Source organism: Magnolia sinica, chromosome 12, assembly GCF_029962835.1.
Source record: "Magnolia sinica isolate HGM2019 chromosome 12, MsV1, whole genome shotgun sequence".
In the NCBI taxonomy this organism is placed as follows: domain Eukaryota; kingdom Viridiplantae; phylum Streptophyta; class Magnoliopsida; order Magnoliales; family Magnoliaceae; genus Magnolia; species Magnolia sinica.
This window is the reverse complement of record NC_080584.1, coordinates 9555209-9627297: the sequence shown is the minus strand read 5'-3', so window position 1 is coordinate 9627297 and position 72089 is coordinate 9555209. Positions and strand designations below refer to the sequence as shown.

At 39.9% G+C, this 72089-nt stretch overlaps 1 protein-coding gene across 5 annotated transcripts; it reads right to left on the bottom strand.

The window, feature by feature from the left end:
• Positions 1 to 16348: 16348 nt before the first annotated feature.
• Positions 16349 to 61844, bottom strand: LOC131220889 (probable LRR receptor-like serine/threonine-protein kinase At1g56140). 5 transcript variants are annotated; one of them, XM_058215783.1, is made up of 24 exons: positions 61605 to 61844; positions 58653 to 58842; positions 48976 to 49047; positions 47927 to 47998; positions 46759 to 46830; positions 45891 to 45962; positions 44346 to 44417; positions 44171 to 44242; positions 43594 to 43665; positions 43432 to 43503; positions 43252 to 43323; positions 42824 to 42895; positions 34640 to 34705; positions 34056 to 34121; positions 33103 to 33147; positions 32868 to 32932; positions 31774 to 32144; positions 23210 to 23408; positions 22940 to 23104; positions 21871 to 21989; positions 20658 to 20868; positions 20077 to 20308; positions 18242 to 18392; positions 16349 to 17221 (listed from the first exon to the last, which is right to left on the bottom strand). In XM_058215783.1, exons 2-24 carry the CDS (start codon positions 58715 to 58717, stop codon positions 16826 to 16828), a joined length of 2871 nt encoding a protein of 956 aa, XP_058071766.1. In that variant the 5' UTR covers positions 58718 to 58842; positions 61605 to 61844; the 3' UTR covers positions 16349 to 16825. The 5 variants fall into 5 exon arrangements, with proteins under 5 accessions (XP_058071766.1, XP_058071763.1, XP_058071764.1 ...); XM_058215780.1 differs by lacking the exon at positions 34640 to 34705 and having other exon boundaries at positions 34056 to 34118; positions 61605 to 61737; XM_058215781.1 differs by lacking the exon at positions 46759 to 46830 and having other exon boundaries at positions 61605 to 61737.
• Positions 61845 to 72089: the final 10245 nt, after the last annotated feature.

Here is a 72089-nt window from a genome sequence, read left to right as displayed (position 1 = left end):
TTTCTACGGCTTACATTCAACCGTAAAAATCAGAAGATACGATCACTAAAGAAGATTAATTATGATAAAAATGTCCTATCTATGGGGTTAGCATGAAAACGGACGGTTCAAATCGTCAGACCATATCAGAACGTTGGCCTCAGTGGGTAGTGACTTAAACTAGACCCCGAGTGGCGACGCTGTGAATTATCCAACAGGAAGCGCTGGTGGGGGTGCACACGGGTCGGTTCGGTCCCGGTCCTGGGGAGCCAAACCGTTCCTGACGGCTCTAAGATGTTAGGAACCGCAATGGGACCGTTAGCACCTTAGAATCGAACTGGAACCGGACAGTTAAAAATGGTTGGGTTCTGGATCGGTTTCGTGGTTCTGGACTTTTTATAATCAAGCTCAATTGCATCCTTTATTTTATAATTTAGCACATGTCCATTTGTGTTGTTATTCATTTAATGAATGGTTTAGATATTATATAAGGTGTGCAAAAATACATTTATGGAAACAATTAAATAATGCATTGTAATTCATAAATCATGAGTCAAATATGGAAACAATTAAAAGATTCCAGGTTCGGTTCCATGGTTCGGTTCCGCGGTTCGATCCACATTTCAGTTCTAAAAATTGGTTCACGGTTCAGTTTGGATCTACATGCCACCAAACTAAGAACTGAACCAATGTAATTGGTTCTTTGATTTTTGGAACCGGAACCGAAACCGGTGCACTCCAAAACAGGATCGAACTGTACTGTTTGGTCGGTTCTGGTCCGGTTCGAGGGTTCTACTAGTTCGATGTGCACCCCTAAGCACTGGGGTGGCTTGGACGCAGATTGCGTGGCGCACTGAGTAAACTTTGTAGGGCCCACTGTGGTGTAGGTGTCTTATCCACGCCATCCATCTCGTTTACCAGATGATTTTAGGACATAATTCTAGAATTGAAGCATACCCAAAGCTCAAGCGTACCACATAACAGGAAGTAGTAGGGACTAAACGCTTACCGTTGAAAACTTCGAAGTACAAAAGTTTTAGATCAAGCTGATATAACTGTTTTCCCTTCATCCATGCCTTAATGACCTTATGAAAAGTTGGATGACAAATAAACATCACCGTGGGCCCTATGTTTCAACAGTGGAAGTCATTGTTCCACTCTTTCATGTGGTGTGGCCCACTTAAGTTTTGGTATGCTTCAATTTTCGACTTATGCCCTAAAATGAGCCAGTAAAATGGATGGAGGGTCCGGATAAGTTAACATGGATCACACCATCCTGCCACGTTTACTGTAGAGAGGTGGATCTAGGGTATTACAGTTCAATGGGGATAGTATATTATCTCCACTGAATATCTGAGTTGATTGATTATTGTAAGTGTATTCCTCAAGGGCGGCTCAAAGGGGCATGCAAGTGAGGCAATCGCCTAAGGCCCCTAATTATGAAGGCTAAAATTAAAATATTTTAATTATGAATGTCTTAAATTATAATAAAATTAGAATTAAGAGGACGAGAAAAAGCCTAAATTTACTGAACACTTCGGTAGCCAGGAGGCTACTGAAGTGACGTGGTGAAAAAAGATTGGTTGAATTGAATGTCGAGAGTTTGCTGCCTTACAATTAATGCTCTTTCCATTAGAGCTCGGTCACACGTCACTTCAACAAGGCAGACGCTTTTCAAGTCATTTCTTTTCTAGGCCCCTGTTGAAGTGACGTCACCACTTTATGTGGGCCCCACCATGATATATGTATTGTATCCACACCACCCATCCATTTCGCGAGATCATTTTAGGACGTAATCAAAAGAGTGAGAAAGATCCAAAATTTCAAGTGCACCCCACGGTAGAAAATAATGGGGATTGAACACTTACCATTAAAACCTCTTTGAGCCACAGAAGGTTTCGATCAAGCTAATATTTATGTTTTACCTAATTTCATGTCTTTTTTAACTTATAAAAAAGTTGGATCTCAAATAAACATCATAGTTGGCCCCAGGAAGGTTTCAATGGTGGTTGTCACTGTCCCACTCTTTTCCCTGATGGGGTCCACTTGAACTTTGGATCAGTCTAATTCTTTGGCTCACTCTCCATTTTTCCAAATTATTTTCTTGCATATAGAATATTACTTACCATACTTGTTACAATCGCATCTGTAGAAAGAAGTTTTTCAAAACTAAAGATTATAAAAAATTATTTACAAACAATTATGTCCCAAGATAGATTAAACGGTTTAGCAATTTTATCTATCGAAAGTGATTTATCGAGTAAACTTGAATACAAAAGTTTAATTAGTAATTTTGCATCTTGAAAGGCAAGAAGCAAATTTATGGTTTAATTTTGAATTTATTATTATTTAAAAAAAAAAAACTAAAAAGCTTCATTTTTATGACTTGCCTAAGGCCTCCAAAAATGTTGGGCCGCCCCTGGTATTCCTTTGTAAAAAATAGGAAAGAGGTGGCCCACCCTGATCATGATGTGTGGCAGGTGGGAAAGCGGGTCTGTTAATTTCAACTCGTGGGTCCAGTCGAGTAAGGCCTTTGTTGAAAAGTCGTGTGATTGGACGATCGTAGCCATTAAAACAATCATCTAGGTGGCTCATTTGACAACTTGCATGGACGGCTGTCTTCTTTTGTGTGAATTTTTCTCGGTGCCCACCCTGATCTTGACACCTGGCAAGTAAGTAATCTGGCCCTTCCAACTAATGAGCCCATTGTAATTAAAAGCAAAGTAGAACACAATGAGAAGAGAAAAAAGATTACGAAACAATCAAACAGGATACAATGAACTCTCAATCTAAATTTCAACACAAAAAATTGCACATTTAAGTGTTGAACAGATCTCTAATTTTGATAATGATATGTCTTTAAAAAGTTCTAAATAAACGCAGCAAGAGATCATATTCGAGCGCACTTCATAATGAATGGTTTATCTGAAAAATGGAGAGAATATAATGATGTTTCTGAATTATAGTATCCATGATTCATAGCAATTGAATGAATATAAAGTTCTTTTAAAGAAATACCAATATGCTTCTTCAAGACATCCACACCCATTCACAGCGGTTTAAAACTATTTCTACATGAGCAACACATGGCATAGGTGCTACATGTACAACCATGTCACATTTACTCTCAATCAACACAAAGTTTGAACGATGTGCCAAAAAGACTATAGCTCTTTTTTCTCCATGCAAAGATCCACACGTGTGAAGTGTCAAATGTGTCTAATAGAGCACTTAAGTAGTCCATGACGCGCACATGGGTGCGGACGATGCAACCGTCCTTGAGGAGATTTGAACCCTGGTTGTAAGAGCAAAAATCTCTTTTCTTACAGACTGGCTATACGCACTTTTTGTGGAAAGTTTAAATAATTAATATATTTATTTACTTACTAAAAATGACTAGCATTGGGAGGGTACCAGATGTTCTGTGTGGACTCTGGTAGTTGTGGTTGGACTAAACTGGAGGTTGGAAGAAGTGAGAGAGCTAGCAAATTATTATGGTTGTTCTGGTCCATCTTTAATATTGGTTGTTGGGACTAGTGTGCTTTTATTTTACACAAGTGGAAGAAGCATTTCTTACATGATCTTCATATTCCGAGCCTGCTCCTAGATGTAGGAGACTGCTAGATGTCTCTATGGGGAGAGGACTTCCTGCATTTCAAGACTAGGAAGGGGAAGCTCCTTCTTCATGGTTGGTCATAACTATTCAGGATCGGGCATGAAGAGGTTTGATTATGTATGCTGGGGTTGAATGGGTGCAATGTTGTTGGATTTGGGGCTGCTTTGTAGCGTCCTAGATTTTTGCACTTTTGGATTTTACAAATCATTTTAAAAAAAAATCACTACAATTAGCTTCTTTTGTCACTTATTGACCTTTAACACTCAATGTTAGCCTATACATGTGGGTTACTAGTAAAGAACTGTATAAGTTCGATTAATTAACCATAGGAAGCTAACGAATTCACCCGATCACTTAAACCTCGAATGTAGCCTCGTGATTTATTCATCTATGGTCTAAATCTAGCCAACTTATCACTGACTAATAAAGACAATCATAACTAAGTAAAGACCTACCTAAACCAAGATAACTAGTGGTCGGATCTTGATTAACGAACCAAAATAACCTAGTTACTATTTTAAGCCCAAGAACCAACAATTTATGGTGATTAAGATCGAATCGTCATTTCTGTTAATTGTGAATATCTCATATAATAAACTTAGCTAATCAAAACCCTAATCATCACGCATAAAAAGTGTCACTACCCAATTCATTATATAAATGTCCTAATTATCTAAATAAGCTTTAGACTGCTAAACACGAAACTATAGAAAGACGTTCATCTTAGTATGCTTGACATCCATTGTGGGACATCGAGCCAAGATCACAACTCTAATAGTTTAACTTAGGCTCGCAAGGAGAGTACATGAGATGTGCAAATACCCTTAGGATTCGTTGGCAACTTAAGTTAATTATTTTCGTCCGATCTTTAACAAAGTTGTGGCTTTCAGACCGCTAGATTGTAACCAAATTTAGGATACCAACCTAAGTTAATATTCTACATATGCGTATAGCCGCGACCCTGTTCAGCGATCAGTAACCTTCAAACTCACTTCTAATCATACTTGTCGATCGGCGCATCCAAATGGCAGGCCGATCGTATCCATGCATAGATCATCACTAGGGTCAACTATCCTACAACGTATATCGACCCATTCACCCTCTATCGAACTCCGGTAATTAGAGACACCCTCCCATAGGGTCAATACACCAAAACCCTGGCCCTTAGGGCCAATTACACCACTTTTGGCACTATATAAATCCATATTTGGGGAGTGTTGCGCAGCACGCCAACAATGCAGTGAACCAAGATCCAATCTCCGGTCTCACCCACAAACGATAAACAAGAAGAAATATAGACTAGAAACAAAATCAAAGCATGGAAAAATCCCAATAAGGGTAAAAAACTATAGATGCAAACTTCCACTATAAAAAAAATGAAGATTACAAGGCAATATACTAACCTCTCCCTTGGAAGTACAAAAAAAATCCTTTACCAACACCTTAGAATTATTTCTCATCCCCTAAAAAAGCTTTCTCATAACCTAGAAGAGCCCTAAGGACACTTATTTATAGTTTAGGCAACTCCCGTTTCGTACCTCTGCGAAAACTGAATCAAATTTCCGCAGTCTGTATCAAAATCGGACTCAAATCTACGTAAGCTCGATTGGTCGTGCAGAGTCTTCGACTGGTCGAGCGGCACCCTCGACCGGTTGAGCACATCCCACGACTGGTCGAATACCTTGAAAATTCAAAATCTCAACTCGCTGGAAAATGAGTCGAGCAAGTCCACGACTGGTCGAGCGAGCTACTCGATTGGTCGAGCAAGTCACTCGACTAGTCGAGCTGCCGTCCATATGTGGCTCCACATCTCAACAATCTCCCACTTGGAGACACATCACCATAAACCTTTATCTTCTTCATCCAGAATGCACCATCTCCTTATCTTCAAGCCTGAAGACCAATCAAAGCTGAACAGAGCTTTAGCTTCTCCCGTGTGACTGCCTTGGTCAGCATATCCGCAGGATTCTCACTTGTATGAATCTTCTCCAGAGCAATCGATTCATCTTCCAGTAACGAACGTATGAAGTGATATCTGATGTTAATATGCTTGTTCCTTAAATGAAAGACTGAATTCTTAGCCAAGTGTATTGCACTCTGACTGTCACTTTACAACTTGCAATCTGCTTGCTTCTTACCCAACTCTTCCATGAAACCTTGCATCCATACCATTTTCTTGCACGCTTCTGTAGCCGCAACATATTTTGCTTCCATCTTACTGATAGATACTATCTTCTATAACTGAGAGACTCAACTGACTGCAGCACTACCCAGAGAAAAAACATAAGCTGTAATGCTTCTTCTATTGTCGATATCTCCAGCCAAATTCGAATCCACATAGCCTTGTAGCTTGATTTTCGATCCTCCATAACACAACCCTACATCCTTAGTAGCTACCAGGTATCTAAGGATCCACTTCACAGCTTTCCAATGTTCCTTCCCGGGGTTGTTCATGAACTTACTAAAAACTCCCACTGCTTAAGCAATGTCTGGCTTCATACTCACCATAACATAGTGAGACTCCCAATAGCTGACGCGTATGGGACTTTAGGCATGTAGTCTCCTTTCTCCTGCGTCATTGCCCCTTGCTCCTTAGATAGCTTGAAGTGGTTGGCTAATGGAGTGCTAATCGGTTTAGCACCTTCCATATTGAATCGATTAAGTACCTTGGCATGTACTCTGCCTATGACAAAACTAGTTTCTTGTTTTTCCTATCACGTTTTATCCTTATGCGTAGGATTTGTTTTGCATTTCTTAAATCCTTCATGGCAAATTCTCTAGACAGTTATCTTTTGAGATCTGAGATGTCCTTCATGCTTGAACCGACCATAAGCATATCATCAACGTACAGAAGAAGGATGATGTACGACATATCAAACTTCTTCAAACAACAACAGTGGTCTACATGACATCTCCTACAACCGTTTCCAAACATGAAACTATCGAACTTCTTGTACTAGTGCCTCGGGGCCAGCTTCAGGCCATATAAACTCTTCTTCAGTCTGCACACTTTGTTCTCCTTTTCTGGTGCCACGTATCCTGTCGGCTGATGCATATATATCTCTTCTTCAAGGTCCCCATGAAAAAAGATTGTCTTAACATCTAGCTGCTCTAGATGTAAGTCCTCTGTAGCCACTATACTCAAGACCATGCGAATCATAGACATTTTCACTATCGGTAAAAATATTTCAGTGAAATCGATACCTGCCTTTTATTGAAACTCTTTCACAACCAGTCTAGCCTTGTACCGTTTCGAACCATCGTGCTCCTCCTTCAGTCCATAAACCCACTTGTTATGAAGAGCTTTCTTACCCTTAGGTAGAGTGACTAGCTCCCATGTACGATTAGACTCAAGAGAGTCCATCTCATCATCCATGGCCTACTCGCACTTAACCCGTGTATCCGACTGTAATGCCTCTTCAAAATACTCTGGTTCACTATTATCTGTCAGCAGTAGATAATGTAAGGAGGGTGAGTATAGGACCGTGGGTCTCCTCGTCCAAGTGGACCTCCTCATAACCGGTGTCTGTGGCTTTGTCTCATAATGCTCCTGTGCATGATCATCCTGTGGCGCTGTAACACCTGTGTTCGGTAACTCTTCCAACTTTACGATTTTTTTTCCTCGGCCTTATTTTCCTATACATTGCCTTTATGCATCACTTTTTCATTGAAGACTACGTCCTTACTTCTGATGATTTTTCTATTTTCTGCATCCCAAAACCTGTAGCCAAAATCATGTTGCCCATAGCCTATAAATGTGCACCTCCTGGACTTTGCATCCAGCTTGTTTTTGTGCTCTGCATCAATGTGAATGTATGAAGTGCAACCGAATACTCTGAGATGTGAAAAGTTCACTTCTTTCTCAGTCCACGTTTCTTCTAGTAGCCCACTATCCAATGGTGCTGAGGGACTTCTATTGATGAGATATGCGATAGTATTCACAGCATCTGCCCAAAAGGTCTTAGGTAACCCTGCATGTAGCCTCATGCTCCTGGCGCGCTCAAGGATAGTCCTGTTAATACACTCAGCCACACCATTTGATGCGGTGTCCCTGAAATCGTTTTCTGATGTTTGATTCCATTTACTACACAATACTCCTCAAATCTCTTATCACAGTATTCTCCCTCATTATCAGATCCGAGACATTTTACTATTTTACCTGTCTTGTTTTCTACCACTATTTTTCACTTCTTAAATACATCAAACACATCAGATTTGTGCTTTAAGAAATAAATCCACAGTTTTCTACTAGCTTCATCAATAAAAGAAACAAAATAACGTGAACCACCAAGAGATGATACCTGTGCCTATCCCTACACATCAGTGTGTACAAGCTCCAACAGATGCGTCTTTGGAGCGCGTCCTGTCTTCTTGAAACTTACCCTCTTCTTCTTATCACAACGCAGTCCTTACAGAATTCCAAGTCAATAAACTTTAACCCTGGTAGCTTCCCTTTTGACAATAACACTTTCATCCCTTTCTCACTCATATGTCCCAACCTCTGATGTCATAACTGCGCATTCACTCCAGTTGATGTGACTGCGAGTGAACTATACGATCCTAAAATCACATACAAAGTACCTTCCTTCTTACCTCGAGATATCACCAAGGCACCTTTTACGATCTTCCAGGAATCACTGGTGAATGTCTCATATAACCGGTATCGGTCAACTGCCCTACTGAGATCAAGTTTCGTTTCAAACTCGGTACATGTCTGACATCCTTCAATTTCAAAGTCGTTCCGTCTTTCTGATTGACATGAACGTCTCCCTTTTCCAACAATGCCGTATGTCTCATCATCACCCAGGTAGAATCTCTCGAAGTCACCTGATACATAATTATGCAGAACTTCCTTATATGAAGTTGCATGAAACGAAGCACCCGAGTCTATAACCCAAGACTCATTCCTCACATTAAGAGACAAGAACAACGCCTCTGTATCACTCTTCTCAGATATATTCACTGAACCTTCCCACCTTGAGAGCTTCCTTCTTGTTTCTTGAATGCCCTGCAATCACATTTCATGTGCTCCTTCTTCCCATAATGCCAACACTCGTCTTTGTCTTTCAGTCCCTTAAACTTCTTCATCAACTTAAAACGGCCGTGTTTATTGCCTCCTTTGTTCAGCGATCTTCCTCTTCCTTCAACGTTTAGAGCATTCACTGAATCCCCTAAAACTCTTTATGCCTTTCTTCTAGATTCTTCGCTGAAAATTAGACCGGCCACATCATCAAATTTCAGCTTTGTCGACCCTGAAGAATTGCTCACAACAATCACCAAATCATCCCAACTGTATGGCATACTGGATAAGATCAATAACGCCCTCACCTCATCCTCAAAAATAATACCAACGGATTCCAACTGGCTCGTGACTGTATTGAACTCATTTAGATGTTCAGTCACGCTCCTACCATCTGACATCTTCATGTTGAATAGCTGTTTCATAAGATGAACCTTATTGGATGCTGAGGGCTTTTCATACATGGTGGCTAGGGCTTCCATTAATTCTTTTATAGTTTTTATCTTAGATATATTGAAGGCGACGCTCTTAGACAAAGAGAGTTGGATCGTTCCTAAAGCCTTCCGATCCAATAAAAACCATTCATCATCTGTCATATTTTCTGGTTTCTTCACTTTTCCTCCTAAAGGAATATAGAGGTCCTTCTAATATAAATAATTCTCCATTTGCATCTTCCAGAAGGTAAAGTTTGAACCATCAAACTTCTCAATTCTAGTCTTCCCTTCTTCTGTCATCGCTCCCAATAGAACTAAACCAATAGCTCTAATACCAGTTGTTGCGCAGCAAACCAACAACACAGTGAAGCGAGATCCAATCTCCTGTCTCACCCACAAACGATAAACAAGAAGAAATATATACTAGAAACAGAATCAAAGCATGGAAAAATCCCAACAAGGGTAAAAAAACCATAGATGCAAACTTCCACTATGAATAAAAACGAAGATTACACGGTAATATACTAACCTCTCCCTTAGAAGTATAGAGAAAACCCTTTGCCAACACCTTAGAATTATTTTTCATCCCCTAAAAAAGATTTCTTATAACCTAAAAGAGTCCTACGGATACCTATTTATAGTTTAGGCAACTCCCCTTTCGCACCTCTACAAAAACCAACTCAAATTTCCGCAATCCGTATCAAAACCGGACTCAAATCTACGTAAGTTCGACTGGTCGTGCGGAGTCTTTGACAGGTCCAGCGGCACCCTCGACCAGTCGAGCACATCCCACGACTGGTCGAGCACCTCAGAAATTCAAAATCCCAACTCGCTGGGAAACGAGTCGAGCCAGTTCACGACTGGTCAAGCGGGCTACTCGACCGGTCAAGCAGGTCACTCGACTGGTTGAGCTGCCGTCCAAATGTGGCTCCACATCTCAACAAGGAGCTCCCTCTCCACATATGAATTTATCCTAGAATTTGGGAAAAAGAGATAAATAAAGAGAGAAATGGAGAGAGAAAGAGAAAAAGATGAAGAGAGATAGATAGTGTGGTCCTTAGTGTTTGCTTACACCGGAATTCCTTCGATGAAACTTAAGTTATTACCGTTTTCCCCTATCAAATCCACCCCTACAAGTGATTAGAGGTAAGAAATGCTTTGTACCTCTCAGTTAAGCTACCTCCTATTAAATTCTATGAATCTTACCCAAGTTTCCTTTGATTTGATTAGGAATTGGTGTTTTTCCCTAAAAACCCTAACCTTAACCACAATTAGATCGCATGAAACCTTTCAAGGTGGGAACCATTCTTTTAGGTTTCTTTTTATCAACTATTGATAGTATTAGATAATAATTTTATATTATTGTTAGGATTTCATGTGTTATAAGTGCTTAAGTTGATTTATTATACCAACTGTAATGTCACTTATTATTAGTAATCAACATGTTTGATGAAATGCTTGAATAAGATGAAATTATTACTGTTATAATTCTTGTATGTAAATTAACAGGTGATGTTGATATATGTTAAATTGTATTGATATACATTGAATTATATTGCTTTGTACACATGTTTGATTGATGCACTATATTGTGGTATTAAGTTGTTTTGTGATTATGTTTATATATTTGATAATCTAATTTGTATTCGTGTGAATCAAGCCCTGCAAAATGTTAAATAAGTGGATGACCCACTTTGGGTCGGCTATCCCGGACTTATACGGTTGACCGAGGTTGAATACGGACGACCGACAGAAGTTTGAGCTACACGAGATGCTTCGCACTTAATGCCGGTTTTGTCCGGAGTCCCTCATTATTGATTGGATTAGTCCAATGCATGACCCAATTATTCTTATGGTTGGTGGTTGTATAACATTCAAAGGAATATAGGATACCACTATTACCATTGAATTAAGTCCATTCATAACCATTAACCTGTTACGATCCTACGTGCCACAATGAGTCGCGTGATTCGGTTAATGACTCGTAATATAATGGCGGTATACTGGCTTCGCCAACCTGCTGTATGAACTGGGGGATTAATAATCACTTGGCTACTCATGCATATCATAGGATATATAGTTGTGAAAGATGTTGGAGTCGCTTATTGAGGGAGTGCTAACATTCTGTGAAATAGGCGTTGAAGTCACTTGTTGAAGTGTTGGATTGTGAGGATCATGCATCATATAATTCCTACAGACAAAAGGGTTGTTGTGGGGCCCATCAATATCCTAGTGATTTATATATGTTAAGGTACCAACACAGTAGGCCCCACCGATCAAATCAGCAACAGAGATCCCTTGAGAAATGATAGCCTCCTTATTAATGGGAGGTGGGCCACCTATCATATACCATGGTCCTAAATGGCATGGCCCACTAGGGCCAGAATCCAACTTGTAATTTCAACTCTCTTAAATGGTGGTGACTCATCAACGGTACATTCATACATTTTAAGCCAATCCAAGCCATCCAAATTTCTACAGCAAAAGCTGATGGATCGCATGCTGGTAATCACAAATGATGATCTTATGGGTTGTTGAATATGGACCACTGACCATTTTATACTGACCGTCAATTTTATGGCCGCCAATCGGATGGTTAGGACCATTAGATAAGTGTTATGTTTGGAAAATGCACCATCCAACCCGGACGCGGATTGCGTGAGACCCCAACACCACATAGCTAGGTGGCGTCCAGATTCTGCGGGGCCCACTGTGGTGTATGTATTTTATCCACACCATTCATCCATTTTTTTTGGCTCATTTAAAGTCACGAGCTCAAAATTGAAGCATATCCAGAGATCAGGTGGACCACACCACAGGAAGCAGTCGGATAATGACGAGTTCACCATTGAAACCTTCCTGGGGCCACAGTGATGTTTATTTAGTTCATAAGTTCATGTAGACCTGAATGAATGGAAACCAAAAACATCATCATGATCCAAAACCCAAACCTTCTGTAGCCCTGAGAAGTTTTATTAAGTTTTCAATCCCTATTGTTTCCTGTGGTGTGATCCACTTCAGCTTCAAAGAACAGCTAAAAACTAGCCATTCAATGATCCAAATGACCAGATCTTTAATCCAACAGCCAGAATAAAGATCCAACGGCGTGAAATGCCTGAATTAAATAGCTAACGTTCATAAACATTTTAGCAACATTCTGATATTTGAAGGCCCAGGTGCAACGGTCCATTCCCTTCATCTTTATAAATTGAACCCTTCGGGTCCAGATATTTCAGAATCAAATTGAATGGAATGATTTTTTCTACAATAACAAATGCTACTCTTTTATCTTTTTACTAAGTTAATTGTGTTTAACAAAATTGAGTTACCGAATTCATTGGGTTATTGAGTCTGAAAGCTTACTAAGTCTACTAGAGACAATGATCATGTTAGCTGAATTTCCAAGGTGGTCCCTTCGTGATTGTTACACATAGGATCAGACATGCTTGTCGTGTTTTGGAAACAATTCATTAACAACCTACCAATGATCACTAATCACCAAGGAGATGGTGAATCACAATTTAAGGACAATGTATCTAATATGTGTTTCAGCTTGATTATGATCAATTTTATATTTTATTTTTTAGGTATCCAAAATTATTATTTTCAAAAATTTCCCAACATTAAGCAATTTGCTTTCAAATTTAGCTCATTTACGGGCCCATGGACTTTTAAATGAGCTGGCAAAAATAGAGGGGTGAGGTGAATTTCTCAAAAATGTTAAGGAGGACCCGTCCGATCGAGGTTAAGTTAACACGACTATCAACGTCAATAAATGAGTTTGAAAGGGGGTTGGACATTTTAAGCTGAGGGTTGTGACAAATCTACCATGCCCATTGGATTTATCATCTCATTTTAGGGCATGAGCTGAAAAATGAAGCCAGTGCAAAGCTCAAGTGGGCCAAATGAACAGGAAAAGGGGGATTGGCCACCCACTGTTAAAACATTCATGGGGGGCATAGATTGTTTGTAACAATTCACACAACCCATCCATTTTTACATCTTATTTAAGGGGATGAGCCCAAAACTAAGGCATATCGGCAGCTTTTTAAAAAAAAAAAACAAAACCAAAAAAAAAAAAAAAACACGCACACTGACCCCCACACACTCATGCCGGTGGGATTTCAACACCTATGGGTGCTCGAACCCTTGACCAGGTGTTGAAACTCCTTAGAGTCTACCACCGGAGCAAGAGTAAGTAGAGCTGTACACAAGTTGAGTTAGCTCATTAACTTGCTCGGATCGACTCAGAAAAGCTCGACTCAACTCAGATCGAAATTATGTTCAAACCAAGTTGAGCCATTTTTTATGAGCTCAGAACAGTTCGAGTCGAGTTTGAGCTAGACCTAACTCGACTCGGTATTGAGCTCGACTCGACTTGACTCGGCTCGAACTCGACTTGGATTGAGTTTTCCTAATATATGTAAGTTAAAAAAAAAAAAAAACTAACTTCCCTCTACTTACTTCATTTCAATTCGCCCGAGTCCCCAACGACCCGGACCTTAACCCTAACTTGTTCATTTGCCCAACTCTAACCCAACGTCCCAGCCAGCCCCCATATTGCCCATCTCCCCCTTTCGCCCAAATCAGCCAGCAACCTTAAATACCTAACTCGTTCGCCGCCTCTTGGTCGTCCGTTCGCCCAAATAGCATCGTCCGTCAGTTCGCCCAAATAGCCGGCGAATACTCTCCTTCCAGCATCTGTCCAGACGAGTGGCATATAAAAGTGAGTTATCTCCTCCCCTCTCCATTTTTTTCCGGCGAGTGGCGTCCGTCCGACCAGCGACCACTGGCTGGGTAGCTCTGGTACAATCAGATGAATCCATCCGACCAGCGACCACTGGCCGAGTGGCTCTGGTATGGTCGGACGGTGGCTCGAACTTGGCTCGAACTAGACCGAGCTGCTGGCCGAGCCGAGCACAAGCTACCGTTCCAAGCTCGAAGGCTGAGCCGAGCCGAGCATGAGCTGAGACTCAAGCTATCCGAGTCGAGCACGAGCTGGGGAAAGCTCGGCTCATGTACACCTCTAGCTTGGACTCGACTTGAACTGTTCCGAGCCCATAAAAAATGTCTCGACTCGGTTCGAACATAGTTTCGATCCGAGTCAAGTTGAGCTTTTCCGAGTCGATCCGACCAAGCTAACGAGCTGACTCGACTCGTGTACAACTCTAGTAGGCACCACTTTGAGCTTTATATTTGCCTGAATTTTTTGCCCAATGCCTAAAATGAGCTTGAAAAACAGATGAACAGGGTGGATTTCTAACACACATCAAGGTGGGCCCCACTTAAGGTCGGGGTTAGGTTGTCATGCTAATTCGGAGTTTTTGGTAAGGGCAGCAAAGAAGGATAGTTCCCCGTTTCAAAATTACAAAAATTCATTCGCATAGGTAACAAACAGCATGCGGTTTAAAGTATAGCTGTGAAACAGTTTAAAAATTGAAGTTTTTTTCGGTTCATGGCCTGTATTAAAAGCCTTTAAAAGCAGCGGGCAAATATGAAAAAATCCAATTTTTTTAATTCATTTATGGGGCAGTGGAAGAGGAGGTGAAAGTGACGCCCAAACGGCGAAAATAGCCAGGACCCGCATGTTAGGTTTTACAGGAAACCCAATCGCCGGCAACACACAAGCAATCGGGCGTGGTCTAACCACTGATCGGTGCTCCGTGGGCTTCACCATGATGTATGTGTTTTATCAATGCGGTCCATTCATTTTTCTAGATCGCTTTAGGGCTTGATCCAAAAATTAAAAAAAAATAAAAATGAGGTAAATCTAAATCTCAAGTGGACCACACCATGGGAAAACAATAGTGATTGAATGTCCACCATTAAAATCCTCCTGGGGCCCACTGTGATGCTTATTTGACATCCGATCTGTTGGTTAAGTCATAAAGACATGGATGAGGAGAGTGTAAGGATCCTATAAGGTGGGACTTATTGATCAATGGTCTGGATTATCCTAAGAGTTGGATAATATGATCAGGTGTACCAGTGGGCCCCACTGAGTTGTGATACATCTAGAAATTCATGTAAGGGATGAAGTGCTACAACCGTGACACGCACACAGTTTGAATTCGGGTGGAGACTTGGGGAGAAGAGTTTTTAATGGGTTTCAAACTCCTCACCCCAGAAGTAGCAATCCCATCAGAACTTCTCTTAAGGGTGTAAGGAGAGGAAGACCTTAGCATCCTACAGCAGCAATTGCATCCCAACAACATACGCCCTATAATTCATCATATCCGATGATGCATAGCACGGTCCTTCCAATTTCATGTAAAGTAGGAAAAATCAAATATCATCTTTATCTAAAACTTTTGTAGTCTTCAATAAGTTATTAATGGTGAGCGTACAATCAACACTTTTTCATATGATGTGGTCCACTTGATATTTAAATATACTTTATTTTTATACTCATATCATAAAATGATTTGAAAAAATGGATAGATAGCATGTATGAAACACATACATCATGTTGGAGCTCACATAGCACTGATCACTTGCCACTGGCTATGCAAGGTTACTAGCAAATCCACGCTTCAAACAACCCAAACCTAGAATTAACCCGCATGTTAAGTGAAAACAACTGGATCAAACTGAAATTTGTATTTTCACTTAAATCCAAGTCTGTGTGATCTTATGAACAGCTTTGATGGGAGTTGGCTCTAAGAAGGTTTGAACGGTGGAAATCATTATCTTATTTGTTCTTGTGAAGTTGGTCCAGTTGAGCTTATGGATATGTTTTAATTTTATGCTCGTGTACTACAATAAAATGTATGGACGGCATGGATAAAATATATAAATCACGGTGGCCCCACAGAATCCTGTAACCTGTAAATCCGTTGTGTTGGGGTTGCCAGTAAACTCAGTTGGGCCCACCTTGAATGCATGTGGTCTTTCTACTCCATCCATCCATTTTTCCATCAAATTTACGAGGTTGACACCAAAATTAAAGCATATCCAAAGATCAAGTAGATCATACCACAGGAAACAGTGGCGATAATGATTTCCACCGTTGAAACCCTTTTAGGCCCCAAAGTGATGTTTATTTATCATCCAACCTGTTCATAAGATCATACAGACATGGATGAAGGGAAAACACAAATATAAGCTTGATCCAAAACTTCTGTGGTTCCACACACAAGATATCTACAAACCTAACCTCAAGTCATCCAAATCCAATGAAGTGGTAATGATATCTGGGGTATACAAGAACCATACATACACAAGTATCTCTAAGCAATGATGGCCATTGTGTCTACTTTATTTTTTTCCCATTGAGAGTTCCACATGCAATTACTCATGAAGAGCCAAAGAATATTCCATTTAACAAAATGATCATAAGTAAAACAATACATGAATGATTGACTTTTTGAGGGTACACATCTAACACATGACCTAAAAATTGCACTTAATTGAGAGGTTTGGATTGTTCATGGTCCTATTTCAACAAACAAGTGTCCACAAATGAGAGGTTTCGATTGTATATCAAATCTAATATTGGGATTTCGACTCAACGACGTAGACTTCCACAATCTAGTCAGTTTAATTTGACTTCATTTGCACCACTTATACAATTTCTGAGCGCCTGTGTATCAAGTGTCACATACAGCAGGAGTTTCAAATAACTCTCCAATAACATCCCAAATACAAACGATTGAGATTTCTACATGAAATCCATTTATATGGTATACATACATGCATCCATCACAGTATGTATTTATCTACATATGTACCCATGTTCATATGTATTTGTGCATTCATGGACAGCTTAGAAGTCGATCACAACTCTCCTTCTCCAACGATCTCTTGCAACATCAGCTGTGTGGGAAGAGGCGAGACTTCCACATGAATGGACGTGTTCGAATTAGATGATGTGCCACATTGACTGTTCATGGTTCTTCCAATGGACTCTCTCAACATATCATCAGTCCTAAAGCTGTTTAAGTCATTGAATTGCCACTCTGTTAAGTAGCCAGGCCGCGATATGACACTGCTTACTTCGATGTGGCCTGATAGCATGGCTACCACATGGGACATGGATGGCCTTAGCATTGGTGATGTTTGAGTGCACATAAGAGCTACACCAATCATTCGTAGTGCTTCTCCTTCGTTGAATTCGGGCAGTGTTGGATCGATCAATTCAAATGGACAGTTAGCTTCATGTAGATTCCAAGCCTGAGAAATTATAGAATTGTAACTTATTAGTAACACATTGATGAAAGTATAAACATATCGATTTAACATCCATAAATCTGTATCGAAAGCTAGCCAGTGATCATTTAGTAGAACAAATTATCAACAAAATTCATTATTTTGTGATTGAAGGAATCCTACTTTGTCGATGTTCGTCTGCAAACATGTAATAGAAACATCCCAGATGTGCCAATGTACATATGTGTGTGAGACCTAGGATGTTCATTAGCCAGGTCCTGCTTGACCCTAGCCTGAAAATCGGGGTGGTCCACCGATTAGGCAGGTCATTTGTACATTTGATTTAAACCATTGGCTCTCCATTCATAAATTTTATAGAATATAGTTGACCTCGAGTGTGCCATCCTGATTTTTGGCCTAGGAAACATTTTCCCCGGAACCCACTTGATCGATGACTCATATCTTGCATATGTGTCCCATGTTGGCACGTGTAGGATGCTTGTGTTTCACAGATTGGTAAGTTGCCATTCCTTTAAGGTTGCGTTTGGATGCACAAGCAAATGGAATTGCAGACCTTCAATTTAACCAAGACGACAAAATGACAGAAGTGAATGAGGTTTCCTAGCCGAGTCCACAGCCAGGAAATACTCAAATTGCAATTACAATTCTTAGTTGTCCAACTCAAAAGTAACACAACTGTAATTTGGCTCCCAGACTTCCAATACAAATGCCAAGGAAATACAATTTAGTTATTTCCGCTTTATTAGTCTCATAATTGCTAGTTGAATTTATTCTTCGGATTTAAAAAAAAATAAGCTATTCAAATCAGAAGTGCTTCCAAACGCACCCTCGATGATCATTAATTTGATTCATAAACAATGAAGCATAATCACTGGAACATGGAAACTGCAAGCAAGATGAAGAATCTTGATAAACCACAAGTGCATGTTCGAATTATGTTCCCACAACACCTAAATCCTAATTGAAGAATTAAATAACCTTCCTATGGATTCTGATTAATATAAGGTAATTAAAATGTCATACCCATTCAAGAAGATATATCTTATCTTGATCCAAGCTTGTATCTGCATTGGGCCTTCCGCTAAGAATCTCAAGTGCGAGAACCCCAAATCCGAACACATCAGCCTTTTCTGTCAGATGCCCACGCATGGCATACTCTGGTGCAAGATACCCACTTCAAGAATTCAAGAAGCTCAAGGTTATTTCCATATAAAAACCTCATAATTAGAAAATTAGGATGTGTTTGGATGCTCAATTGAATTAGATTGCAATGATTTGATCAGTAAGATGGTTTTTGAATGCATTATTGAAATCAATTGTGCAAATTCAATTTAGTCAAGAGGAATGAAATGAACTAATGATGTTTGACAAGTATTCACAGTAAGGAGATTAAATTTTTTTAAATACGTGTTTGGACTAATAATAGCAATCAGGTTTGATAGTGCATCGAAACACACCCTGAAGTGCAAATGATCAAAGTGGGGCTCCCCCTACCCCATTCATAATGAGACACTAGCCCCGTAACCAGAACTACAATTGTTTCAGTTCTAACCATGGAATTACAATTTGGTGTTTTATCATCATATTGATAAAAATAGTCACCCCACTTCGATCATTTCTTAACAACTGATTCTTGCAATTTAGTCCAATTGAGCATCCAAATGGGCCCACAGGTGAATGTAAACAATAGATTTAATAAGACCGTTGGGTGCATTGTGAATTGAATTGCAAACCTTCGGTTTAATCAAGATGAATAATAGAAAGAAATAATGATTTTTCCTGGTACTCATAAGAAGGCTATCAAAATTTTATTTCTCCACCTTTTTGGACCATAGTTCTAAAACTCAGTGACTCAGCTTTACTTGGCTGAGTCAACTTGACTCAACAAGATTTCAGCTGACTCACATGAAAAATCACTCATGAATGTGAGTTGGTTCCGACTTAGCAAGACTCCTTGAGTCTGCTCACCTACTCAATCAATTTGATGGGGCATGACTCAAACCAAGTCGCAGGTGGCGAGTGTATTGTTTTCAATAAAGGGGAATGTGAGGAGATTCATGACCGAAAGGAAGTGAATTGAACCCATCCACCAATGCACAAGCGCTGTGTTGAGACTATTTTTCCCAGGTTTAGTTATATCTGCTATTACTCTGAATATCACTTAAGCCATTTCTTAAATATCGAGTCAAGTTGAACAAAGACTCGGGCAATACTTTGAGTCGAACCGACCCATTCGGATAACAAGTAGTGTATTTTTTGAGTTTTTGAACTATATTCTGGACTAATAATTGCAAGTTGATTGTGTATCCATGCACCCTAAAGTGACAATGACCAAAGTGGGGTTGGACTCACTCCTTTCAAAATGGGGTAATAGCCCTTGAAATGCATATAGTTGCAAATTGTTTTTAGTCCATAGTTTTAAAACTGTTGACTTGAATCGAAATGTAGCTGAGTAGACTCAACTGGACGAGACTTCCAGCCGACTCTCTAAGAATCAAACTTGCATCAGTGTGTTTAAACATGTTACACAAGCAACAACTGAGCCTTTTTTGTGGATAAATTTATATATATAATAAGTTCAAATCTTTGTTCACACCACTTGTTTCCTTCAATTATATATTATACCAATTGAGTCAATTTAAGAATCGTTTGAGCCTTTTGAGTCGACCCGACCCAACCGGAAATAGTCGAATCGAGTTCTTGGGTTTTTGAACTATGGTTTGCTCATCACATTGATCAAAATGGCCACCCACTTCGGTGATTTCTCATCAACTAGATTGTAGCAATTTAGTTTAATCAAATGTCCAATCAACCCTCTAAGTAAGATAGGTGAATGAAGATGATCAAGTGGCTCTTACATTGTCCCTGCGACCCGTGTGCTAATGTGGGTCTTCTTATCATCGTATAGCTTGGCCAAACCAAAATCTGAAATCTTGGGGACAAGGTCAGAGTCAAGTAGAATATTACTGGCCTTGACATCTCTATGTACAATCCGGAGCCTCGATTCTTCGTGCAGATAAGCAAGACCTCTGGCTGTACCCAAGCATATCTCATAGCGGGTGGCCCAGTTTAGATTCAAGTTGCTCTTTCCTGCGAGGAAATGAAATTGCTAATGATCATGTGTGTGCGTGAACAATGTTGTTTATCAGGTGAGGCCCACCTTTCATACGCCATGGCCCAAATATCATGCTGGTATGATCATCATCAGGGAGATAACTAGTGCATGACAAATGTGGTTCTTAACTGTCCATTTATTTCATACAAATGTGGAACACCTTATGAATGGATGGCCTAGATTTGGGCAATGGCCCATCCATGGTGAGACCCACTAAATAGATGGCCTGGATCTGTTACATACACGCCACATTGGCATGTGTGTGTGTGGTAGGATTCCACACCCTACTCTATGATAGGTCATTACAAGAATATGGTCCCATACCGAAGAGTGCCTGATCAAGGCTCTTGTTTTCAAGATACTCGTAAACCAGAAGCCGCTTATCTCCCTCGATGCAGCATCCATACAAACTCACGAGATTCCGGTGCTGCACTGCAGATATGGTAGCAATCTCTGTTATGAACTGATTCTTTCCTTGATGAGATGCTACCGAGAGTTGTTTCACTGCTATTACCTGTCCATCTGAGAGTGTTCCCTATAAAAACACAATGAATCAATATTAAATAAATGAATACTCAAGTTACCTATGCATCTATATGCATGGATGGACGGATGATGTAGAATGGGTCATGAATGACTCAATGGAGCACCAGGCTCGCATGAATTTGGGCTAGAAGAGCCCTGATTGGGTAAAAATGACCTAAATGAGAACTATAGCTTCTGACAGTCATATCTTTGTGACAAGTTATCAGATTTGCTCATATATATGCATTGGAAAGCTATTGATGAGCCCTACGACATGGAAATTGATGGAGTTATGTTGGCCTCAAGGATTTCTAAACAAATGACAGTTTTCTGAGTCAAAATTATGTTTAGTTCAAAACTTACTATTTTAAGTTCGTTCCTTTTTTCGCTTTTTGTAGGGTTTTAAGAGTCTGATTGAGGTCCAAAGTCTTTGCTTAATCACCTAAGGGTTGTTTATGAGTTTGGGTAGGATTATATGTCTTTACTGCTTTTTAGTAATTTTTACTAATTTCAGAAAAGTTTCCTAGTTTGAGTTGTAGTAGGAGTCTAGGGCTTCTTTTGCTTAAATGAGGCCATCAAGTATGTTAACGACAGCACTTTTCATTCAATAATGTCAAATTTATTTCTCATTTTAGAGATTCACTCTGCTTATGAATTCAAGGATTAGGAGAAAACAGTAATCTTCTTCCTTCATCCATGCACCCACTATGCCGGCTAATCTTTGTACGTTTCTAGGTGTGTCATATGCATGCATGCGTTGTTGTCCATTATCAAATTATCAAGAGTGCATAATTAAAGGCCTGTTTGGATGTCCCCACAAATTGGAATCTGTTTCCATTTTCTCAACCCAAACCAAGTGAGATAATAATGTTCTAGAATTACAAACCCGTTCTTTTCTCATTTGAGATTTGAGCCGAACCCGTTTTACTGACAAAAGTGGAAACTTCCAAACATATCCTTAGTTCTTAAATTTCCATTTCTTTTTTATTTCAGATCAAACACAAAGAGGTACCTTATAAACGGGCCCAAATCCTCCCTCTCCCAACTTATTTGCTGGACTGAAGTCCTCTGTTGCAGCCCTTAGTTCAGAATAACTGAAACTATTTGCTTTGGCAGCCATGATTAGACACTCTGCAAATTCAAATACGAAGGAAGGTTTGGATCATATTATCTACTTAATCAATGCATGCACAATCTCTATTTTTGAACATGGGCTTCACTAAAAACAAAATTGTATGGCAGTGTTTGCATGCACAACCAATTGAATTGTGAGCATTCAGTTGAGTCCTGATGAAATAACCAGACCGTAACGACAATCAGTTGCTCTCCTTTCAAGTCCAACCTCAAAATTAATGTATTGCAATTTCAATAATATTCCATTAATATGAATATTTTATAATTTTTCCATTTCCAGTCCACTGAACTAATTATTGCAATATGATTCAATTGCGCATCCAAGCACATCCTAAGGGTGTGTTTGGATGTACCCTAAATCACAATCACAATGGATATTTTGGCAAACCAGATGTTCATCAATTCTGTTGAGTGTTCAAGACAACAGAGAAAATGGGAACTCCAGTATAGAGAGTAGCAATTGTCCACTTTTTCTGCCCCAAGTCAATATCTAGGATGTTTCAGGTCATGTTTGAAATGTTGCGGATATCGACCTGGGTGGAATGGAATCCTGCCCTCCTGGACATCTAAATATAGCCTAAGAAAGCCAATTGACCACAAGAAGTTTTTTTGGAACAAAATTGTAATTTCTCCTGTTTGAGACGGAAGACTATATTCCGCCAATTGAGTTACAAGTGTCTGCGTTGGAGTTTCAATGCATATCGATTAGGTTGTGTTTGGATGCTCAGTCAAATTGAATTGTAATAATCCATTTCAATAAAACAGAAAGTGACCAAGTATGGTTAGTCTCAAGATTCCAATTGCAACCATTTCAAGTTGGTATACATGGAATTGCAATTACGGCATGACCCCCAACTTTGGTCATTCCTCTGCAATGATTTGAATGAATTACAATCCACTTCAGTTGAGCATCCAAATGCACCCTAATTTAGCAATATTGGCACTACCTTCATCTTCATCAATACCCCTTCTCCTGCGTCTCCAGATAAAAACTGCAAAAATGGATATAAAGCTCAGAGCGGCAACACCAACTACAATCCCAATGATCAAACCAGTCTTGCTTTTCTTTCCCCAACCTGGCGGACTTCTAATAGTAACAGTCGGTATGAAATCTAAAAAGAAAAAAAAAAAAAAAGGATATGGATATTCATCTGTTAGTATCAAACAGTTAGAAATTTGCAGAATTTAATTCTAATTTTCAGTCCTGGATATATTACCTGGAGTGACACTGATGGCTGAAATGGATGGACCAAAAGTACCTTGATTAGGTATACAGCAAGTCCCTTTCCCAGCCCAAAAGAGATGGATTTCAAGGAAATTTTCGGTTACAATAGCCTGGAAAGTCCTCTGAACGGCTCTCCTAGAGACCCCACCTGCTGCTTTTTTTATATCAAAATCTTTCAATTGAAGATTTCCCTGAAGAAGCAATTACTAGAGTTTCAAAACTAGTGGAGACTATTCTTACGTCAAATTCACAAACTACACTATCAGAAATGCATGTCCCGCCCACATTATCATAAATGAATATCAAGCCCAAAGAGCAAGTACAGGTATTTTTTTTAGCAATTCAAGATTCGTGGGAACCAATTTCGAAGTTCAAGATGACCCTTATCATGACTGTCCTATCAATTTTCTATGGAACTGTCAGTTTCTTTAGACCTCTTAACTATCCCAAGCCTAAATTTTAGTAAGATGTTTTATGGTGATATACTTCAATAGCATTTGGATGCACCATTATATGGAATTGGCAATTATTGGTCTAAGTAGAAAAACTAAGTTCTACTTATGATGGATTAGGCTCCAAATTGCAAGTCCACTAGATTTAAGTTGGACTAAAAAGAGACCTGACTGCAATTTAAGGGCCACTCTCTTCATTACAGGAACTAGAAATTGTTATTGTTATTTTTTCATGCTTACTTGGCTAAACAAATCAATCACTTGTGAACATAGTTGAATTACAACTAATGATTTGAGCTGAACTTAAGCAGAATGATTTGAATCCCATCTTGAATCTCTTTTATCTAGATGAATCCTACAATTCAATGATTTGAATCCTATGATTTAGATTCAAATCCGGATTTATAATTGTTCTCTTTTGTTTTAAGGTTTTCTTCGATTTGGCATCAAAATATTAGTAAGTTCAACCCGCACTAACCATACTCAGCCAGTGCGGAACGATCGACACTCATCTCCAAGCCAGTGCAAGTTCATGTCATGTGGTGACCTAGGTCAATGCAAGACCATCATTGGCACAATCTGCGCTAACGATCTGGCCAGTGCAGGTTCATGGTTCTTACTCCCAGCTCACTATCCAAGGACAATGCAAAGTGTCATTAGGCAGTCTTAGCAAAGATAAAGCTCACTCTCCGCTCACCTCCTTGTGCTGACACTCGGGACAAAGTGAGAACAAGAGTCCAACAACTCATCCCTTTGAAATGTGGCTTTGAACTTGAAAACAAAGAGGAGCTGAAAGATTTTCTGTATTTGAGACAACCCAAAGGGGTTGAATATATAGAGATTACAATCATCTATACAAGGAAAATAATAAAATCAAAATCCTCTACCTATGGAAATGAACTATACAAGGTATACTAGTTATACAAGGTATATAAGGTATACAAGGCATGTGAGCCTGTCTAACATCCCCCCTCAAACTAATGCTGGTCATCGACAGGTAATAGTTTGGCAACTAGAAATGAGTGACGTGCAAAAGTGAGGGACTTGGTGAGAATGTCGGCAATCTAATCATGGGATGCAACATGTGGAAGAGAAATGAGCCTAGACTGAAATTTCTCGCGGATAAAGTGACAGTCAACTTCAATATGCTTCGTCCGTTCATGAAAAACCGGGTTAGAGGCAATCTAAATGACACTTAGATTATCGACATGGAGTGGAGTAGGATTCTGCAGAGGAATGCCCAAGTCGGAAAGAAGTCCACGTAACCAGACAAGCTCACTACACGCAGCGGACATCGCCCGATACTCGGCTTCTGTGCTTGATTTGGAAACAGTGGCCTGCTTTTTACACTTCCAAGAGATGAGAGAAGTGCCGAGAAAAACACAATAGCCAATGGTAGATCTTCGTGTGAGAGCGCAACCGGCCCAATCAGCATCCTAATAAGCACGAAGGTCCAGAGTTGCCGTGGAGGAGAAGAACAGTAATCGATCTAAAGTTCCACGTAGGTACTGTAGGATACGCAACACCGTAATCATATGAAGAGTCCGAGGAGCAGAAACAAACTGACTGACGACTTGGACAGCGTAGGCAATATCAGGGCTAGTCATAGTTAAGTAAACCAGACTCCCAACCAAACGGCGGTATAAGTCGGGTTGTGTAAGGAGATCACCATCGTTACAGCCATATTGAACGTTAAGTTCTAAGGGAGTCTGAACTGTCTTCTGATCCGTCAATGATGCCAAGGCAAGAAGATCCTTGGTATATTTACGCTGGCTTACCAGGATCCCAAGTTTAAAACGTGAAATTTCGAGCCCAAAAAAGTATGTTAGATGGTCGAGGTCTTTCTTCTTGAAGGATGATTGTAGAACTTCCTTTAAAGCCGAGATGCTAGTAGCATCGCTACCAGTCAGAAGTAGGTCATCAACATAGACGAGAACAATGACAATTCTGCGAGCAGTAGTGCACAAAAATAAGAATGGGTCATGAATACTTTGAGTAAAAGCCAGCACCTGTAACAATATCGTGAAAGCATTGGAACCACGCCCAAGGTGCCTGTTTGAGGCCATACAGGGCTTTCTTTAGGCGACATACCTTATTGTCAGGGATTAAAGAACCAGGAGGAGGTTTCAAATATAGTATTTCTTGGAGATCTCTATGAAGAAAAGCATTTTTCACATTCATCTGAGCAAGTGGCCAAGAGCAAACGGAAGATATTGCCAGAAGAGTACGAACAGTTTTCTTCTTGGCCACGGGAGCGAATGTCTCATCATAATCAATTCCGTATTCCTGTTTGTATCCCTGAGCGACAAGTCGAGCCTTGTATTAATCCAATGATCCATCAAACTTGAGCTTGACAAAATAAATCCATTTGCTACCAATTAGTTGTTGGTCAGCGGGTCGAGTGACAATGTCTTACGTATGATTATCATCTAATGCCGCAAGTTCTTCTGCCATAGCTTTCTTCCAACAATCATGAGTGGCTGCCTGAGTGTATGAAGTAGGAATAAAGACAGTATCCAGAGTAGCATTCATGGCAAACATAGAGCATATCAAGCGATCAGGCGCTCGATATACACCAGCGGAACGACGTATCGAGGTAGGGTTAGGATCTGCAACAGGTACAGTAGGTTCGAGTTGAGTAATAGGTGGTGGAGCTATACATGGTCGACGCGAGTAAACCTGTAACGGACGAGGGAGACTACTCGAGGCAAAAGGAATATCAGGAAAGGTGGTTAGACCAGGAGATTTTGGGGCGTGTGGAGGAGGAAGAAATGAATAAAAGGCAATATGTTCAAGAAAAACAACATGTCGTGAAACCCGAACACGACGAGAAACCGGATCATAACATCGAAAACCCTTTTGAGTTTCTTTAAAACCCAAGTACATACATTTGATCGATTTTGGAGATAGTTTGTTACGCTCACGTGAAGCCAGGTGAACATAACAGATACAACCAAAAACACAAAATGTGGAATATGCAAGAGGTAAGCCGTTGAGAACTAAGTATGGAGATTTACTGTTCAGAACGTTGGTTGGCATCCGGTTAATCAAGTAGACTGAATGTAACATTGCTTCCGCCTAGAAAGAATGAGGAACACTCATAGCTGTCATCAGGGTGTTGGCAGTTTCAACAATATGACGATTTTTGCGTTCAGCCACCCCGTTCTGTTCTGGAGTATTAGAACAGGTGGTCTGATGAATAATCCCATAACCCTGAAGAAATGTACGAAAATCTGTTAAGAGATATTCCCCCGAGTCAGAGCGGAGAGTTTGAACTGGAACCCAAAATTGAGTCTCCACAATAGAGTGAAATATCTTGAATTTTCAAAAACCTGTGACTTCGAGTGCAGAAAGTAAATCCAGGTGTAACGTGTGAAATCATCAATGAATATAACATAGTATCGTAACCCAGAGAGAGACATAATTGGTGAAGGACCCCAGACATCTGTATGCACTAGTTCAAACATAGAAGATGATTTTGTAGTACTTAGAGGAAAAGGAATACACTTACTTTTTGAAAGACAACAAGACGAATAATCCAAATCTTTTTTATTAAGAGAAACATTCCCTAATATGCTAGAAGAAAATAACTGAATTAACCGATCAGAATGTAGACGACCCAGGCGAAAGTGCCACAGTTTCCACAAATTATTTGCCGAATAAATATCTGATGAAGATAGAAAAAAGAAATAATGAGCCGGAGTAACAGATGGATCAAAGTCTAGCACGTACAGATGACCACGTCGCCTACCCATCCCAAGTACCTTCCCCGTTGCCAGATCCTGTACAAAACAATACTTGGGAAGAAATATGACTAAGCAGTTATTGGATGTGAGTTGAGCAACTGAAATTAAATTGGAGGAGAGGTTAAGGACATGAAACACATCACGAAGGGTGAACTGGCAATGGGCAGAAGGAGAGAAAGTCAATGATCCAACGGACTGAATGGGTAGTCTAGTGCCATCGGCAGTAGAAATAGCCCGATTTCCGGTGTAGGGACGAATGTCACGAAGATGAGATAAAGCACCAATCATATAATTGGAAGCACCCGAATCGAAGAATAATGTAGAAGATAGAGATATACTTGATATACCGGCCGTAGAAAGGGCCTGAATGATTTGCTGGAGCATTGCAGGAGTCAAAGGTGATGAAAGACCTTCAGCAAAAACAGTAGATGCAGTATCACTAACAGACGGCTCGCAAGAAATAATGGCAGCAGTAGCAGAAAAAGCACGACCACGACCACCACGTCCATAGTCGAAAGAAGATGCATAGGCACGTGTACAGCAGTCCTGAATACCATGACCAGTCCGTCGACAATAAGTGCACCATTCTTTGCATTGAGCGATGACATGACCCACCTTGTTGCAACCACGACAAGTCAAAGGAGAGGAACCACGTGTAGGTGTAGTAGTGGACACAGCAAGCACCATATCAGATGATCCCAGAGTTGAGGAAGGTAGAGAGAACTTTCGGTCGTTGTTCCTCAGCCAATAAATCATTAATAACCGAATTCAATGAAGGAGTAGGGCTACGGTTCAAGAGAGCAGCCCAACAATGCTCAAATTTCGGACGCAACTTCATAAGAAATTGTTGAACTTGTGCACTCTCGCGCATAGTTTGGAATATCTTAAAGTCATGAGGAAATGTTGGATCCATCATAGCCATCTTTGTCCAAATTGTGACAATTTTGGAGTAAAATGATTGAATATTGTCCTCACCCTGAGTAAGGTTAACGAGATCCTGTTCCAGGCGGTATAACTGGGCCGCATTACTCTGTTGATAAATTATCTAGAGATGCTCCCACATTGCCTTAGCAGTGCGATGAGGTGTAAGGCCAACAATAATGGACCAATCGACCGAATCGAGAATCCAGGTAATAATCTATCCATTGTTCATTTCTCAATCAGCTAATTTGTCAGCATCTAAGGAAGTGGGGATAGTAACAGATCCATCAATTAGTCCCCACAAATCACGACCCTTGAGGAAGTTCTGAAAATAGATGACCCATGGAGAATAGTTGGTACCATCAAAACTATAACATGGGGCCTCTGTACGTGATGAGTCATTGTTCATTGATCTGAAGTAATATAAAGCACGCAAAGAGTTGCAGCAGAAGAAGGTGTTAGATGTACCGTACAGCAGGAGATACCAAAGGGATTGCAGTTTACGGATCTGGCGGAATAGCAACAACAACAGGGGCGTTGGATCTGGAAAATCTAGATCTGGAGCAATAGCAATAGGGGCGTTGGATCTGAAAAATCTACATCTGGAGCAACAGTAATAGGGGCGTTGGATCTAGAAAATCTACATCTGGAATAGCAACAGGGGTTGCTAGCTCTGGAATGAAGTTCGACAACAACAACGAGATCTGGAGCAACAGCAACAGGGGTGGTCGGACGAGCAGGGGCGACGCTGTAGGGGTGGTCGGACGAGCAATAGGGGTGGCCGGACAACGCAGGGGCAGTCGGACGAGCAGGGATAGTGGCCGGACAATGCAGGGGCGGTCAGACGAGCAGGGATAGTGGCCGGACGCAACAGGGATGGGAGCCGGACACAACAGGGATGGTGACCGGACGCAGGGATGGTCGGATCTGACAGGTGTGCCGATTTTGGATCAGTGAAGCTCTGATAATATGAAACCAGAGAGGAGCTAAAAGATTTTTTGTATTTGAGACAACCCAAAGGGGTTGAATATATAGAGATTATAGTCATCTATATAAGGAAAATAATAAAATCAGAATCCTCTACCTATGAAAACGAACTATACAAGGTATACTAGCTATACAAGGTATACAAAGCATGTGAGCCTATCTAACAGAACTAGCCAATGGATCCCCAGCAATGGCTCTACAGCAACTATTTGAGTACAGCAGACTGGCTACGCACTGACTGTCTAAGAGACCTAAGCAGTGGTCCATGTGATTGTTTAGGGCTCTGGAGGTGGCTCCGCACTGAATATTCAGAGCTTCAAACAGTGGCCTCGTCTAATTGTTCGAATTGGTGAACTGAATTCCCTGGTGGTCTCGCTAGCTATCAAGACAATCTGCGCTGACTCCTAGTTTTTCTAGCAGAATGGTCCAACGTTGTTTCTATCAAAGGTCTTTTGAACGCCTCAGGGCAAGGCAAACAAGCTGGTTGAACTACTAAATTTCCTAGAAATATAGGTCATGAATGCTATGGCTACTTGAGTCCTCGAAACAACAGAATGCTCCTCTAATCAATGATATTAACACTCTGAAGACGAAAGACCATAGTTAGGACTTTATGTATCATTTGCATGACTCTATTTTGTACCACGTCGCATACTAGTTCTCTCTAGTTTTACCTTTTAATAGAGGGATTTTTTCCCCAGGTGATGTAATTAAGGACATATGCCAAACCATAACCTGTAATGTACTTTATTCCTAGATCAATGAAAGCCTCTCGACAGGGCATATTTGGGTGCATATCTTTGCAATGGAATTAATAATCAAAATACTATCAAACCTTATCGAACAATAGACATTTGTAATAAACACTTGGCTTTCATTTTATGTTTATAACTTAGTGGGGCCATTGAGAATCATTTAGAAAAAGTCAGTATTTTATTTTGTACTTTATAAGAAATTAAATGATAGGCATTCTCTTCAAAGTAAAACCGTGGAGCTTTTTCCTATGGTTTCTTACTTCTTAACTAGTAGAAACACCAAATTGATCTATGACTTATTTGAAATGTTGTTATGGATGGTTGCGATCATGTTGACGTATATGTGCTGTGGTAATGATGGTTGGAAATCAAAATATCTTTTCTTGTCGGTCTACATAATTAAATTCCGCCTTTTCCAATGTAATTCTACACTTAAGAAAGGTAAAAAGAACATAAATTATTATATGATTCTTGCATGTTTTTTAAGGTAAATTTCTTGAATGACAAAAAAATAAAGGAAACACAAAAATCCTTTAACACTATAATGATTCCATAAACACGTTTGAGATTTGGGTGAAGGTCTCCAAGTCAAAGATGAGTGATAAGAGCTCTCTGTATTCATTGTTATAAGAGTATTTAGTTGTAACATATTTACAATGAAATGGGTTTGTTTCCCAATTCAACGAAAGCAACCCAAAAGATAAATACAAAGATACAAATTTGAATTTACTCAATCTTTGTTTTGACTAAAGTATTTTCCAGATCTGCTGGAGGTGGATTATCCTTATCCTTGGACACGTGGCTACTGAGGGAAGTATCCTCTATAATTACTTGGTGCATATTGATGGGAAATGGATGATAGATGAGTTTTAAATATTTTTTTCTGATTTATTTATTTTTATTTTCTAAGAAAATCAGAAGAATTTTTTTTTATGATTTTCAATACAATTTCCAGTTTCACACAATTCAACCCCTATTACAATTTAAAATACAATAATGATTTTGGCAACATTGCTTGTGATATAAATGCAGCTAGGAAAAAACCCATTTGTGTATTCTTTGACCGTCCTTTTTTAAACTACATGCTTTCTAAGTTTTCAACTAAATAAATTACAGCTAATCATGATGAACCTGATGCTTTGACCAAAGGCATCAATCGATCAATATTTTTTATCAACATGCTTTCTTATATAAAACAAAGAGAAATGTGAAGGCCACTCCAATATTACTCTCTCCACATTTGTGCTTGATCTGAGCATAACCAAAAGTTTAGTATATATGGTTATGTGATAATACTTGTAAAATGGCTGATGCTCTAGGGTGATAAAACATAATGTCTTTTTCAAAATTTCACAGGTAGTGGTCAAATCAATAATTTCCGAAAAATTTGCAAAGAATGTCAGACTAATAGGGAAAGAAATAAATAACTTATGGCGTTTTTGGATGCACTGTCAAATTAAATTGCAATTTTTTGTTAGGTTAATAAAATTGAAATAACCAAATTGAACTTTCCTTGACATTCATGTTGAGGGTCTAGAGAGAGATGTAACTACAATTTGGGCTACTTCTTAACCATATATACTAGGAAACATCATTAGCTTTTTTTTCATTGACTCTTGATTAATATGAGCATTCACAATTCAATGTGCATCCAAATGCAAAATTAGGAAATGGATCCTACTATAAAGTACACACCTGGACATAAATATCGAATACACGCCTTCCAACACCCTGCCAAGTATTTTCGATGGCTATCTCAGCGAATTGCAGAGCTATGGTGTATTTGCCGTTCTCAAGCCCAAGACCATAGTATCTTAACGATACTGGCGATATCCTTGCTGTTAGGAAGAGCTCCGGGTCCAAAGTATTCAGAAACTGAGAAGAAGAGCTTCTGATATATGAGGCATTATTGTTCTCGGCAAACAACCCGGCGTTGCTGATGGCCCACCTGGTCTCATCAGTCACGTAATATGTTGCTGTGCCAAGAGCTTCATTATCATTTTCATAGACTGTTCCGTCGGAAGATGTCATCCCTCTGCCGCCGCACTTGATTGCAAATGAAGAATCTGCAAACCAATAAAATAGTGACATCAATCAAAGCCTATGGGTACATGAGTCTGGTTATGTGGGCGTTGGAGTCAGAAACTGGTACGAATGTCTGATTCAGCCAACCTAACCTTCGAGAATTTAATACAAGATTTTTCAGCAAGCTTTAACCATTTTTAGAAATTTAATTTAATTTTGTTTGTAGAGGTTTGTTGATCCCACATGCATGTATAGGGTGGCCCATCTACATGCACATGTGCCCATGTGGCACATAGGTGTGAGATCCAAGCCATCCATCAGGAGAGTCGCACCATGTAAATGCCCTGACCTAAAATCCAGGCTGGTCCACTCATCAAGTGAGCCACGATGCCAGAAGCAAATCATGGAGAATGAGCATTTCTACCCATCCATTTGTTTCTTGACATGCAGCTCACCCGATTTGAGAATCAGCCTGGTTCACTGGAAGGGACATCTAAATGGTGGGACATAACTGATGGATGGCATGGATCTTGCACCCATGGCCCACATTGGCTGGTGGAGTGTATGTGGGCTGCCATATGATAGTAAAGTGGAAATAGACAATTCAGTTGCTTTCAGGTTGGACCTGAAAGAAATTTAATTGCGATCGACTGATGCTTAGTCATTATAGATACTAGGATAAAAAATTGCAAACTTGTTGCAATTCAATTCATGCATGCATCCAAACACAGCCAAATGAAAATGGAGGAGAAGAGATGTCTTACAGATTGGAGAATCCCGATTGCACGGAAAGTTCCGCTGAAGACAATTCAATCCTGAAGGCAAAGCACTGAATACCAGAGAATCAAACACTTAATGCAACTAAAAGATTATGACAATTTCTTATGTAACAAAGATGCGCAAACAATTCAGGGAATATGGTGTCCTTAGTTACGACAGTGACTCAAACATACTTTTGTTTTGTCAAAAGAGTGGAGCAGCATCGCCTATGAATAATACCTGTTATTGGAACTATCAATGACGAAGTTGTTGGCAACCAAATTCCTGAAATGGGAGACAATTCAAAAGGAGCTTACTGTCCGTGTTGTTACATTGAAGAGAACTGCTGAGGTGGTAGATTAAAGAGGTGACTTGCAGATGAGTGAGAGATCCATGCCACTCATTAGGTGGGGACCACTGCAGGGTATGCCCTGGCCTAGGAATCTAGCGTGGACCGCACAAGGATGTTGGACACATAGCATTTGCTGTCTTTCTCCAACGGACTTTTTTGCTCATACACATGCAGCCTGTAGGATGCATGGACCAGCCTGATTATTTCCAATGTCATGTTCAAGGTGGGACCCACCTGATGCATGGCCCTGATGTGTTTGATCTTTCATACACGTGCTATGTTCACATGCTGGGAATCACTTGGCACTTTCTAGATAGAATATTGGTACCCCAAGTTATACTGCAACTTCCATGTGCTTGATTACGAAGTGCATAGATAAAACTAGTCACAGTTGTGGTGTGTTTGAAATGGGTAATAACTGGTCAGAATATAAATCCAAAAACATATTTATATATCACGCAAAAGAAATAAAGAAGCATGTTGTCCTATCTTAAGTTTGGATGCTCTATTGAATCAAATTGCAATAATTACTAGTCCAATGCAGTGGAAATGACTACATTGCATCTACCTTCCTCAAAACGCATAATGAGGAAGTGAGCTTCAAATTGCAACTGTGTTACCTTCAAGTTGGACTTGAAAGGAACTTACCTGCGAATTGTGGACTACTTGTTCTCAATGCTAAGGTTACTACAATTTGGTTATATGATATCTACTCTATTAAACTAAGTATCGCATGTCAATTCAATGGTACATCAATGCAGCATTAATGGTATAATGAACTATTTCGTAGCTAGAGAAAAGAAGATGAAAATAGCAAGCTTTATGCTTCTTTTGGACATACAGTTGTAAGCCTTGTGTGATCCAAGAGGGAAAACTTCCTGATAATTGATTGTATGACAAATCTCTGCTGACACAACATATAAACAAACGAATTCATCAAACAATATCAACACCAACCAAAAACACTAGATATTAGAGACTTTTACTAGATATCAAATGGTATTAATGTTAAAGAATGACAAAAATAAATAAATAAATCAATGGACTTTTGCAGAAGAGAACAATGAAAGAGGCAAATAAAAATGCAACTACAGATAATTTCCAAGTCCGTGTTTGGTTTGACTATCAAATTGAATTGGAATAATTAGTCCAATAGAAAGGAAATGACCACATTGCAGTTACATTAGTAAGCATATTAGGAAGTCGCCCTCAAATTGCAAATTAATTCCTTTCTGTCCAACTTGAAAGAAAGTTGCAATTTGGAGTCCCTCAATGTGACTACTACAAACAGTAGTCATGGTTGGATTATTTTCACTTCATGGAGCTAATTATTTAAATTCAATTCAACAATGAATCCAAATGAGGCCAAGTGAGGAAAATGCAATTTAAACTATGAATTCAATACAAAAAGGTCAAATAACATACATGCTGACAAGTGATGAGCTTTTACTGGAAGGAAGGCTACCAGACAAGCTATTGTTTCCAAGAAACCTGCAGATTGAGACGGATAAAAAGAAACACAAAATGCATACACCAAATAACACTTAAAGAGGCCGGATCCAATACAAAGGTTTCTATGTTAAGCTTAACAAATCAATGTTGTTCCTTAATTGCCCTGCCATAAAGCATGGTTGGTCTTATAGCCATCCTATAAAATTTCCCTTTAAATGGTACATGACGATCACGTAAACTCCAAACACACGTTTATTCCACTCAACTTGAATTCTATGGCCAATCCTTCTCAATCTCTCCACAACCATTAATTATTGACCCAACATTTCAAAAGTGGTCATTTTGGGAAACTTCTTGGTCAAGAACACCTTAACTAAATCCTACTTTTCACTCCTATTGTTACTAAAGTTGAACTCCATATACTCTATTTTGCTCCGTCTAATTTTAAATCCTTTACATTCGAAGGCACCCCTCCATAAATCTAACTTTGTGTTTACGCTCTCCCTCGGCTTGTCTATCAAAACTATGTCATTTGCAAACAAAATACACCATGGGATCGCTTCTTGCAAATGCCTCATTAACTCATCCATAGCTAATGTGAAAAGGTATGGGCTTAATGCCAACCCTTTGTGCAAGCTTACACTAATCGGGAACTCACCTGTCTCTCCACCAATGGTCCTCACATGTGTTACCGCTCCCTTATACGTATCATTAATCATGTCAATATATCCTCTTGAAACTCCTTTCTTACCAAACACCCACCAAATTAACTCTCTAGGGACCCTAATATTCATGTGTAGATCCTCCCTCCTCTCGTTATAATTCTCCTTCAACTGTCTTACCATGAAAATAGTTTCAACGGTAGACCCCCTAGGCACAAAACCAAACTTTTTTTTCTAATGCATTTCTCTCATGCATTAGTCTCTGTTCAATCACTCTCTCCCACAGTTGATTTTCTAATTCATTTCTATCATGCCTTAGTCTTTGCTCAATCATATGTGCATGTGCATGAATTTGTCTTTATTTGTGTGCATGTGTATTTGTTTTCATATCATCTATTGGAGTACCATGTGTACATATATATGAATAATATGAGGGTTGTATGCATATAACAACACAACCATTGCCCTAGCCATCTTTTTCTCTTCTCTCTCTTTCTACCTCCTCTTCCACTCCTATTGATTTCTTCTCCAATCTACTTCAACTTGGCATCAGAGCAAAGACTCATCTTGCCGTTCTATTCATAGATGCCATATTTTACTGACGTCAACTATTGTACAACTGATGTTAACATTTGTGTTATTCATTCGACCATGTAGTAAATGAAGTGTATGGTTTAATAGATCTTGATTTTATAATGTTTATTTTTTTGGAACTTTTTAGCAAGATTAAGGTGAGTTTTGAGGCTCCCAAGGTATTTTTCTGAAACTATTCATTTTATTGGGAATTTGCGGAAGCAAACACCGAATTCGGATCATACAACAATAAGAAAACACAAACAAAGCATGCACAAGTACACATGATTTTAACGTGGACAAACCCTTGTGGAAAAAAAAAAAACACCACGGCACAAAGTGATAACGATCACTATGAAAGCAAAAAAGTACAAGAGATGGAAGCACTTACAATTTTGGAAAACCCTCGTTTTCTCCTCTCAAAACCCTAGAAACGTATTAGCCCTCCTTAGAATGCTCGAATCCCGCAACTACACCCATATATATAGTATAACACCCGGAATAGGAAATAATTCACGTAATTACACAAAACTGCACGTGTCATCAATCTAAATATCAATCGATCGACATCAGAGTAAGCATGAGTAAGCATCACAACCAAATACTTGCAACCCTGAGTCATCAAAATCATGACCACTCCACACTTCTTCTAGAATTTTACAATCAATCTATGTAGACAGAGACCAATTCACTAAGTAACAAGCTGTGTTAACAGCCTCGGTCCATAGCTCCTTACCTAACCCTGCTTAATATGTTTCGGGCTCTCTCCAAGAGAGTCTAATTCATTTGTTCCGCCACACCATTCTGCTCTAATGTGTGCCTAACTGTGTTATGTTGTACGATCTCCCTATCTTTACAAAATTGGTTGAATTCCTTCAAAGTGAATTCTCCACCGTTGTCCATCCTTAATACTTTCAAATTTTGCCCTGAGTGTTTTTCTACTATTGCCTTCCACACTTTAAAGGTGGCAAAAATGTATGTTTTATACTTCATGAAGTATACCCACACCTTTCTAGATTAGTCATCTATAACTGTTACAAAGAATGATGAATCCCCTCTAGAAACTACGGGCGACGACCCCCATACATCAGAATGCACATAATCTAGAACACCCTTACTAATATGTTTTCCCAGCTTAAAAGATAACCTTGATTGTTTGCCAAATATACAATGCTCGCATATATTTAAATCAATGCTTTTAAATGCAGGAATCAAACAACGATCATAAAGTACCTTCATACCGTGCTCGCTCACGTGACCTAAATGTGTAGACTACAAATGTGCCGTCATGGACTCCGCTACAAACGTTACAGCTCCACCTGATATGGTATTCTCAATCAACTTGTAAAGGTTACCGCTCCGTTGTGCCCAGTGTTTAAAATATCAACGATATCAGCCGATATATCTTGTATCCCACCTGTGCGATATGAAACACATAAGTAGTGGGATATATCCCACATGTTCGATCCAGTGAACTTTTTTTTTTCGATCCTTTTTTTTCTATAAATCAATGTCAAATTGTTACAAATCCATGATTTTTCATGTTTTGCATGGCATGAAAAATCATGGATTGAGAACTTCGATTTCAAGATTTGGAGGAGAATGACCGAGTTGCGAAAATTAAAATTGAGAAAAAAAAAAATCAAAATCAAACATGTATGTAACCTAATTTAGTGATTCTTCTTTTTCTTTTGAATGTATTGCTTATGTTTCCACATGTCTTCTTACATTTATAAATTATATGAATAGACTTTGAATAAACTTGCATCAATTCAATTAGACAACGCATAGATTAGGACCCCATACAAAGAAAACCCATTATGTGCACTTGTTTTTTGTAATGTTTTGATTTGTAAGTGTGTATTGATGTCTTTTTTAACAATCACTAAAATTTCGTTGAAAAATTCGACCAATTTCCAATGTTTCCCCATGTTTCCAACAACGATAATACATTACATGTACAACCAATATATCTCATGCGATAACCGATACGTATTTGTTATCTCAAGAGTGCGATACATAACATGATACCAATATTTCGGACATTGGTTGTGCCTTCGTCACTATAAGTGCCCCCTTTGAAACTTTCAGGACACAATCATAACCGGTAAATTTGCACCCAAGTGCATCATGAGCTCCCAGGGATATCAGATTCTTCCTTAGCTTAGGGATGTGTCTCACATCCGTTAGAATGCGCTCTGTTCCATCAAACATCATAATGCGCACCATTCTGATTCCAACAACCTTACAAGCAAAGTCATTTTCCATAAATACTTATCCACCATCATACTCACTGTAACCAGTGAACCAATCCCGCTGAAAAGTCATGTGGTATGAGGCCCCCGAATCCAAAATCCACTCATTGCTAAGATACCCAAATTTGGATGCGATCAAAACGTCACAACCCTCCACCTCTTCACTGGATTCCATTGTGTTGGCCTCCTTTGATGCTTCATCTAATTTTTTTCCCCCATTCTGGGCCTTAGGATTTCAACAATCCTTCTTCATATGCCCTTGTCCTCCATAGTTATAGCACTTCATCTTTCACTCGTCCATAGACTTGGACCACGATCGTGAGTTATGCTACTCCCGCTCAAAATTTCTTCCCCTAACTACCAACACATTCATTGTAACGCCCTGAAAATTAGGGGTCGAGCAGGAGCCCAACTCCTGAGTTCCAACACATCACTTATGTAACATAGATAATGATGATTAAATGTTGTCTGTATTAGTGTCTTAAACATGAATGGGATTATACCAAATCAGCATATCATACTTCAGAGACAGTTAAATTCCGCAAGAGGAAGGCTGTGATAGATATATAAGATATATAAACTGTTATAAGTCTCCAGAGTGTGAACATGTCACTAGGTCAAATATATACATGTATACTAAAAAACTGAACAAAATGAATATACATGGGTGTTCCAAAAGTGCAAAATGACAAGTGTAATAGTATCTATTCAGCATCCATGTAACCCCGTCGATCAGAACATGGTCTATGTAGACCCGCCTGATAAGTGCAAGTAGGAGAACACCTCCTCATCATCATCAAAGTCTGGCTCCACTTCGTAAGCATTGCCACATCTGCAACTACAACAGGGTCTGGTTGGTGTTTAAAGCACCGTCCCAGAACATGGGAGTGAGTGATCAACTCAGTGGAGCTATAAAGCAAAGGTTAACATGTTATCAATTCAATCAAGCAGTAATGATAAAGCAGTACAACACTCATTCCTAAGTACTCTGGTTAATGCAAAGATGATATGCAATAATGATGTATGCCCTCACCTGCACTCCCTCTTGCGACAACATCTCACAATTGCGGCATGCAACACTCCCGCTGTGCTCAACTCCAACGCCAAAGGCACATGCAATGCAGTGCATGTGCATGATTAGCCAAGTTCTTTATTAAGCATATTCATACAGCAGGATTGGAAAACTAAGGTACCTCCCTTATATCAATTCCTAAACAATAATCCATTCTAGGGTCGTCAGTTCTAGTAAATTTCATACGATGTTGTGGTTCTAGGTCACTACAAAGGGCTCGTCACCTGATCAGTATAGGCCTAGTTTATACTCTAGTTGCTATGGAAAGGCTCGTTGCCTCAACGTAGTCTCAGAGTATGCTCGAGGTCACTACAAAGGGCTCGTCACCTGATCAGTGTAGGACGACAGCTCGAATACAATGTCCCATACCACCGTATTCGGCTCACGAGGTGGTGTTTCTCACTGGTCACTACGAGGAGGCTCGTCGCCCCAGCGTAGGCCGACAGCACGACCACGGTGTCCCATACCACCATGCCCGGCTCATGACTTTTAGGGATTGAGGTACCAAGGTTAACGGGATTTCCACTGGTGAGTTTGGTACCTTAAGTTCAAGCAGTAGCATCCATACATGGTGAACATACATCGGGTCAATCAGGTTACTTGACAAGCTCGACTGGAACGAGCGTACCTCGAGTTGATTGACATGAAGTGCATAAGCACTCCGTGTGGCCTAACCACTGTCGACAACCAAAGTACGGCTCGGATTCATCGAACACGTCCTGCGTGGCGAAACAACCTCAGCCAACTGGTCAGAACCTGTTATCGATTGCCTGGACTATACCGTAGTCCCAACCGCATTCAATTACAACAAGTAATCATATGAGAAAGTCAAAGTAGTAATGGATCAATAATGCAAATCATACAATCATTCGAGCATTTTATGGAATACAACTTAAACATGAATTCACACATATGCATTCCATGCCTAAACAGACACTATAGTATAAAACACATAGAGGAAATCATACACATAGTTAAGGTAGTTGAGAATCATATCTCAACACCCATACAAAGTACAATTAACTAACTACTAGTTCATTTAGACATTCTTACAAACACTTAGTCTACACATTCCAACATATATGACGTATGTTGGTTATAATATGTATTAGGGCAAAACCTTTCGACAAGGAGTTGTCGCATATACAACAAGCATATATGCACGACATATAATCATGTTGACTGCGAATCCAAAAACCATACGTATTCAATTATTTCAACAAATACATAGAATACACTATACTCGACATAGTTCATACGTATTCGTAAAGCGAAACAAACATCACGTCTGGCATGTGAAATGGCACCCATGACAGTAATAAATCATTATCCGGCATTGAAAGTCTTGAAAACCATAACCTAAACGTATATAGTCCGCACCTTACGCCGGTAAACGCGTAACGAATTCAGTTTAGACACTAAGTCTTTGTCAACAGTAGAATGACAACCTATAGCATGAAATAGGTTAGCTATTTCATCACTTACACTATTGGAAACCCTAAAACAGATTAGGGTTAGGTTTTCTTACCCAAGCACGGAGTTGGAATCACCGGAAAAGCAATACAAGTGTGGTGGTTAAGCACGTGGAGTGATGGGATTGAATCCTAGGAAGAAACGCCGACTCCCTCTCTCACTTTCTCTCTCTTTCCTTCTCTTTTCTATCTTCTCTCTCTTAGGGTTTTCCAAATTCGTATGGAATGAGAGAGAGAGGATTTAAGGCACTTATATAGGCCCAGAACTGATGAAAATGGCCCCAGGGCCATGGTATACTTAGGTTATAGCCAAATAATGGATGTTTCAGTCCAACGGAGCACTTCTGGGGGCCCATTTTCTGCATGCGGCCGGACTTAAGCTCCCTGACATTGGATCTAGGTCGAGTTAAGTTTTCAGTCCAATTGGATTTACAGATCGACCGTGGTGGACCAGTTTCAGTTCAATGGTCACCGGTGCTCGATCAGAGCCACAAGTGTACTGACATGTGTTGAAAATTTTCCCTGATCCGAGGGTGTAATTGGGTTAGATTCCGACGATCTGAATCCTTAGATTTAGCCTGCAAGTGAAACGACTCAATTCACTTAAGTCCCAGTTCATTTCCTAAAGATATTCGCGTTTCTCACACACTTTGCTCCGAGCTCAAGTTGTGCGTTTCTGGATATTATTAGGACTTGATTTCCGAGGTGGTAGTCAAGTCTAGCAAGGCGGTCATAACCGTATGGTTTCGTAGTAATCGGACTTTCGACGCGCGGTCCAGGTCCAATACGGAGTTTCGGTGTGCTCCCAAGAGCAACTGAGATTAGAGATTAATCCTAAGTTTTAAGGTAATGTAGCGGTAATGATTCTACACATTTTGGGTCTTGCAAATCATATTTAAAGTGATTAGTGCTAATTTCACAGGTACTCTAGTTTAGCACTAGCTAATTCTTGCCTAATTTCTAATGGATTTGGTCCTGAGTGATTTCTGCCTGAGGTGAAACTCGGGTCTTTGTACGGATTTTTCCGAGACGTTACATCCATAGAGGAACACCCTCAACTGAATGGCTGAGATAACAGTCTCAACATCAATGGTCTTTCTACCATGGCACATACTGTTTATGAAGCTATCATAAGACTCTGGAAGAGATTTCAACATAATTAAAGCTTGATTTTTCTCTCCAATCTTCACTTCCACAATCATCAATTTGCAAATGAACTGATTAAACATGTTAATGTGATCATTAAGATCCGACCCTTCCACCATCTTCAGATTATATAATTGCTTTCTCAAGTACAGATGATTAGACAACAATTTTGTCATGTACATATCCAGCTTCTTCCAAAGTCCTATGGTGGTCTTTTAATCAAGGATATTGTAAAGGTCGCCATCCGCCAAACATAGTTGGACTGAGGTTTTCACCCTCTCATCCAATTCTTCATAGTCTTCAATGTTCGTAGACATTGGACTCTTCTCTACACCAAGTAGTGCATGTTGCAGCCCTTGTTGAATTAGAAGGCCTCTCTTCTTCACCTTCAATAGTTTTGAGTTTTTTTTATCCACTAACCCTACTTACGGTGCATATTTACTAATAACATTGATTATCTCCTCTCCTAACACAAATTTTATTAATAAAATCCTATCAATTATTCTCTTAGCATCTACAACTATATCCTTTAAAACTTTATCTACCACCATCCCTACCCCCATTTCTATCTATGCTTGACTCCTTTCCTATATACCAAACTTTATATCCATCAATTTCTCTAATTTTAGACCCTTTCCATTTGGTCTCCTAAGCATAAGCTATGTTAACTCTTCTTCCTTTCATTGTATCTGCTAACCCGTTACTCGTCAATGTTTTGGTATTATGTGGCAAGACGAATCCTATTCTCATGGACTAGCTTCTTTACCTATGCACATCCAGAAGGGTGTGGGAACCCTTGCCTACTTCCACATGATGAATGGATTGGATGTCATTAAAACGTCACAATGGACCGCACATGTCTATTTGCACATTCAGCTTAATTTAGAAACATTCATATTTGATCCAAACTCAAGTTAAAAATCATATGCTAGGACCAACATGAAAATGACATGAATAGAAGAGTGTTTGGCTCTTACAAGTAACGAAGTGAAGTCAAATTGAAGAGAGAAATTGGAATTTCACCAGTTAAATTGTTGAAGCTCAAATCCCTGAAAATGTAAAATGAAGAAATAATTTAACAACAGAAAAAACAAAATACAAACTGACTAATGTGATAGCACTGGAAGCAAGTAGCTGCCCACCAAATAGGGATATTAACAGACCAAGATAGCTTGTTGAGGGTTTTTGGACCCAACTGGACTTGGGTCTCATTTTTAGGCCGATGGACAGGTCTGGGCCTACTTTCAGGACCAGGGAATAAATGGACTGGGCCTGCTACCATAGTATACAGGTGTTTCTGTTCTGGCTCAGCCTCAGGCCATACCCAGACCTGTTGATGGCTTTCATGGGTGGACCTGGGCTAATCACTCAGCAAATATAGGAGATTGTGTTGTGAACAACTTACAGGTGCTGTAGTGATTGATACTCTCCAATGTCAGATGGAATGGCATCCGAAATCCCATTATTTCTCAAGATTCTACACAAACAGAGAATTCGATTGTATCAAAACAACGAGAACAGCAACGGCAGCAGCAGCAGCAGCTACAAACAAAAACAAATATAGATTGGTACGCTGATCACTTACAAGGTGGTTAAGTTCTTCATGTTCTTAATGAATGCCAACGATGAGGTCCCATTCTTTATGTCGCTAATTCGCCTACGTGACCATTAGATAGTCAATTAAACAACAAAAATAAAAGAAAAATTATAGTTAAATTGGAAATGACTAAGCAATGCAAATACTCACAGATCGATTAGGGATGTTAAATTAGAAAAACTTGATGGTATCAGACCTTGAAAAGCATTCCCTTGAAACCTCCTACATTAGCATTCATGGGTTAAAATTCTCTACAATGATCAAATGGGCCAGTCGCAGGCCTGATTTTTAGGCCCAGTTATCTCATGGTTCAAAATATTATCCAATACTGAGTCGACTCTGGCTTGGTATCAGTGAGAAGAGAATAAGCGACTGGGTTGAGTCACACTCCAAAACCTGACCGAGTAAGGACGAGTCTGGGAAAGTTGTACCTATTTTAGTCTCTGGGTAAGTTGCACTCATGACTGGTAGGGCCAGAGCATGAATTTCAGGTCTGGAAATAAAATGGCCGAAGCCAGACCCCATCTGACAACACATCTATTATGACTATTGCTAGTAAAAGAAGGGGCCATGGCCAGGCCAAACTTTTAAGACCGTGTGATAGATGAACCAAACCTTGTCATAATGTCGAGCCCCAACATATAGTGGTTTCACTGCAGCCTTAAGATGGAGAATAGAAAAGATTAAATTGACAGAGGAAAGAACAAATCTCAGTATATTAACTTACAGAGATTTAAGCTTAGTCCAACTCCCTATGAAGTTGGGTATCGAGCCATTTAACTCATTATCAGAGGCCCACCTGAGATTGCAACATGCTTTACAGTGTAAAAAAAAATTCAAATTTAAGATAGTTTCATTGCTTAGAAGAAAATTAAAAGTGAGAGAGAGAGAGAGAGAGTTACACTGTCTGCAAGTTTACTAGATTGGCAAATGTTGAAGGAATCACACCGCTGACGCCGGAACTGTCTATGTAACTGTCCAAGTAAAAAAGTTTGTAATCAGATGGTGGGGGCCACCCATACTTATCTAGTTTTCGTAGCCAATATTTTTGGATGGTTCTTTTACTATATTCCTGGTGAAATCAAGAACATTGTGGAATCAACTTTCAGCGGGCCTTAGTGTTTGATCACTGGAAGATCATGATCTGTCTGAGATCATTCTGCTGCATATCATTCATTTTTGTTCGTGATGCCCAGCGGTGTTTGAAGTATCAGTATCGCTACAAGTTTCAATGGCCAAGGATACAGAAACAATATCGATATCACTGATGATATCGCTGATAACCAGAAATGTGGGGAAACGATGAAAAAACAGTGGAATTTTTCAGTGAAACTACAGGAGATGCTAAAATACACATGTTTACATATTTAATAATCATAAAGTTGCAAAAGAATGCATACATAATATGTTTCCATTTAATGGGGGCCTAAAAGCATGTGATGTTGTAAGAAATTAGTCCAACCTTCCATCCATTGATATTTCATAATATCGACAACACATGATATTTTGCCAAGAAATCAACAATAACTGGAAAGGAAACAAAAGATTGTGGTTTCGATATTGCCCATGTTGCGATAATGATAACATCACGATATTATCAATAATATCCTCTACAAATTGAACACTGCATACAACAATGTGCTCATAAAAAAATTTAAAATGGAAACATTTTTAATAAACATATTTTTCTCAATATCAATACATTGGCGAGATCATCGACATATCATTGTTATACTGACGATACATGCAACACTTAGAATTTACACAGTTGAAAATATTGATGATACATTAGCGATATTGATACATTGGCAAGACAAGCGACACTTGGAATTTGCATAGTAAAAAGATATTGGCAATACATTTGCAATATCGATACATTGATGATCCGTAATGATACATCGTCGATACCTGGAATTTTTTATGCTACCGGTGCTATCGATATCGCTACCGGTGTCATCGGTATCGCCAAGCTGGAGATAAAGATAATATCGGAGATATTTCGATAATATCAGGGATACTTTGAACAATGATGCCCAGATACTAGATAAGGCATTGGAAGTAATCATGCCATAAACTGGTTATGGGCCCATGCACAATGAAACAAAACAGCTTGCATAACTTCAATTGGTGGGCCACTCAAGTGAAACACCCATATTGAATTAGAGATGCATCATAAAGATAAAATAATTATTACTACTCAGCACCTAGCAGCCATGGTCTAAAAGACAGGCTGGGTCACTCGTCAGGTGGGCCATACTGAACAAGTAGATTGCCTAAAAAAACTTGCTTTAACAGGCTGTAAACCTTTTACACCATGGCCCATATGATGAGTGGAGCAACCTGATTTTTGGGCCTGGGCATCCGCACTGGGCAACCAACCGGATGGATGGCTTGGATGTATACTCATGTAGATGGGCTAGGTATCAAACATATGATTAATAACTTACAGTTGTTCCAGAGTCACCAAATCCCCCATCTTTGAAGGGAGTGGCCCATTGAAACTATTTGAGCTAATGCTCCTGCAACAGAATCCAAATCAAAATAATTCAAGAAAAATGATAAATTCAATGTCCAATGACTAGACACATGCCACATAGACTCATGATGATTGGTGAAGTACTCACTTGCAAGGGCACTTTGGGGATATCAGCAGGCAGGAATAGGCCCCATGTCGGTAGTCAGTTTAGGTCTGGGTTGGGTCCATGTGATGGACTGCTTAAAATCAGTTTGAACCAGGTCAGGTCTGGTTAGTTTTAATAGTAGATTTATATATTTAGTATTTGTTGATTATTCTAGCAAAAGAAGTGAAGTTTCCTTAGCCACACGTGAGCCCGTTTACACACCATGCCCATCTCAAAGTGGTACATTTGCATGCAATCTAATCCATCCAGCAGATGGGCTCAACCATGCAAATGCTCTTATTTATCCCAAACCCAACTCAAAACCTAAATCCAAAGACCCACTAGGTACTTGGCGGGTACACAAAACCCAAATAGGATCTTGGTTCAGGTCTTCAAGAACTAGACCCCAACTGGAAAGGATATGGACCAGGCATGATCCGAACCAGCCCTATCAGGAACAATGACAAGTTGGTAGGCGCCGTAGCGTTGGGTCCAGATTGGTGGTCCACATGTGACACCCCATCTGATCAAGATCGGACGACTATAACAATCCCTTGCACCAAAAAATAGTGTCATTGATTACAGTAGATCATTGAACAACTCCATACTGTAATCGGAGCCAAAATTCATCTTAAATTAATTAAGAATTACATAATTAATTTAATTACGTACTACCGAATTAAGGATATCTTACAATGATATAAGATTTGGAAGGTTTCCAAGTTCATTTGGGATGCTTCCAGACAACGCATTGACACCAACGCTCCTAAATAAAAATTTCAAAAAACATAAGATCAATGTAAATGTAAACGGCATAGATCTTCAAATGAATGAATTAGAAATGAGTTTGCTTTGCAAAGTATTGATTTGGGCCCATACATCATGTGTCGCTCAATGGGCCCCACATATTGAGATGGTTGGATTTCCTTTTCTTGATGGCGCATGACCCAATAATTGCACTAAAAGGATAATCCTGACCATTTTGCAGAGAAGAACATTGACAGCTGAAAGTTACCCTGTCAATGGTCCATATCCATTCATCAATATTGATGGTCCAGAATTATCTGTGTCAAATGCAGATTTTGGCCCATCATAACAGTGTGAAGCATGGGGACCATTCTGATTATCCATCCACCTTATGGACTGCACTGTTGACGGTCTGTTGTCTGCATTGCTGGCCTTCAAATGGAGGTTTAAAATAAATAAAGAGACATGATCTGGCGGGCTCAGTGCATGGTAATCAATCTGAACTGTCCATCTGGTTCAGTCAACACTTTGTCCACCACTCTGAAAACCCACATCAATCCAATGCTCTTCGGCATCCATGACTAGACCCTGTCCTCTAAGAACAATCTTGTCCATCCATTTTTGCATGCCACTGACTTTACGGTTTGGATAATGCAATCAGTATGATTTTTTCAAGGAAGCTTATGAAGAGGGGACGGAATCTAATGGACAGTCTAGATAGGTGATGAGGATGCTAGCAAGTCCAAATGCAACTAGGTGCATGGAAACATTTCCATACGGTTAGCTCACTAGATCATTCCTCTAAAATAAAAATGGTCATCCAACAACAAGCAATGATTAAAGGCCCATTGATCAGATGGCCAGCATTGTTCAATCAGTGTAATTATGTACCAATGGGGCATCCATGGTAGTGGCCACCGAATGGACAATCTAGATGCAATGACTGTAAGACCACATGCAGAGTGGTTTTGAGCATCATCCCCAACAACACATTATCATGATCATTGCCAACGAATACATCATGCTCATGATCATCAATATCATGACCATCATCTACATTATGATCATGGCCGAACTAATTTTAATTACATGTTAGATGATGTTACGTAACTTACAGGTATTGCATGGATGTTAAATCGCCAATAAATGAAGGTAAGGCACCGGTTAAGTAATTTCGACCCAAATTCCTGCAAATATAGACCAAACATTGAACTTAGTAGTAGACTAGAAGTATTGAAACAGCAAAGATGGGCCACACATATCAAGTGGTCCCAATTTCCCATCAGGAGGGGCCCCACAGATGGGCTATCTTCCTGAATCACATCGATCAAATCATCCCGACCATTCAAAATAAAGGACTCCAATGTGGTTGTTAACATATTTTTCTTTCAACTACCCCTTTAGTGGCCTTTGATCGAATGGACATGATCATAAGATTGGTGCACTTTCTGACAGCAGCCTACCTGATGGATGTTTCAGACTTTGTGCCTTCTCGTTCCATTGCTTCTCTGAAACAATGGGCAGACTGGGCCTAAGCCCATGATCCCAAGCCCATATCATTTATTTTACGGGCCCTGACCCATAGGTCTGACAGCTACGCCAACGCCTGGCCCATAACACCACTAACAGGTAAATGTCCGGCTCTGATCAGGCATCAACATAAATAATTGGTGTCTACCTTGGCATGCAGCATCCTCTATCCCGAAAAAGCTTCACGTGTTTAGGACATCTGAGCCATGTAAATGGTGGACCCCATATTGAAGATCACTTGTCTAAAAAAGTAGGCTGATCCACACATTAGATGGACCATATGTGTACAATGAGTCAGACCATTGGCCATCTTTTGATTTCAATGGTGTATCCAGCTCGCTAAGTAGAGCAGTCTGCCTGGTGAGCAGATTGGCTGGATTTCCTCACCACAGGACCTTCATGGTGGGGTCCAATGTTTATATGATGTCCAATACAAATGATACATTTATTTGTTGGCTGAAGTAGACCCAAGCTTGCAGGCCCAAAAGTTAACCCAAGCCCAACCCACAATAGAATGGGCTTGAAAATCAGATGGGCCAGCTGAAATTGTAACTCTCATATGCTCAAAAGACCCCTATGCGGAAAGGGGTGTTTTGTTCATGTACTGATTATTCTAAGGAGGAGAAATCCATACAGATTGGTGAGATGCGACAGATACCGAAGCGCATACGGGATTGAGCCTCTTGCATTCAAAGCATAAACTTTTCTGAAGGGGAAAAAATAAAAAGAATGAATTTATCAGTATTCTAAAACTAGTAACTTAGACTCAACTCAGTCAACAAATTAGTCAAGACTTGGATGAGTTGGCCATATGGCTTGGCCAAGTCTAGTATTTTATATATATATATATATATATATATATATATATATATATATATATATATATATATATATATATATATATATATATATATATATATATATATATCAGTGTTTTAAATAGCGGTAGCGTGATGCGTAGCACTCAGCCCTCTATAGCATGTAGTGTAAATACATAGCGTGTAGCATGAGCTACACGATACTTCTATTTTTTTAATTTAAAAATAGGACAAATAATAGATAGTGAAAAAAAAAAAGGAAAAATATATATATAAAAATGCATAAAAGATTATTCATTTTTATCAATTATAAGCATATTAAAAAAAGTTATTAGTTATCATTTATCAAAAGCCAATCCATATATATAAGCCAAATCAAATAATTATCACATCAACAACTTTCTAAGCAAACCACTTTAATTAATAATGTCTAATTGAAACCACAAGTCACAATTATGAAAAGAAATAAAAATCCCATAGGTTAAAAGTATCAAGTATAATACAAGTGTCAGATTCCTCAACATTAGAAACAAAGAAAACTTGAAAATAATAAAAATAAAAATAAAATAGTAAAAAAATACATTGTAGCTTACGCTACGGACGCTACGTAGTTGTAGCATACGCCACGACCCCTATAGCGTACTCTACAGGGGATTTACGCTATTTGGGATGCTACGTAGCGCTACGGCCACGCTACGCTACGTAGCGTACACTACAGGCGCTATTTGAAACACTAATACACACACACACACACCCAATGACAACAAGGTGTCCCCGCTCCTTTTTAGGGCAAGACTAATCCTGCAGATGCACACAATCACCCATGTGCATCGAGTAATCTCGGAGAGGGGAATCGAATTTGCGTATGTGGAGAGCAAACCCACAGCACTCACCATTCACCTAAACCCCGTGCAGGTCCAAGCCTAGTAAATTCGACGTAGTCTAATTTATCTTTAGAAAAATTTTAAAATGTCTTTTAATTGTATAGGAGTGTAAGGCTCTTAAGATGAATCAACCCATTGCCAAGCACAAGGCTCCTTACGAATGTCAACGTGTGAGCCTGGGGTCAGCTTCGGCCCAGATAATGAACTATTCGGCCGTCCTATTCCAAATTTTCATTTTTCCTAGACTGAGCCTGACCCATTGACACAACAATGATAAACTTATAGTGATACTCATAATTTATAGTGAAACACAACAATGATAAACTTATAAACAGAAACAATATTTGATAGATTCTCAACCGTTTCATAGGTTGCAAGTGAATTAGTCTATTATAAAGCATCAGTGAAAGTTGGAGATGATAACATAGATGATGTATGGTCTATTATGAAGATTAAAACTTAGTTTGAAACAAAGTGCCTTATTCAAAACATGTTTTGGCCCCATAACAGACCATTACAGGGCCCCTTCTATCCATAACACGTACCTGTTACGTTGCTGATTTTTTATACCTTGAAAATAAAATCCCACAAGATGACATACACTATGAAATAGAAATCATGTTAATTTTCAGTTCAAAAAGATCTACAAAATCTTCCTCATGATGTAGGAAATATAACATGTTCATAGAAATGATTGAAGTTTGTAACATGCAATCAACTAAGATATTGTCAAGTAACTTGAAGATATAACAGAAAGAGTGCTAGTAGTTTGACTGTTAATGAATACAATAATTTGAATTACTGTTATCAATGCAAAGAATGGATACATGGTATGGTGATGGGGCCCACCTTTTCAGTTCATCGTGATATAGAGTTCATCCAGCGGGCCACATCCTCCATCCTCATAGTGAAAAATGATTAAGTTGGATGACACAAACTTTCTGGTCCATGAACCGTGGATGGATGGTTTGTAGAAGAGGAGCAATGGTCCACATTCAATGCCATGGATGGTTAGGATGAAACGATTGGTGGGAATTTGGGCTGCTGAATCTCTGTGTTGGGGGCCACCAGATGGAAAGTCCTGAATAGTGTTTGTCAATCGGTTGGACTCCAGTGGGCAATGATACAAATACTGCTGAAAATTTGAAAATCATGTGATTTTTTCACGAGAAATTAGCTGCACGAAGTTATCCTGATATTGTCACTAGATTTTCAAAATATTGACTTTCTTAATTGTTTTGCCATGTTTATCCCTATATTGTGTAACAATTATACATACACACAAATTCTCAAGTACAACAAGTTGGAAGGTACAACCATTTTGGTAAGCGGTGAATAATTAATTTTATTAGCAGCAATAAATAAAGGAATGGAAAAAAAAAAAAAATTGCAGCGAAGGTAGGCTCCACCATGATGTTTATGTGAAATCTTCTCCGTCCACCAAGTGCGTCACCCCATGTTAGGCCCGAAGCCCAAAAATCACACCCATCCGTGATTCAGGTGGACCATTGACACAGGGATGAACATGATGAGGTCGATCACCATCTTCCTCGAGGGATAATTACTCCGAATCCACGGAGCTTCTCTAGACTCCTCACATAGATTCCTTGAATCCACAAGGAAAATTAGAAAAATACAAATAAATTCTAATAAATTTGAAAATAAATTGATTCATAATAAAAACAAATTTACAATCCTCAAAATAGTGATATCAAACCTAAGAAGAAGTTTCGGAATCAAACTCCAACTTAAACTCCCTAAAAAACGTGACTTACCATAAATATTAAACTTACTATTTATAGACGGTCATGATTTCTATTAAACTTCATGGTTTTTGGCTAAAAATAGTAAGTGTCCAATTTGGCCTAACCACATTATTCTGCTAATTTTTCTAAGCCCTTTTCATGTTGTGCACAACTCCTACAACTTAGAGGATCAAGAATTATGATCAAACTAAAACTTACTATAAATAGTAAAAACGGAATTAAAATGGACTTTCAACTGTCGATATGATGGAATCTCGCAAATCTGGCATGGGCAACCCGGAGTAGCAAGTTGGTTGGCTAAAGAAGATTCTCCTACCTCAAAATCATATATGGTATGTCGAATAACTCATTCCAATCTGCGAGATACGCCTGCTTTAGGGTTCTGACGGTCCTGATCACTTTTGCCTCCCATCTAGCCTTCTCTGGTCCATCTTGGCCATGAAAGTGTCCGCAACCCGCTCTACATCAACCACATTATTGGAAAGAGTGTACATGGCAAGTCTCATCCTCCAAATTGTAACCCTTAGTGTGGCCCACCTGAATCATAGATTAGCTTGATGTTTGGGCTTCAGGCCTATATTTTAAGGTGGCATCTAATGGTCGGCATGGATCTCACATACACATCATGGTGGGTCCCATCGAAAACAAGGTTCATTGTCCCCTAACATTAGGGATTTTAGGACTCGGATTGCCTAACGTTAGCACAAGCACCGACATTGTGTGCTGCTTGAAAAGCTTTGTGGACCCACCATGATATATGTGTTTTATCCATGTGGTCAATCCATTTTGCAAGCTCATTTCAGCAGATGAATCCAAAAATGAGGCAAATCCAAATTTCAGGTAGACCACACCATAAGAGAGTGGTGATTGAAGGCCCACCATTAAAAACTTCTTAGGGGCAACAAAAGTTTTGGGTCAAGCTGATATTTGTGCTTTGACTTCATCTAGGTCTACGTAGCCTAATTTACAGGTTGGGTGGCAAATAAACATTATAGTGGGCCCTATGAAGTTTTTAATGGTGGCCATTCAATCACCATTGCTTCTTGTGGTGTGGTCCACTTGAGATTTGGATCTACCTCATTTTTGGGCTCATGCCCTGAGATAAGCTAAAAAAATGGATGAACGGCATGGATAAAACACATACATCATGGTGGGGCCCATAGAGCTTTTCTAGCAATACATGATGTTGGTGCTTGTGTTACGCTGCTGCCGCCGCAATTTAAATCCTAAAAAACAATTTTTTGGGGACGCCAACCCTTGTTTTTTAATGGAGCCCATTATAATGTGTATGTGAGATCCAATCCTACCGATAGATGTCACTCCAAAATATAGGCTTGGACCCCTCTGTGATTCCTGTGCGCTATGCTAAGGGTTACGGTTTGTAGGGTGAGACTTAGCCTGTATACTCTTGCCAATATTGTGGTCCACCCAAATCGCAAATGGGCTGATTTTTGGGCTTTGGATCTAACATGGGGTGACGCCCTTGGTGGACAGGATAGATTTCACATAAACACTATAGCGGGGCCTACTTGAACCACGTACATTTTCATACACAGAGATTTGCTCTGTTTTGGAAACCCCTAATTTGCTCTGGCCCACTAGATTTTTGTTTCAGTAGAGAGATGCATGAGAACTTTGTGAGGACTTTTGACGCAAGATGTGGGCACAAAATCTAGACGGTCCACTAGATGTATCACCTCATGAAACCTTATAAGTGAACTTTTATACTTGAACCAAAAATCTAGTGGGCCAAAGCAAATTGGAAACCCCCAAGCCCTTAATTTGATTCTCAATTTGCTATGCCCCACCATATTTTTAAATCAGGCAAAAAAAGTTAGTTCTGGGGGTTTCATGAGGTGACCCATCTAGTGGACCATTTGATTTTTCTGACCACATCATGCGTCAAAAGTGTTGGGATTTTGGCCTGCGGAATTACACAGATCTAGATCTAGGATAGCAATCCAATGGCACCAAGCACACACAAGAGAACATAAAGATTTAACGTGGAAAACCCTTGCGAGCAAAAACTATGGCACAAAGCGACAGATCTCCAATATAAAAATAGAAATTACAAAGAGAGAAGACTTACCCGATTCGAACAACCTCGAATTCACCCTTGCTACACCCTTTAAAAACCCTAAAACCCTTTAAAAAACCCTTGGAACTCCTTTAGAAAGTCTTAGAATACTTTAGAATAGCCATAGGGACCCCTATTTATAGTTTAGGAAACTCCACTTAGCACCTCCTTTGGAAAAGTCCGGAAACCGCCTCAAATTTACGCAGTTCGCGCAGGATTTGCGTAGCCTCGACTAGTCGAAGGAGGGCCTCGACTAGTCGAGCAACCCGCTCAACCAGTCGAGCCTGACCCTCGACTGGTCGAGCATTACGGACACCCAAAAACCGAGCTCACTGGACTTTGAGTCGAGCGTGCCTCAACTAGTCGAGTAGCTCCTTCGACCGGTCGAGCCTGACCCTCGACCGGTCGAGCAACCCAAAACGGATTGGAGACATCTGTTCTAACAACAATCTCCACCATGTCTTCAATCTTCAATCGTGTAGCTTCTTGACCTCTTCTCTTATCTCTGCATCACATCATAGCTTCTCGTGCACACTCCGTCCTTCTTTTATGCTATCGCCAAGCCCAGAGAAGTTACACAGAACTTGAACTTCTCTGTATGAACGATCTGGGTGAGCATGTCTGCCGAATCAAAATCCACGTGCTCAACCACCTTTGCTCCTGTCTTCTCAAAAGAAAAGACGTATTCTTCTTACCATCTCACCGCTACCCAATATTACTTGCCGGGGTACTTGCTCACAATACTGATAGCCTGTGAAATAACCGGTCTAATCCAGACCATGGCATATACTGTCAACCGTATTCGAATAAGGCTCATGAGATATTCTGCTTTTCCTCATCTGTTTTGGGCCATGTCCTGAGGAAAACTTGAGGAGAGACACGTAGGGAACGCTCTCCGGCTTTACCTGGCCCATCACATCCTTGATCAATACCTACACACAAGGTATTCCTCCTGTGATTACCAAAGCCTACTCTTCCTTCAGTCTCAATTCCGAGAACCATCTTTGCAACCCCCTCGATCCTTCATCCTGAATGTCCCACTTAACCGAGTCTTCTGTACATTGATTTCAGACATGTCATAATTAGCGATCTATATGTCATCAATTCCTGACTCATCATGAAGGAATCAAACCACTGCCTGGGCGACAGGTCGAACCACGACTTCCTGCAAAGTCTTTTCTCAGCCCCTTTAACTTCGAACCGCTCTGGTTGTTTCATGTATATCTGCTCTTCACTTTCTCTAGCAGAGACTTCACATCCATCCTTCCAGCTCAAGATCACATTGGCCAACCAGCGCTAATCACGGATCTAATAGACACCTACTATACCGTCAGCGCGAATATCTCTAAGAAGCCGATTCCTTCTCTCTGAGCATAACCCTTCGCTACCAACCTTGCCCTATATCTATGTTGTATCCTCCTGAAGATCCACCTGCATCCAACCACTTTCTGGCCCACTGGAAGCTCCACCAACTCCCATATGTCGGTCTGGTACAACAAATCCATCACATCACCCATAGTCACCTCACACTTCTCAGCACCAGGCTCACCTAGAGCCATCTGAATAGAAGATGAATCTCCTGCGATATCGGAGTCATCCATATACCTCGCCGATATCCTGCGATCATGCCATGTGATTCTTCTTACAGGTGGCTGCTCCACCTGCTCTGTATCCCTGTCTGCACGTCTTAGCCTTCCTGCCCTGCCAGCTCATGTGGCCATGCCCAGCATGCCACACACGTGCAAAGGTGGAATCCGCGACATCCACTGTAGCTCCACCTTTTGAAGTGCTCCCGATCAACCTGTACAAGTTACCGAGTTGTTGCGCTTTCATGATTACCCATGCCCCCTTAGATACCTTAAGAGCACCATCAATACCTGTATACTTGCAGCCCATTGCCTCAAGTACACCAAGAGAAATCAGATTCTTCTTCAAATCAGGAACGTGCCTCACATCAGTCAAGGTACGCTCTACCTCTTCAACCATCTTAATACGCACCGTACCAATAGCCATAACATTACAGGCAATGTCATTGCCCATAAATAGCTGTCCACCATCGCACTCCTTGTGGCTGGTGAACTAACTCCGATGAGGAGTCATGTGAAAAAATGCTCCTATGTCTAGCATCTACTCATCCTTACGATCATCGTATGACCGCCTGATAGTAAACACAAACAAAACATTATCACCACATCCACTCGATCCATCTGACGTAGCAGCATTGGCCTCCCTATATGAAGCCTTAAAATCTTCTCTCTTCGATTTAGGATTTTCACAATCCTTCTTCACATGTCCTTCCTTCCCACAGTTCCAGCACTTTACCTTTCCTTTGCCCTTACCCTTGGATTTGAACCTAGAACTTGAAGAACTGTACCTTGTTCAGAATTCCTACCCCTTGTAAGCAGTGCCTCAGAAGATATCCCCATGTCGACGTTAAGCTTTCTCATAGCCTTCCCTTGAAGGGCCGAGATAACGGTGTCGACACTCAGGGTTTTATTCGTTGAGCACATTGTGTCCTTGAATGACTCATAAGACGTCGGAAGAGAATTCAGCAGCATACATGCTTGTTCTTCATCTTTCATCACTTCCTCCATATCCAGTAATTTGCAAACTAATTTATTAAAGTTGCTAATGTAAGCCTCCAAATCTCCACCCTCTGCCATCTTAAAGTTATACCACCGCCGCTTCAAGTGTAGGCGATTTTCAGAGGATTTTTTCGCTAGACAGCCTTTAACTTCGCCCATAACTTAGCCGCAGTTTTCTCTCTGATGACATTGTAGAGAACCTCATCCGTGAAACATAAACGGATCAATGATAAAGCCTTTTATCAAGAGTATTCCAATCATCATTAGTCATAGTAGACTTTCGCTCTTCAAGAGCACCATCTTCGCCTTGCTTGATTAAGGAACTCATCATCTTGATCTTTCATAACTCAAAATTATTTTTCCCTGAGTACTTCTCAATCTCATACCTAGTACTTGCCATTATTACTAACTCCTCAGATTCAAATCTATGCCCCAACGATTGCTTTGATACCACTTGTTGGGATTTTGGCCTGCGGAATCACACAGATCTAGATCTAGGATAGCAATCTAATGGCACCAAGCACACACAAGAGAACACAAAGATTTAACGTGGAAAACCCTTGCGGGAAAAAACCACGGCACAAAGCGACAGATCTCCACTATGAAAATAGAAATTACAAAGAGAGAGGACTTACCCAATTCGAACAACCTCGAATCTCACCCTCACTACACCCTATAGAAACCCTAAAACCCTTTTAGGAACCCATGGAACTCATTTAGAAAGCCTTAGAATACTTTAGAATAGCCCTAGGGACCCCTATTTATAGTTTAGGAAACTCCACTTACGCACCTCCTTTGGAAAAGTCCGGAAACCGCCTCAAATTTACGCAGTCCGCGCAGGATCTGCGTAACCTCGACTAGTTGAAGGAGGGCCTCGACTGGTCGAGCAACCCGCTCGACCGGTCGAGCCTGACCCTCGACTGGTCGAGCATCACGGACACCCAAAAAACGAGCTCGCTGGACTTTGAGTCGAGCGTGCCTCGACTAGTCGAGCAGCTCCCTCGATTGATTGAGCCTGACCTCTAGTGACACATGATTTGACTCATCTAGTGGACCGTTCGATTTTTCTGACCACATCATGCGTCAAAAGTTCACATGAAGTTCCCATGAGAGCATCCCCCCCCCGAACACACACACACACACGCGCGCGCGCGGTTGTATAACCGGAGTAGCTGCGATTTATTGAAAAATAAGAGAAAACATTGGGGGCGCCGGTTAAGGCCAGGGACCCTCTGATGCCTAAGTCAGTTAGTTTCAAAGGAGGAGTAGAACAATCGAGATAGTTGTTGTGCGTTTTATTGTAGAGGATGCCTTTATTTATAGACTTTTGGGAGCGATGACGTATATTACAATGCCTCTAGTGACTGCGTATTACGGAAGAGATCTTCTTCTAGATGCGTCGTGGTTATCTCCCCAAGATCCACGGCGAAGATCTCGGAAAGATCTTATCTCAATATATTCCAAGTGTCGATGTTGGTAACGAGGCCGAGGTCGATATCTGAAGCCGACCTCCGAGTTCGAGGTCTTTGGTCGAAGTTGACCTCTGAGGCCGAGGTTGATACCCGAGGCCGAGGTCAGTATCCGAGGTCAAAGTTGGCACCTGAGGCCGAGTTCGCTATCCGAGGTTAAAGTTGGTAACCGAGGCCAAGGTCATATCCAATGTCGACCTCCAAGGTTGGTAATGGAGGCTGAGGTCGAAGCAATCCATAATCATCGAGTATAGTTGTTTGGCTTATCTGTCTCATACATCTGGTCAGTCTATTTTACCCATAACAATAGATATATACAATGTTTTATGTATCATTGTCGCATAATGTATCGCACCCTTGGGATACGGGTACATAAAGATTATCATATAGGATATATTGATTGTACTGCGTGATGTATCATTGTTGTTGGAAAGGATGGGAAAATATTGGGAAATTGGTCAAATTTTTCAATGAAATTTCAAAGATTGTTAAAAAACGACTACACAAAATGGATAGAGGTGAGAGCATGAAGCAAAATCGCAGACGACATGTGGCCTAAGATGCCAATCATAAAATCCCAGCCAATTAACAGGCCCAATCCAGATCATGGGATCATATAAGAGGTGGCACCATGTAGCAAAGTCACAGAACAGATAGGATGTGTTATGTCTATCAGGTTTTCAATGTATAGCGTGTGCGTTAGCATACATACAGTGCTGTTATGTGGCAGGTGGTCCCGTTGTCGAACGTGCATTTGCATTTGATGGCCGGGTTCATGTCCACATCATCGTCAATGCTCTTCGAATCATCAACAGCGACCCCACTGCATGGATCACCACTTATGTTCCACGGAGGCAATGCGGACACATTCCATTCCCAAAAGATGGAGTTTAGAGCGACCACTGCACCATCCAAACGAAATGTGTTAAGAGCCAACAATACGGATCACTTCATGCATGGATGGTCATGATTCAGCTATGTAATCATGCATTGGATTATTTCCTCTCTTTCTTACAACCGCTTGCTATTTTTCAGTTTTGAAAGCACAACTCTTTTCAATTGCTGGACACAGCGCTGGGCATATGGCAGTGGGCCCCACCATGGATGGCTTATAGAGTAAGAATTCCATTTGTCTGATACTCCGAACCATTTCAAAGGTGGCTTTGCCAATGGATTGTTCGGAAAGATACACATTCAAGTTCAACAGGCAAAGGTCGTGTGTTCAGACAGTTAGGATCGTGAAACCACACGAACCAATTTAAATATTCAATCAAAGAGATAATCTTCTGTCGTCCCCCATCCAAGGTGAGGCCCATCATATAAACAGCTTGGATCATTGAGAAATGACCCAAAATCATAGGCTAAAGTCATTGTACCCTATGGCAACACATCCGAATAATCCAACATTTGAACAGTCCTAGCCCCATGGACCCAGCTGGTTGATGGCCCTGATAGATTTCATCCATTAGCATCAGAAAGTCAACATTGCTTTAGATTCAATGTTTTGCTACCAATGGCAAAACCATTCCATTCTTAATTAAATAAAATATTGTAATATATCATGAGCAAACACATGTACGTGATCCAGCCGTTCATCTGGCTAGGCCCACCAGACATCCGCCATCGTCCATAATTCTCACCCACCCAACAATCCTAACCACCCCATAGCATTACTTGTGAGGATTGCAAATGAATGGTCAAAGGTAAAGGTTCCAAACAATCCCAAAAGTCATGATCGGATGGATGGGAATGTCCAACGTGCATGGTTTTCTGAATATCAACGTAGCCCCGTCAGATGAACAGTGTGGAGCTCGTGCACAACGCCCACGCGTGTGGCATCTGATTCACTCGTACAGAAAAACAAAAATAAAATGATGTCACCGTTCCAAGAAAAATAATTTTTGAAAAATGAAAAATTACAGTTTAAGTCACCTTGGATACCGTGACAGGTACTCATATTATAGTAATATAAAATTACAGTACTCTACCAATCCGGTGCACGGCGCATGCATACAACCGTTCGTGTATATGCTTTTCCCCCATTGATACACCGAATTATTGGGTGTATATGCTATTTACCAACTTCTAACTTCTGAGTTCAGATTTATGGAAAAGGCAAATAGTGACTATGGATACACCCACGAACACTAAGCATGTGGTGGCCCCCACTCATCATTGCCCAACCATGATCAGAGGCGATAAAAAGTAGATACACCGAAAGTCCAGTGTATATTCCTTGAACCAAATGCTCTTAAGTAGGTGAAAGTGAATCTCTATCTCTCTCAACGACCATTTCATAGCCCCAAAATAATTTTCCTTTCTTTGAGAACAAAGGCCAAAAAATAGCTAGAAATCTCAGATGGGTTTTACTTGTTTGGCAAGCAAAATAAAATAAAATAAAATTAGAGAGCCCAAAAAATGGTACTTTTAAAGAAATTCTAATTTCACATTAAAAGAGAGTATTCGTAAACTGCATGCATCACTGCCCAACCATGACCAGAGATAATACAAAAGTATATACACCGAAAGTTCAGTATATACGCTTTGCACCCAACTCTCCTTTGGCTGGTGAAGGTGACTCTCTCTCTCTCTCTCATTGACTATTCCAAATCCCCCAAGATAATAATTCTCTCTTTCTTTGAGGAAAAAAAAAAAACTTGAAATCTCACATGGGTTTCTATTGTATCGAAGAAAAACAACCAAACCTTCGATCTCAATCACAGAGACAAATAAATAAAATGGTACATTTCATCTAGAGAATGCTCCACTGCTCCCAGAGCACTCTTTTAAGTTATAGTGCTCCTATTTACATCGGTCCATTTGGATAGTTCAATTGATGAATCTGGACAGTCTATTAAGTCCAGAACACATTTCATGGACTACCATCCAAAAATCAAATTCATCGAATGCTCTAATTCACCCTCGATTTTGCCTTATTTTCTATAGCCTTCCTTTCCAAGCTATGGATGAGATTACTACGATTCCTTAGACATAGTGATTCTTTAAAATTATAAGCAATCCGTGACGTGTCCTAATAAATAGATGGACCAGATTGTCAATTGGACCTATTTTATTGTAATAAATCTTGACCGTCCATATTAAAACCCGATGATCAACGGTTAAAATTTGTTAGATTGGTGTGATGTTTTCATGGTAGTCAATTAAACATAGGTTGGACCTAATGAACAAACCAGATCAATAAATTGGACTGACTTGGGTCGTCTAAGTGAACTGACACAAGTAAGGGCACCGTAACTAAGAATGCTCTGGGAAAAAATTAGCACTGTAGACGCTTCCCTTCTATGCTTTTTTTTTTTTCTGATCAGCCCAAAATTTATGTTAGGAAATTAGATTTTTCTAAGTATGAAAATTGGGTTTTATAATAAAAATATTGATTTTCAGGTAAAAGTAATTAAAAAGGTAAGGGTATTTTCATCTTTATTGGTCTGCTCGTTCAGATAAAGGTCTAAATTTGTGACTAAAGTCTTGCTCGGGTTGAAAAAACGAAGGTCGCGTGGAAGGTCGCGTCAATACTAAAAAATTTCCCCCGCGGGAGGATTCTTCTTTTAATGTATAAACAAAATTCCAATTTCCCACCAAAAGGGCTTATTTGCAATTGCATGTATAGCACATATATAAATACACAGACAGGTGTCGTACATGCCTTCCAATGGGTCTGTTGTAGTTCGAGCTGTGGACCTCTCTACCAAATACAAGAGATGTATACACCCAAAGCAAAATACAAGTAATATATAAGATGGAGATTTTCGTATCAACTTAATCTTTCTATCGAAACCTCTTTCCGCATCAAATGGCTGAGAGAGAAGAAATGAACCCAAATGATCTTCTAGAGAGAGGAAATGGACCCAAATGCTCGTATCCTCTTGTTGTGATTTTTGGAGAGAGAGAGAGGGGGAGAGAGAGAGAGAGGGAGACGGATTGGCTGCTCCTGACATCATCCATGTGGCTAGTGGTTGGTGCTTTGTGGGCCCTACCATGATGTATGTGTTTCATCCATTCCATTCATCCATTTTTACAGATCATTTTATGGGTTTTTACAAAAAATATAGATTTAAATCTTAGGTGGACCACACTACAAGAAAATAATAATGATTGGATATCTACCATTAAAATCCTCCTAGGGCCCAGTGTACTGTTTATTTGACATCCAATATTTTGATTAGGTCATAAAGACCAAGATGAAGGGAAAAATTAATTATCATCTTGATCCAAAACTTTTATGGCCCCAAAATATTTTTAATTGTCACCGTTCATTCAACACTGTTTCTTGTAATGTGGTCCACTTGAGATTGTGATATATATTATATTTTTTTTCATACCATAAAATGATCTATAAAAATAGATGGACGGCATGGATAAAGCACATACATCATGGTGGGGCCCATAGAGAACCGACCACCAGCCATTGGTAGGTGGCAGCGGGAGTAGCCAATCCGTTTCCGTAGCCAGTCCGTTTCCGCAATGCTTTATATCCATCTCTCCACAGTACACGTGGCAGAATAGTGTGTCCAGGTGCAGGGTCTCAGCGGATATTATATAAATTACATCATTTCACAATTTCAACGGATCATTAGTTTTTAATGGTCAAATATTCAATAGAATAAACAATAGAATAAACCGTAGAAAAATAATGGATAGGATCAAGAAAATTTTCAACCACCGCGTTCAATTCCTACTGTTTCCCGTGGTGTAGTCCACTTCTGGAAACAATCACTAAAATGATAGGGCAAACCAGATGGACGGCGTGGATAAGATCCATCATCAAGGTGCGCCTAACAGAGTTTACTCTGTACGGTACCAACCCGCGTCCAATAGATCCCAGTGCTTCCTTATGAATAATACACCGTCTTCGTTTTGCATCCGTCGCGGTTCAGTGTCTAGTTTATATGACCATCCACTGAGGCCCATTTTCTTATATGGTCGGATAATTTGAACCGTCCATTTTCAGACTAACATCATTTATAAGACATTTGATTATAATTACCCTTCTGTAACGATAGAATCTTTTGAATTTTTACGGTTGAATGCAAGCCATTGAAAATTTACTTTCATTCTTCTAAATTCTTCTACAGATGGTGATGATCAATACCATCCGTTCAGTATTATTTTACTTAAGTAGTCCATATGGAATTGATTCCACAACATGGACGGTACTGATCATCTACACTATCTCAACACGTCGGCACGTCGGCACCGGTGGCAAGGCAAGGCAAACTGAAACTGATTCAACGACCGTAAGGCAAGACAAGGCAAGCTCCCTCTCTCTCTCGTAAACGAATTGGCTACTCCCCTGCCACATGCGTTGGTGGTCGGTGCTCTGTGGGCTCCACCATGATGTACGTGTTTCATTCATACTGTTCATCTATTTTAATAGATCATTTTATGGTATTAAAGAAAATATGACATATATCGTAACCTCAAGTAAACCACATTACAAGAAACAATGTTGAATGAATGTTGACCATTAAAGACGTTTTGGGTATAAAAGTTTTAGATCAAGATGATATTTACTTTTTCCCTTCATCTGGGTCTTTATGACCTAATCAAAAGATTGGATGTCAAATAAATAGTACAGTGGGCCTTAAGAGGATTTTAATGGTGGATATCCCATCATTATTGTTTTCTTGTGGTGTGGTCCACCTAAGATTTATATCCCTATCATTTTTTGTAACAAGTCATAAAATAATTTGTAAAAATGGATGAACGGAATGGATGAAACAGATACATCATAGTGGGGCCCACAAAGCACCAACCACCAACCAAGGGACTGGGTCAAGAGGAGTAGCCTATCCGTCTCCTTGGCGAAACCCATTGGCTATTCCCCTGCCACCCCGGCCACCAGCTAATGGCTAGTGTTCGGTGCTCTGTGGGCACCATCATGATGTACATGTTTCATCCATACTGTCCATCTATTATTATAGATCATTTTAAGGTACGAAAGAAAATATGAGATATACCACAATCTCAAGTGGACCGCATTACGAGAAACACTGTTAATGAGTGTTGACCATTAAAAACATTTCGGCAGTCATAAAAGTTTTGGATCAAGCTGGTATTTATTTTTTCTCTTCATCTGGGTCTTTATGACCTAATAAAAAAATAAGATGTCAAATAAACAGTACATTAGGCCTTAAGAGGATTTTAATGGTGGATATCTAATCATTATTGTTTTCTTGTGGCATGGTCCACCTAAAATTTATATCCTTATCATTTTTTTGTAACAAGTCATAAAATGATCTGTAAAAATGGATGAAGGGAATGGATGAAACACATACATCATGGTGGAGCCCACACAACACCGACGTGGCTGGTGTAAGGGGGAGTAGCCAATCCGTCTCCTTGGCTACTCCCTGCCACCAGCCAATGGCTTGTGGTCGATACTCTGTAGGCCACACCGTGATGTATGTATTTCATCCATGTCATTCATCTATTTTTCTAGATCATTTTACAATATGAGACTAAAAATGAGATATATCCCAATCTCAAGTAGACCCCATTACATGAAACAATGTTGAATGAACATTGACTATTAAAAACTTTTTGGGGGCTATAAAAGTTTTGGATAAAGCTGATCTTTAATTTTAACCTTCATTTGAGTCTGTATGACCTAATCAATAGATTGGATGTCAAATAAATAGTACAGTGGCCTTAGGAGGATTTTAATGGTGGACATCCAATCACTATTGTTTTCCTACGGTGTGATCCACCTGAGATTTATATCCCTCTCATTTTTGGGAACAAGCCCTAAAATAATCTGTAAAATGGATGAAACACATATTATGGTGGAGCCCACAAAGCACCGACCATAAGCCACATGCGCTGGTGGCGGGGAGAGTAGCCAATCCTTTTCTGAGCATTACTGTTTCACCACGGTCACAGATTTCCCGTGCAATGATGCAAGTTGGGGTCCACTGACCATATTCTATATAATAAATATTGTCCCCCATTTTTTAGCTGTTGATCGGATGGCTAAGATCCTCTATCAAAATAACTTTTTGGAATTAATCTCCAATAGAGCTGTGGTCCACATGATTTATGGTCTGGATTGCTGATCAGACCTTTTATACAATAATAAATAGGACCATCCATTCCTGTGTATTGATAAAATGGTTGGAATCATTAGATCATGAGTGATTTTACAAGCTAAGGGTAATCAAGGGCAGACCAACATCATTGATGATCCGAATCAATGGCTAGATCTGTTTTTAGTATAATCAATATAGACGGCTCATTTTCATAACCATTGATAATAGATTGGTTAGGATCATCCCATGACTTGACTTTTGAGATTGACGGGCCCCACATGATGGTCCCTGTTGGACTATCTCCATTGTAAGCTATATGGATTGTCCATTTTCAAAGACATTAATTAGATTGGGATAAAGTGGTTTTTTCCATAGAGATGAGCAATCAAAGGTGGGATAGTCATGGAGAATCCAAATCAACGAGATGACATTTTCCAATACGAACAGTCAAACTAGCCTGTTTTTCTACTAATCAATAGTTGGAGCGATCTTTAAAGCAATGGTCAAGTCACGGTCGGTTAAAGGCGCAGCATATGTGATAGAGATGATGTGACCCACCAAATTACAGTATTTTCCAAGAAAAATCGTAGCATGAACCAAACACAATTTAAAACTCTTCTTACTCCCCATCAAAACTCAATGGTGTCAACCAAAAATCCTTATTTCTACTAAGAAACATTGAGCCAATTTTAAAATTTTAACACTCCTGAGTTTGCCAAAAAAACCCCCACATAATTTGCTCCTTTGCGACCAAGTATCTAGGGCTGTCAATTGGTTGGGTCCTATGGTACTCATACCCAAGTCTTGCCAATGTCCGTAGTACATGTATGCTTGGGTTAACCAAGTTTGGGTCCCCATGAGCCTTGGGTCTTTACTCATGCCGCTGTTTCAGCGTCATAAATATAAGAGTTTCAACATGAGGTCATGAGTTTGAGTACCGGTTACAGTAAAAAAAAATACCATGGTGTGAGTGCATGGGATGTGTAGGATTGAGTGCGTGTAAAAAAAAGAACAAGAAAAATAAGAGCAGGACTATACACATTTTTTAAAGAATTAATATCTATTAAGTTTTTGGATCTATACTTTGAGTTGAGTTTGAGATAAATAAGAACATTTACATAGTAGATACCACTAAGTAGATGAAATAGATTAGGGTGCACTTTGACACATGCATGGTATGTAAACAGGCTCTCTTTTACATTCGTTCCTGTATAGTTGCTTCAATTTGGAATAGAATTGAATTTTCTTTTAAATAAAAAAGAAAAAGGAAAAGAAAAAAAGAAAGAAAGAAAGAAAGAAAAAAACTCTTTTACATACGCATGGTTTGGAAACTCACTTCATTGCTAGAATAGTTAATATATATTTAATGCATATGATAGTTTTATAAAAAGTGACTTGACCTAACTCAACTCAGTTCAAAAATGTGAGACCCGAACCAGTTTGCGATCGGGTCCTAAAGAGGACCTGGGCTTGTTTAACAGGTTTGGGTCCATTACGCGGGCTGGGTATCCATTGACGACCCTACAAACAGCCGTCGGCATTACAAATGGGAAGCTAAGCGAAGGTCCCAAAGACGGGGCAATGTAGGCATCATCTACGGCTAAGATCATCCGAACAGTTGAATTTTTTGTACCCCGTACACATTACCAGGCGCGGATTGCCTCCTACCCCAGCCCGTCTCTAGCCACGAACAGTCAGTTCTGTGGGTGGGCCCACCGTGATGATCTGTTTATCCAGGCTGTCCATCCCTTCTTTCAGATCATTTTAAGGCAGATCCAACGCTCAAATGGACCACACCACATATGATTCTTATATTTAATGCAACTTACATTTAATGCTTTGTGCATTTAACACAACTAACCTTATTATTTGGCATGGTCCACTTGAGCAATGGATCTGCCTCTTTTTTGTGCACACACTTTAACATATCTGAGAGAAGGGATGGACGGTGTGGATAAACAGATACATCACGATGGCCCCGCCCACAGAACTGACTGTCTGTGGCTGGAGACGGGCAGGGGTAGGACGCAATCCGTCGTCCCACGTTAACGGACGCCGATTTCCTGCGAAAGCCTTTTGCATATAGTTCATGCGCTGGGAACTTAGGTGGGCCACGGTGATGTTTTTGGGAAATCCATTTCATCTATCCGTTTTGTGTTTTCATTGTAGGATATAAGCTAAAATTGACACGTATCAAATACTCAGGTGGGCCAAAAATGTGAGGATTAAACGTCTACAGCTGAAATATTTGTGTGGCTACAGAAGCTTTGAATCGGCTAATATTTGTGTTTTCATTTCAACCTAATAGGAATGACGTTATAAACGGTATAGATGGCAGGTAAACATTACTCTCGATGCTTAGGAATGTTTCAACGGCTGAAATTTTCTACACACGTTTTCCTTTAGCGAGGCCCACTTGAGTCTTGGATTCTTCTCACTTTTGGTCAACAGTTCCAAAAGGATCTCACAAAATGGAGATTTCTCAAAAACATCACTGTAGGCCCACCTAACTTTCCAGCGCAGGAACTTCTCCGAAAGGCTTTTGGAGGAAATCTTCCTCCCACGTTAACCTTACACCTGCATGACACGTGTATGGAAAGTGAGTGTTCCCCGTTTCCTGACTTAGATACGATAGTCTAGCATAGGATACCTACTCCATGAGAAAAAAATTATCAGGCCTGGTCAATTTTAGCCAACGGAGACAAAGCAAATGCCACTTTCTTTGAGCGCAGTGCACGGTGGAATTGGATTGCGTACTGAGTAACTTGGTACGCTCTAAGACGTGGGGCGCTTCCCTCCTCCAAACGTCGAAACAAGTGTCATTCGCTTCTCTTTCTTCCGTGCAAGGTGGAAGCATAGAAGGACCTACTGTTGCATAGAAAGGTTTCAATGGTACTAAGTAAACTCTGTTGGGCCCACCGTAAATGAATGTAGTCTATATACACCGTCTATCCGTTTTTCAAGTGCCTTTTAATGGTTGAGACCAAAATTTAATCATTTCCAATGCTCAAGTGGACCATGGAATAGGAAACATTGGGAATAATAATTTCTACCGTTGAAACAGCACAGTAGCCCTTAGAGAGGTTTTAATGGTGGATGTCATTATCATGGCTACTTCCTTTGGTGTGGTCCATGAAACATCACAGTAGCCCTTAGAGAGGTTTTAATGGTGGATGTCATTATCATGGCTACTTCCTTTGGTGTGGTCCATTGGAGATCTGAATCTGCTTAATTTTCTGAATCATGCATGCTGTAAAATCATCTGAGAAAAGTTATTAACGGCGTGGATAAAATCCTTAAATCATAGTGGACCCTACAGAGTACTGCCCGAACGAATTACCGTCCAGGCGGGAATCCACTTCCATTGCATACTGGGTAACTCATTAGGCTTACCGTGCTGATTAAATTCCGCGATGTTCACCATGACTTATGTATCTTGTCCACTTTGTTCATCTATTTTACCATATAATTTCAATGCTTGAGTCCGAAAATGAAACATATATAAAGTTCAAATGGACCACACCACAGAAACAATGTGAAATGAATGTCTACCATTGAAAAATTCTTAGGGCCACAAAAGTTTTGGATCAAGCTTATATTTGTGTTTTCCCTTCATCCATGTCCTCATGATATCATGAACAGGTTGGATGACAAATAAAAATCACTATAGAGCCTAGCAAGGTTTCAACAGTGGAAATTATTACTCCTAATATTTCCTGTAGTGTGATCTACTTGATCTTTGGATATGCTTAAATTTTGAGCTAAACGCCTTAAATTAGTTGTAAAAACTAATTGACGGCGTGGATAGACCACATACATTCAAGGTGGGCCCAACTAAGTTTACTCTTTATAATAAAACGGTACAAAGTAACTCAGTATGTAATCCCATTTTTGCTGGAATAGAGGAGCGGTATATCTTCCTTGCATGGAAGAGAGAGAGAGAGAGAGAGAGAGAGAGGCTAACGAGTGTTGGTTTTGGTGTTTGGAGGAGGGAAGCGGCTCCATATCTTAAAGCCAATAAGCTCGTGACACGTTAACTCAGTATCCCTTAGCGTACTGAGTTACTACTCAGTACACAATCCGATTCCGTACATGGTGCAATTTTTTGACCAATCCCACTCTCACGTGTGAAAACCTGACACGTGTACAAGATCTAAGCCACTCATCAGGTATGTCCACTGTGTTCATGGTGGGGATTCTAGGTGTCCTAGCCCACTAAGTTGTATATGCAACATCCACTCTCTGTCCATCAGATTCTATCCTCGATTATAGTCCCTGGAGAAAAACATCAGCTAGAACCACATGTCAGGTGGGCCTCATCACAGGGAATAATGTGGATTGAATTTAGTCCATAACAACGGTCTTAGATATGCATATCTACGTTGAGGTTTGCTAAAGTACATCACGACATGTTACAATAGAATACACAGTGACTTTGGCATTTGGATACTGGGTCCTCTTTCAATAATCAAAACCGTTAATATATTATGGATCTCACATTGGATGAGTGATAAACAAATATCAAAAGCTCATGGATTAGTCCTTTGATCATTTGGGTCTTTCCTTTAAAACGTGGACGGTCGCTCAACTTTTAAATAATCAAACAGTTTTAAAATTTCAGTCCTGGCATGCCCTTTTGTTAACCTGAATCTGCATGATGCCCATCATATAAACCGTTTGTAACATTTGAAGAAGCGAAGGCAGGCCATTTGCACGGGAGCAGATTCCGTCTGTCCCGGGGCTGTGTGTGGCTCATGGATATTTCCGTGAAAAATCTACCATGCCCACCTGTTTTGAAAGACTAGATTCTAAAAATTAGACAGATCCAAAACTTATGTAGGCCATACCATACGAAACAGTGGGGATCGTACATGTGGTGACGGAAGTTTCGTATAAGGATGATTTTCGCTCCTACAGTTTATCTGACTGGTAATAATTATTTAAACGACTTAGATGGCATATAAAAATCACGGTCAACTCCAAAAAGGTTTCAACAGTGGATGTGGTCCAACTGAGTTTTAGATCTGCCTGATTTTTAAAATAATCAATTTTGATCTTTCAAAACACATGAACGGAATGTATTTTCTTTGGTCATTTCTCTGGATTCCATTACAGCTTCGAGCATAAAGATATCTCTCCGCCAGAAGTCATGAGCAAATCCATGTGCTCCTTGCTCTGCGGGAGCACATGGATTGGGGACTATCCGGCCTGTCCCTAGGTAGGAACAACAGAGGCTTTGAGGGCCACCGTTATGTATGGGGTTTATCCACACAATCCATCCATTTTGCCTTATCATCTCAGAGTACAAGCTAAATAAAAAAAGAGGCAAATCCAAGGCTCGAGTGGACCACACCACATGATGCAATTGTGATAATGACACCCCAGTTGAAACTTTATTTGGGCCGTCTGTGATGGTTAATTAGTCACCATCTAACCTATCCATAAGGTCACGTAGACTTGGATGAAGGGAAAACAAAAATATCAACTTGATCTAAATTTTTTGTGGCGCTCTAAAAGTTTTAATCCCTATCGTGTAGTCCATTGGAGCTTTGGAACCGTCTTATTTTTGGGCTTCTACCCTAAAATGATTAGGGAAAATGAATGGACCGTGTGGATAAAAGCCATACATCATGATAGCCCTATAAATGTCCCAGTGGCACGACATGGCTAAGCTGGCAAAATGGATGGGCAGTGAAGTGCATGCAACTCCCCGAAAGCGGTGGTGAAATTATCATGTGCAAGTTTCGATCGGCAGTGTAAATTATTTCTTACAGCCTTTCTTTTGAAGAAAATTATCACTGTAGATGCCACTTTTTATCCAGCGTCTTTTATGAACAGTACAAAACTTACCTTTCCAACTTAGACCTTGTAAGATTGTTCTTGGTAGGGAATGAATGAAAAAATCAATTGGAACCACTACTTAGGTGGGCCACATTCGAAGGAATAATAAAGATGCACCAAACATATATATGTTTGTGTATGAGGCCCACTTGAGTTTTCGATCAGATTGTTTTTTGGGCCAGACGTTGAGTATAAGAAAGTACACTTCATGCACGGAATGGATTTCACGTAGACAAAATGGTGGACCTCACAGGGGTCATGTATTTTACTTTTCTCATATACATTGTATCATACTTTACCTTACGTTGATATATTTTAAAAAACAAAATTTTAGGACGCTAACATCAAGGATGTATGTGTTATATCTACACCGTCCAGCCATTTTGCCTAATCATCATAGGGCATGAGCAAAAAAAAAAAATGAGGCAAACCCAAAGTTCTATGGAATTGGGCTACGTGGAGTTGGGCTTACCATGCAATCTGGGAAGTAGATTAGGTACGGTCCAGCCTTACCCAAGATGATGCAGCCAATACTGTAGGCCCACCTTGATGTATTTATTCTATATATTGATGCTGTTAATCCATTTTACCGGATCACTTTAATTAGGGCATGAGCCAAAAAATGAAATAAATCTCAAGTGGACCATAACAGCAGTGATTGACCATTAATTTGGGGTGGGGGCATAAGTTTTGGATCAAGCTGATATTGGTTTTTTCACTTCATCCAAGTTTATTTGACCTTATCAAAAGGTTGGATGTCGCAAATAGCCACTTTATGAACAAATCATGTCACGTAATTCATCTAATTTATGTGTTGTGCCGCCTTGAGGTGTTTATGTAAATCTACGGTAGTATTGGACACGCCGGCGAATCTCAGTAGTTATGGGATGTGGGGCGAGCTAGGTTTTCTATGAATTATATTTCACATCGTGATGATCAATACGTATGATGAGCCGTACACACTTTCCTAGGCATGCATTCATATATATTAATTGTGCATACCAATACCACTCACAGTGGTGAAGTATGAGATGTATCAGAACACTCACATTACTTTTATAAATCTTTTAAATTATTGTTAATCTTAAAGGATAACCATCACTATGAGTGAGGCATTGACCCTCTTCAACTATACAGATGATGAAGGTGATGTGCAGATTGAAGACATAGATGACAATCCTCCTACGGAAGATTATTCTAAATAAATAAAGAGAGCTTTATGTTTAGTTTTGTTTATTTCTGCTATAAGCTTTGATAGTGTA

Excerpts from the sequence above, each read along its gene's own strand:
- LOC131220889 (XM_058215783.1), bottom strand. The coding sequence starts at position 58,717 with ATGAACCCGGCCATCAAATGCAAATGCACGTTCGACAACGGGACCACC. Across the intron at positions 43,504-43,593 it reads TTAACATCCCTAATCGATCT|GCGAATTAGCGACATAAAGA; the intron begins GTGAGTATTTGC and ends ATGGTCACGTAG. Across the intron at positions 42,896-43,251 it reads TATCAATCACTACAGCACCT|GGATTTGAGCTTCAACAATT; the intron begins GTAAGTTGTTCA and ends TTACATTTTCAG.